The 72,089-nt window shown below is 46.0% G+C and overlaps 1 protein-coding gene, 1 non-coding gene and 1 pseudogene across 2 annotated transcripts in view; 1 reads left to right on the top strand and 2 right to left on the bottom strand.

Annotated features, from left to right (window-relative positions):
• Window positions 1-32,947: 32,947 nt before the first annotated feature.
• TRNAC-GCA (transfer RNA cysteine (anticodon GCA)) lies at window positions 32,948-33,019 on the bottom strand. Its single transcript has one exon. It is a non-coding gene; the product is annotated as a tRNA-Cys (tRNA).
• A 7,916-nt stretch (window positions 33,020-40,935) lies between these two features.
• LOC102544328 (small ribosomal subunit protein eS7-like) lies at window positions 40,936-41,536 on the bottom strand (annotated as a pseudogene).
• Window positions 41,537-70,933: 29,397 nt separating this feature from the next.
• The window catches only part of LOC107035244 (uncharacterized), a 12,342-nt gene continuing 11,186 nt past the window's right edge, over window positions 70,934-72,089 (top strand). The window contains exons 1-2 of the mRNA XM_072942099.1: window positions 70,934-71,016; window positions 71,461-71,920. Coding sequence (XP_072798200.1) covers window positions 70,934-71,016; window positions 71,461-71,920 — 543 coding nt within the window. The remainder of the gene's footprint in view (window positions 71,017-71,460; window positions 71,921-72,089) is intronic.

The following is a 72,089-nucleotide window of genomic DNA, read 5'->3' as shown; positions in this document are numbered from 1 at the left end:
CTGTGAGGTTGCAGGGCAGCATGAGTTAGCAGTAGTGGTAAATTATCATTTACTGAGTCTCCATTCACGATCAGGCACCATAAAAGCGATGAACAACAATAGTTAACATTTACTGGGTTTTTTACATCCCAGACATTGTTACAAGTGCTTCCTATGAATGAATTTATTCCAGGAAGTTTCTGCTCTAGCCCGTAAAGCCAGATGTAGCCACTGAGGTGTCCTGCTGACTGGGGTCAAGGATCTCTTAAAGATGGGCCATTTTCCTGTAAAGGCTAAACCTAGCCATGTGTTTGCACACCCTGTGGCACCCCATCCCCTGACCTGGTGGTAGCAGACAGAGCCTGACTGGAAGCCGACCTGGAACCAGTTGTTGCAGATTCTCAGAGGTCCATACGGCTGTTGGCTGGCTTCAGCACAACCAGAGGCCCGATGGAGTCGGGTCTAGACTTTGTGTCTCCTGTGTGACTAAATCGTCTCTTAACCCAGGGGAGTGACACAGAGAGACAGCATCTCGACTGAACCAGGGCTGTCCTCGGAGGCCCAAACTAAGAGACGGGAATAGGTCCAGGACTGGGGGCTTCATCTCATTAGGTTTCTCCCAAGGGGCAGTCTACATGTAAGAACTCCAAGGCCAAACCGAAAGGGTGAGTTAGCAAGCCAGGAGGCAAGGGCTGCATTGTAAACCGGGGACTGAAGTGTGGGGCTGGGCACTGAAAAAGCAGACTGTATTAGTCATGTTCCTTCCTCTTCTATTTCCTGGAAGAGTTTGCAAAAAATTAGTACTCCTTATTCTGTAAATGTAGAATTCACCAGAGAAGCCACATGGGCCTGAGATTTTCTTTGTGAGTATTTTTTTTTTAATTACTAATTCAGTCCCTTTATTTATTGCCCAGGTCAGACATGCTGCTTCTTGATTTTGTTCTGGTAATTTGTGTCTTTCTAGAGATGTGTGCTTTTTACCTACGTTATCTAACTTACAGGCATACAACTGCTCATAGTATTTCTTTAACATCTTTTCTTAAAATTTCTTTCAGGTTAGTGTTAAAGGCTGAATGTTGTGTTCCCCCAAAATTCATCTGTTGAAATCCAGCCCTCAGTGTGGTGCTGTTTGGAAGTAAAACTTTGGTAATTAGGTAAGGAGGGTGGTGCCCTCATGAATGGGATTAGCGCCCTTTAGAAAGGCCAGACAGCGAGCATTCTTTTTCTGCCATGGGAGGGTGCAAGAAGCCAGTGGTCTGCTCTCACCAGAACCTGGCCATGCTGGCCCCTGACCTCAGACTTCCCAGCTTCTAGAACTGTGAGAAGGAAATTCCGATTTCTGATAAGCCACCCAGGGTGTGGTCTTTTGTTATTCAGCAGCCTGAGCTGACTAAGATAGCAATAATGTCTCCTCTTTCATTTCAGATATTAGCAATTTGAGTTTTCTCTTTTTTTTTCTGGGTTAATCTAGCTAAAGTTTGGTCAATTTTGTTGATCTTTTAAAAAAAATAACTTTTGGTTTCGTTGACTTTTCTCTACTGTTTCTCACTTTTTTGTGTCATTAATTTCCACTCTAGTCATTATTATTCCCTTTCTTCTGCTTACTTTAGGTTTATTTTGCTCTTTGTTTTTCCAGTGCCTTCAGCTGAGAGATTTCAGATCTTTGTTCTTTTCTAATACAGGCATTTTACAGCTAAAAATTTCCCTCCAAGCACTACTTTAGCTGCATCTCTCAATTTTTGTATGTTATGTCTCCATTTTCATTCACCTCAAACTATTTTTAAATTCCCCCTGTGATTTCTTCTTAACTTACTGGGTATTTAGATGTGTTGCTCAATTTCCACATGTTTGTGAGTTTTCCAAACTTCTTTTTGTTATTGATTTCTAATTTAATTCCTCTGTGATCAAGAACATATTTTGTACAAAATTAATTTTAAAACAAATATTTTACAAAAGTTGACTGCTTTCCTATATGTCAACAATGAACAGTGGAATTTGACATAATGTCATTTACACTAGCACTCCCCATAATGAAATACTTAGGTAAGAATCTAACAAAAATATGTCCAAGATCTATATGAAGAAAACTACAAAATTCTGATGAACAAAATCAAAGGAAAACTATAACTGAGGACATGTTCCACATTCATGAATAGAAAGATAATATTATCAAGATGTCAGTTCTTCCCCATGTTATCTGCAGTTTCAATGCAATCACAATCAAAACCCCACCAAGTTATTTTATGAACATGGACAAACTGATTCTAAAGCTTTCTATATATGCAGAATAGCCAACACAATATTGAAGGAGAAAAGAATAAAGTTGGATGACTGCCGCAACCTGACTTGAAGATTTACTATAAAGCTACAGTAATCTAGACAGGGTAGTACTGGCAAAAGACAAGACAAATAAATTAACAGAACAAGATAAAGAGCCCAGAAACAGAGCCCCATAAATCTCTGGCAACGGAGCAAAGGCAATACAATGGAGTAAAGACAGTCTCTTCAATAAATGGTGCTGAAACAACTAGAAATCCGTGTGCCAAAAAATGAATCTAGACAAGATCTTATGCACTTCACAGAAGTTAACTCAAAATAGATCTTAGACCTGGATGTAAAATGCAAAAATATAAAATTCCTAGAGGATAACATAGGAGGAAAAGTAGATGTTCTTGGGTGTGGTGATACCTTTTTAGATACAATACCAAAGAGACAGTCCCTGAAGGAAATCATTGATAAACTGGACTTCATTAAAGTTAAAAACTTCATTAAAATTAAAAGCTCTGTGAAATACAATAGCAAGAGAATTGGAAGACAAGCCACAGACTAGGAGAAAATATCTGCAAATGACATATCTGATTAAGGACTGTTATCCAAAATGTACAAAGAACACTTAAAACTCAACAGTAAGAACCCAAACAACCCAACTGAAAAATGGGCCAAAGACTGTAACAGACACCTCACCAAAAAGATGGACAGATGGCAAATAAGCACATGAAAAGATGCTCCACATCAAATGTCATTGGAGAAATGCAGATTAAAACGACAGTGAGATACCTCTACATAACTACTGGAATGGCCAAAATCCAAATGAACAGGCAAAGTTCAGAGGACTTTTAGGACAGTGAAAATAGTCCACATGAGGTTAAAATAATGGATACATGTTATTATATATTTGTCCAAACCCACGGAATGGACACCACCAGGAGTGAATCTTGAGGCAAACCATGGACTTTGGGTGATTCTGATGTGTCAGTGTAGGTCCTGCTTGGTAAATTAAACAGACAGACAGATACAGAGACAGACAGACAGATAGATACTGGTTCCTGCTGATATTTGGTCTTTGACTCAAGTTCCTGACACAAAGTTCCTGAATCTCTTGTAATTTCCTGGATGGGAAGAGCATCTTCTATTCTAATCAGGCAAGTCTTGATGGGCTCCTGGATGGGACTGGTCACCAGAACGACCAAGCCATGATTAGAAGCTCGGAACTTTCAGTCCTACCTAACAGTTTCCAGGAAGAGGAAAAGAACTAGAAATTAAGTTAATAATCAGTCATGCTTATATGATAAAGTCTTTGTAAAAATCCCTAGACTGTAGGGTTTGGAGAGCTTCTGGGTTGGAGAATACATTCAAATGGCAGGAGGGTGACTCACTCGAAGGCCACAGAAGTGTTTGTGCTCAGGACTCTTCCAGTCCTTGCCTGTGTATCTCTTCATCTAGCTGCTGCTCTTTCTCCTTTATCATGTCATTTACCATGTGATAAATCAGTATATGTTAGTGTTTCCCTGAGTCCTGGGAGCTGTTCTAGCAAGAGGTCAGGGGAACCCTGTTTTATAGCTGGCTGGTCAGAAGTACAAGTGGCAGCTTAGGTCTTGTGATTTGCCTCTGAAGTGGGAGCAATCTAGTGGGACTGTGCCCTTAATTTGCAGAATCTGATATTAACTCTAGGAAGATAGTGTCAGAACTGAATTGAATTTCAGGACAATCAGCTAGTGTCAGAGGGTTGGTCAGTGTAGGGAAAGCCCACACACCCAGCATCAGAAGTGTTGTGAGTGTGAGCAGAGAAATAAAGAGTTTTTCCCTATCCACAAGTCTAACTGTGTTGAAGCATCCTCATGTCTGTGGAGGCTTACTCCACACTTTCTAAGCCATTTTAAGGGGCTATCATGTCATAACAAGGTCCAACCCCATAATCAAACTAATCAAACCTCGGCATTCAGACAGTGTTAAATCTACGCCCTTTAATGGGTGGATTTGCCTGTTTACTTTGCACTGCCGTAACTTGACTCCCACCTGACAACCACCAGATATCACAAGGGCAGTGCTGGGTTGTGTCAGACACAAGGGAAAGCTAGGGATGAAATGGGGCAGCCCAAAGCAGCCTCCAAACAGGACTTCCCCAGCCGACCCCTCCCCCTGTCCACAATGGTTAAGAGGGAATATGTGGAATTCTAGAATTATGCTGACCCTGGCCAAAACCCAATCATTCTTTAGTTAGTAGTATGACTCTGAATCACAGTAACTCCTTGAACTTCATGAGCCCTGCCTATAAACTGGAAATAAAAACACCTTTATTACAGGCTTGTTGTCAGTACCAAATAAGACACAGGTACAAACGAGCTTCAATAACAGTAAAGTGATGCATTAACGTTAACAGTCATTGCCTTATGCCTCATAGATATACCACCTTGACCTCAGCCAGTGAGGAGAGGCTACACCACCCCCCCATGAAACCTAAACAGTAATCCACAAAGGATGAGAAGAAAAGGGCTTCCAATCAATTCTAATTCTATGGGGAAAAAATAAAATCAAACCCATCCCAAGCTTCCAACTTCTTATGTTTGAAAAGTAAAAAGTGTGCTTCAGGGCACACCCCTCCCATTTCAGAGTGAATCATGTTGCTAGTCACCAGTAGTAAAATCAAGCTCAAAGGGAGGAATGCTTGGTTATTCTTTTCAGCATTGGAAAGATGAAGCACTTAATTATGTATTCTGTAATTAGTTTGTAATTCTCACAAAAGAGTGAGGAATGTTAATGGTGGCCACATGCTGTGCGGAGAAGGAGCAGCGCATTTGATATTCAGGGGTCATTCCATGGAGGGGGGTCACTGAGTACACTGGAACTGTCACCAGCTTTGTTCAACTATAAAGAAGTCCCCACGGCAGCTCTCATTGGCACAGTGAGGGTGGAGAAGGAAAGGACGCTTCTTTACATCCTAAGGTTGGCCAAGGTCATCACCTAGGGAGTTTATTGCTTAATTATATCAGTTTTGTGGTGCTGTTGGTCATCGACTGAGTCAGAGACCAGGGATGGCGTTGAGACGACATTTTTGTGTTGGACATCCCCAGGAGTCATGGGGGTCGATAGCCACGTTTGTATTGTTCATTTCTGCTCGAGTTATGCATTCCTCCCAGAACTGGTTCCCTTGGATAGCAAGCTGTTACCAAAAGCATTTCAAATTCAAAGGACAACAGAGCATGGTGAAGGTGATCAGGACCAAGAAGCATGCTCTCTAGACCAAAGACCAAACAATGGGGGTGTAATCATGGTGCAGCCAATGATTCACTCAGTGGGTGCTGGACAGTCCTCACCCTCAGGAAGAGGAGTTGATTTTCTGTGCAAACCATCAAGTGTGACTTACGTTCCAATATGGCGGGCCCCACCTGCTTGCATAAGCAGGATGTTGGGTAGATTGTTCGCAGATGTCACCCCCGTGATTCCTCTCCCTGCATGCACATCCATTTGCAAGGTGATTTGGCAGTTCCTCCCATCGATTGCCTGTTTCCTAATCTTTCAAGACTGAGCTGGACTTGTACATGGTTTGGCCAAGAGAACACAGCAGAGGTGACTCTGTACCAGTTTCAAGGCTACACCTCAAGACCTTACCTTCTTTTTCTTGGAATCCTGCCAAGTCACCATGTGACCAAGCCCAGGGCAGCCTTCTGGAAGATGGAGGACCCCGGCCCAGTCACCTCACACTGCTGCAGCCACCAGCCAGCAAACCCCAGAAACAGAGCCTCTTAGCTGACCAGCAAGTGACCATAGGCACACACGTGACCCCAGCTATAACCCTGCCACCCCCAGAACTGTAAGCTAAATAAACAGTGGTTGTTTGAAACCATACAATTTCAGGATGGTTATGTGTACAACTAAAGCTCCACGGGGAGACATACCCATAGAAGACCCACTCTGGGGGCAAATGCTCTGGGCGAGATGATGCCGGAGAAACAGAAAGCAGATGGCTGCTGAGGGACAAGTGCAGACACTAGTCAGAGGTCAGGTCTGGAATGAGAGCCCCCTCTTAGCCCTCCACAGAGCCCCACCCCCAGTGACAAGTCTTGTTCCGCCCACCTGGGTAAGCGTGAGCCCCAGCCTCTGCGAGCAGCTTGGCAGGTCTGGAAACAACCCAACTCCACAGTCACCCTCCCCTCCTGGTGCTCAATGTCCCTGTTCCTCTGGCCAGATTTTGCTCCCGGCCTCAGTTCCCACCATCTACCTGCCCCCGTCTGTCCCAATAATCTGATTCAGCTCAGCATGTTTCTCTTGCTCCTCCCTTGCTCCGTCCCATGATTTCTGGCTTCTGTTCACATCACCGGACAGGAACTGCTCACCCAAGGTCACTCCTAGCCTCCTAAGTGCTCCCCCATCCCCATTCAATGATTCTGTCTCCATTTTCCTCTTATTCAATATCACTGCAGTACTTGACCTTGTCCTCTGTGACCTCCTTTTAAGAGAGCTTCCTTAGGAAGGTTTCCAAAAGCATTATGTTAAAGAATCCTTTCACTCAAGAAAGTCTCAAGGCTTGAACATGATTTTAGTGAGAGAATTGTACCCTCAGGATCATTCTCAAATGACAGCAGGATTGTGGGCTCCAAAGAGAAGGCTGTGATGTGAAAAAGGTGGTAAAGACGTGCTGTGTGATTCTCTATGTTCATAGCATGTTCCAAGTCAGGTCTATCTTTTTTTTCAAAGGCATCATTGCCTCTAAAAAGGTAGACAGTGGAATCAAAAGAACTCAGCTCACAGACATAGAAAACAAATTGATGGTTACTAAGGGGAAATGGGGTAGGGAAGGATAAATAAGGAGTTCAGGATGTGCAGACACTACTACTAAACATAGAATAGATAAACAATAAGGTCCTACTGTACAGCACAGGGAACTATATTCAATATCTCATAATAACCTATAATGAAAAAGAATATGAAAAAAATATGTATGTATATGTATGACTGAAGCACTATGCTGTGCACCAGAAATGGATACAACATTATAAATTGATCATAATTCAATTAAAAAAAACTCAAGACTAGGATTCAGGAGTTCAGCACTGAGCCTCAGATCGGCCAGGTACCAGCAGTCCACCTTTGTCAGCTGCTTAACATGTTTGGACCACAGTCCACCGACTGTGAAATGGGAGCAATGATCCAACTGTCAACTCCCGGAGAGCAGAGATCCTTTGTCTACTTCTTGGTACCCACAGAGTCTAGCACAATGACTGTGACACAGTAGGTGGTCAATAAATGTTTCAATGTTTGTGAACTGGATTTTCAAAGAATGAATGAGAGCTCTGCAGTTTACCTATATAAAATCACAAGCCCTAATGGCATCACCACCACATCCCCAAATGCCAAACCCACCCGAGTGCAAGTTCCCCATTGGGATCTTATCCACCCACAGATTTGTTCTTGATGGTCATGTGGACACTTTTCCCCTGGCTGTGGTAGACAGCAATGGAGCAAACCATGAGCTAAAGTCAGCACCACCTGAAGAGCTTGTGTTTTTTAAAAGCCAGGATTCTGGGGTCCTGCTCTCCCAGAATCTGATGTGGAAGGACTGAGTTGGGGCCCAGGAGGTTTTTTTATATCACACTCTCCAAGTGATTCTGATGCTGATGGTCTTTTGTCCTGATTTAAGAAACACTGCCCTCACCCTCCAAAAGCTTACATTTTCTTCCTGAACCTTCCCTCCCACCTGCCCCCAGAAGGGCTCCTGGATGAAGGTGCCTACTCTGATGGTCTTGCATCCTTCACCCTCTCAGCCCAGACCCAAAACTTCAAAGGCTCCTAACTGCTCTGCTGCGCAGAGAGCACTGGGTTTCTGGCCTCTGCAGGGGGCTGGGTTCGGCCCCAAAACAGTGATTCCCAGCTTGTGGAGATGGCTTAGCGAGATGGGCCCAGTCCCCTGGGAAGTTATGAGTCAGAGCATCTTTCTGACTCTAAAAGTGATCAACAAGCAGAACAGAGCCTTTGAAACACTGTCTTCCCCCAGAGCAAAGAGATGAATGTGCATCTGTTTAAGTTAGGACCGTTGTCATAGAAACTCCCTATTTTGAGGGTATGAGGAAGCAGCAGCACTTTCGCCACTGAAATGGACAAGCCCTTCCTAGAGCTTCAGCCTTGATGTGTCTGAAATGCATGTCTTGGCTGATAGACTGGACATCCAGATGTGTTTAAGACTCCTCCAAACTTCTACCCTCTCGTCTGCCAGAGGCCTTAGGGCTCCAGAATATTCCACATCTTTTCCAATCCCAGGCCCTGTTTAAACGCAAGAGAGACTGAGTTGACCACCCTCTTTCTGTGCAGCAAATGAGTTTAAAAATATAAAAACACACAAGCCTTTAGTGGATTGCATCACCTTGGTGAGAATAGTCAAGGACCTCCTTCTCTGACCCCAGGGTGTAAAGGAAAGAGGAAACCTGGCACCAGGCTGCAGATGAACGCAGTGGGATCCTAGGGAGGTTGGGTCCTCGTACCTAAATGGTCTGAAGCAAAAATTTTAATGAAGCCCCCTGCCTAAGCCAGAGTGTCCCCTTCTGCTGCCTTTCCCTCCTTCCACCCGGCCCCTTATAGCCCTAACATTTGGAAAAAGTGTCACAAAGCCCTACTGTTGAAGAAAGCACGTCTGCCTCGGGGTCCGCAGCAAACTTCTTCTTAAAGGGCCAGACCATAAAGATCTTAGGCACAACCACTGAACTCGGCCATCGCAGCGGGAAACCCGTCACAGATCACAGGTTAAGTGAAGGAGCACGGCCGTGTCCCAATAAAAGCTCATTTCCTAGAAGGTGTGGCTGGCTGCACGTGGCCCGTGGGCCACAGTTCACCAAGCCCTGCCTTCCGGGAGGCTGAGTGACACCTGCCCCACCACGGAGTCTACTGCACTCACAGCTCTAGGCACTGGCAACTGTGGAGGCTGAGTGCTCTTGACTGAGGCCTTGTTTGGGGCCTGCTCTCAGCTGAAGACAGACGCCTGGCCCAAGGTCCAGTCTGTCGGCTTAGAGGGGGCCCGCATCCAGGCACTGGTGATGGGGAACGTGGGGGCCACATCCATCTGACCTGATCCAGGATGGCTCTGAAAGGCCCTCCTGGCTTCAGAGCCCCTGGGACATGGACAGAGGCCTCTGGTGTGAATGCATCACAGTTCGGCTTCTCTGTCTTCCCACTTCTCCTCTCCTCCTCTGGTCCTGCGAGCACCACCCAGTAAACTGAATGCACTCAAATCTCCAAGGCAGACTCAGCCTCCCCCAAAACCCAACCGGCGGCAGGCACTGTGCCTCTCCTTTACCCCTGGCCCCTACCAGTGGGCTTACCCACACCTGGCTGGCTCCTGTGCCCACAGCTGACCAAAAGGACTTCGGGGACACAGTTCATCCAGCACGGATGCTCCAACCATTGCCCACTCAGGCCACTGCTCACAAGTGATTCCCAATGTGCCTCATCTGGAATGCAGATTCCAGGTCCCTGCACCTAGATACCGTGTTACAGTAGGTCTGGGGTGGGTCCTGGGAACCCATATACTTAGCAAGCATCCACAAGCACCACAGGCGATTCTAAAATCAGTGGTGCTGAGCCATTCATTGAGGAGACAGCACTACACTTTACTTGCACATAGTGGCTGCTTCATAAATATGGATTAAAGAGGTATTTCTAAGCACTTACCCTAAGGGAGCTATAATACAAAACATATCGTTATGTCTGGATATTGTTACATACAAGATATGCAAACAACAAACCAAGAACAACTAAATCAATATGTACACAATCTGAATTGTACATTGAACTGCAAAAGTATATCTTCCTTGAAGTTACCCAATGTCCATCAACAGATGCTGGATAAAGAAGATGTGATGTGTGTGTATATATATGTGGAGTACACAATGGAATACTACTCAGCCATTGAAAAGAATAAAATAATGCCATTTGTAGCAACATGGATGGACCTAGAGATCATCATTCTAGGTGAAGTAAGTCAGAAAGAGAAAGAAAAATACCATATGATGTCACTCGTATGTGGAATCTAAAAAAAAAAATGACACAAATGGACTTATTATACAAAGCAGAAACATACTCACAGACATAGAAAACAAACTTATGGTTACCAGTGGGGAGAAGGGCTGAGAAGGGATAAATTGGGAGTTTGGGATTTGCAGATACTGACTACTGTATATAAAATAGGTAATCAGCAAGGACCTACTGTATAGCACAGGGAACTATATTCAATTAGTAACATATAATGGAAAAGAACATGAAAAGGAATATCTGTATGTACATGTATCACTGAAACATGATGCTGTACACCAGAAATTGATACATTGTAACTGACTATACTTCAGTTAAAAAAGAAAAACTTATCCAAAGCAAATGTAACCCAGGCTACTGCTTCTGGTTCTTTTAGAAGAAAGATACTCCCATTTTTCTAATTGGGACTGTTGCCTGTGCTTTTTCACTCTGGCGATGGCTTTGTGGACCTCAAGACGACCAGCTGATAAGCATGAACCCTATCCCCCTCATTAGACATCAAAATGAGAGGACACAAAGGCATGTAAGGTTTGGGGAGGAAATCAGACGGAAACTTGTGTAATTTGATTTTACAGACTTCAGAGAAGCCAACAGGATAGAATTTAAGATAGAGATTCATAAGTTAGCAGCTAGAATTCTCTGCTTGTATTCTCCATACTTCCACAGTGTCAAAAGAAACTGCTCTCTACGGAAGTAAGGGACACAGGTGCCTAAGACCTATTTGCTTTGCCAGCCTGAAAATGAAACCATTGATATCGAAACGCAGAAACAGGCAGCCACACGCTGGCAACTGTCAAATGCCCCCACGCCTTGATTTGGGCTCTGTGTCTTTGGAAAAGTTTTGGGGTGACCTGATGGGTGATCTAGCAAAGCTGGCAATTAAGTGGATCCTGTAGAGCAGGGATGACTTCTCAGGGGAGCTCTGGTTCAGCTTGCTTAAACCGACTATCTGCAGGTATCCTGTAAGAAACAGTGATGGCACAAAATGCAGGTGATTCATGAAAGGGAAGAAATCTGGGCCACATGTCGAGATTGTGTCATTAAAGTTTCAAAAGTGCAGAAATGCAGGAAGGCTGCTGTGTGGATAGCGTGGGTCTCATTAGTGTGGAGTTGAATTCATCATCATCCCTGCTGACCTACCACGATGCTGAAAGTGCCATCTCACACACAAGTCGTGCACTGGTGCCTTATGCCTCCTGGTGATTATCTTGCAAATCTAACTTGTCTTTTTGCAGTTTCAAGCTGTGATATTTAGTTTGCTGCAATTTATTTTGCTGCTGAAATTTTCCCTAATATGTCTTTTTTTTTTCAGTGGAGGTACTGGGGATTGAACCCAAGACCTCATGCATGCTAAGCATGCGCTCTACCACTGAGCTGCATCCTCCCCACTCTGAAGTGTCTTTCATAGAAAATTCAAAAGTGAATGTTAACTATCTGCAAAATAGGAGCAAATTTTTTCATAGGTATAGCTTACCTCACAAGAGCATCTCAAAAAAATTTTTTTTTGTTTTTTGGGGGTTTTTTTGCTTTGCTTTGCTTTTTTTTTTTTTTTCCAGGGAATGGTATCCATAAAAAAGAGAAAAAGGTGACAAAAACTCAGGTCTTCAAATCCAGCACTTGGAGCCACAGGTTCATGAGCAAGAAGGGCAGAGGGAAAAGCTTAGAAGATGTAGTTTCTTTACCACGGGTTTTGGTGGCTTAAAGCACAGGGATCTGTTAGCTGTGAGAAGCCACTCCCCCAAGCAGAGGTCAGCCAACTATGACCCGTGGGCAGAATTCACCCCACCACCTATTTTTGGGAATACAGCTTTATTGGAACCCGGCCACATTTGCGCATTTAAGCACTGTCTATGACTCTTCACACTACAAGGATGGAGACGCATAGTTGTGATCTAGACTGTGTGGCCCACGAAGACTGAGACATTCACTATCTAGGTCTAGAAAACAGGAGGAGTGTTTCTGCTGCTGTCCCAAAGGCTAGAAGCAAATGTCCTCCCTGGTCTTCTTAGCTCAGCATCTAGGGTTCATCCCCTCAATGGCAAGAGCAGGCAAGGAAGGAGAGACCCAGGAACGTCTGTACCCGGAGGTTGGGGCACCCCGCTCCAGGCCCCAAGTAGAGTGGTGGGGTCACCCAGCCTCGGCTTTCGCAAGGCAGGAGGCCTCTCTCAATAAGGCTGCAGCTCCAATCAGCCCTCCCAGGAGAAAAGGATGCACTAGAATAGCCTAGGAAGGACACACCCCAGTGAACGAACGGGCGCGGTAACTAGGATGACTTCTTGTCACACTTCATATTTCCCTCCTCAATTCCTCATAGCTAAGCAACTTCCCCACCTCAGACAGAGCAGTACGGTCCATACTTCATATTGTCTTTTGTCGCCATCTCCCAAAGCATGAATATTTGCTATACCTATATTAACAGCTATGTGCAAAAAGGTAAGAGATGGAGCAACTTCAAAAATTTCCCCTTTCCCCTGTCCATGTCCAAAACGATTCATCCTCACACCACGACCCCGTGACCAGCTGGCTGTAACCCATCACATTAGCAGTCCTTCTTATGAGGGTGGACTTCTGTGTGTGTGTGTTGCACTGGGGGCAGAGGGGAATGGGAGGATTAACTACCCTCCCCCTAGAGGCCAGCTCTGGTTATTTCTCTACCTGCCTTGGTATCAGAAATTGTTCTGAAAACTAACGGTCCAGTGAGAGATGTCACTCATTCGATGGCCATCTTAAAGATGTGCTATGCACATAGAAGAGGAAAATCTCTAAGAAACAATGCAATTGAGAAACCTCTTTAACTTTATTTAGCCCAGTGTATTAGGCAGCTATCACCACAATAGTGCCACATAACAAACAATCCCCACCCCAAAGTCTGTGGCTTACAGCAAGCAATTACTCTGACACTCACGAATCTGTGGGTTGACAATAATTTGGCTGATCTAGGCTGGGCTCAGCTGGGCACTTTTGTTTCAGGCTGAAGACTGGCTGTATGGGTTTGGGCTGTACTGTTGGGCTCAGGTCAGCATCTGCAGTTCTCATGCCAGGACCCAGACTGAAAGAGCAGCAGCTGCCCAGGGGACACTCGTGCACAGACATATTAGAAGCTTCTGGTCATGTCAGGTCTGCTAACATCCCACTGGCCAAAGCAAGACACATGGCCACACCCCAGTGCAAGGCACTGACTCTGAGGCCATGGCTTAGCCTGGGTGTGGAATTCTACTACCTCCTGACATTCCGTCAGCTCTCTGGAATTCCTTCCATCTCACTGTGCCCCCACCAATGTTTCAGTGATCATCCCAGCAGTTCCCAACTTTGTTCTGAGCAGAGGACTGTCTTCTGATGCCTATCTACCATAATGATTTCCATGGAATGTGCTTTGTGCTAATCTATACCCAGTTGACTAGATGCATAACCATAGAATGAGACTTGCTTTTCAAACACAGTGCACACAAGTACAAGAAAACACAGGAATCTCTGAGTCCCCATCCTCTCTAAATAGGCATGTGCTTTCTTTATACAGTGTTGGCAGGAAGAATCTGTCAGACTAGCCTCACACCAAATTTGAAAACTTTTCCAAGACCACATGAGGAAATGACACAAAAATCCTTTGCAGATTCCGTGTTCTCCTTTTGGGTTTGCAAAGCCATGCCTTTGCTTCTTGTAGCTGTTGTCAGGAGATTGGTGCTGACTCATGGGAGTAGATTTACTACAGTGATTCTCCAACTTTCCACCTCATCAGCAAGTCCTGGGAATCCAGCCTGGGAGCCGGAGCTGGACTGTGCAAGGGATGTCAACTGCTTTATCATCTGTTTGGCCCTCAACTTCAAGTTCTAAGAGGTAGCATCTGAGGGAAAACAGAATTGAGAGGCAGGTCGACAATCCATATCGTCAAAAGAATTAGCGGATTAGAAAGGCGGGAAGTGGGGGGAGGGGATAGCTCAGGGGTAGAGTGTGTGCTTAGCATGCACAAGGTCCTAGGTTCAATCCCCAGTACCTCCATTAAAAAATAAAAATAAACAAATAAATAAACCTAATTATCTGTTCCTCTGTCAAAAAATAAAACTAAAAATAAAAAAAGGAAGGCAGGAAACAAGGACTCGATCCAAAACCCAGCATCGAGGGCAGCTGGGTCCAGGATGGGGGGTGGGGCACTTCTTAGAAAGTCCTACAGATCCAGGGCCCCGGACCTTGCTGGTGAGCAAGAAGAATCTGGCCCAGCTGGACCAGTTACGAGCCACCGGGGGGATCCTGGGGACACCACAGATCTGGCAATCACTGCATATTTAATATAAAGCGTTTGTTCATCTACAAGATTGTCCAGAGAACACGAGTTTTGTGATATGCTAACAGGCATTGCACGAAACAGAGCTCCCTGGATGACTGAGTTTCAGAAATCCCTTCTGCATAAGGTCAGAGGGATTTCTTGGAAGGACTTTGCAGCACCTTGATAATAAGTGTTTATTGTAAGTCTCCAAGAAGAATATCTAGTTCACAGCATTTTGCAAACTAATGGATTATGAAATGACCTTTTTTTAAAAAGTTATCATATTTCATGTATTTTTGAAACCCAGTGCCTGATTGAGTGCCGGACACCTAGAAAGCATGCATACCTGTTGGTTAAACAAATGAATGAACGTTTGCCACAAAGATTCACATAAATGGCATTAATGACTTGGGATGTGAAGGATGCCAAACACAGCAAGGTAATTATATTCAGTATCCAGAGGGAACTTTAATTCAAAAAGACTCATGCACCCCAGTGTTCACAGCAGCACCGTTTACAATAGCTAAGACACGGAAACAACCTAAATGTCCATCGACAGATGAGTGGATAAAGAAATTGTGGTATATTTATACAATGGGATACTACTCAGCCATAAAAAAATAACAAAATAATGCCATTTGCAGCAGCATGGATGAGCCTGGAGAAACCGACCTTTTAGAGCATTTTGGCAAAACACACGTTAGGAAGCATGGCTATAGTGACACAAACCAATGACATTTGCTTTCTTCTTACACACTGCACAGCACCAGAATGAAGTTATCAAAGAAAAACTTAACTGTAACAAATTCTGTTGTCACCAACTTAACTGTTTTACTCACCTCATCTCTCATCATTTCCTTCTCTTTTTTTCAAAATCTAGAAGGGATACTATTTTAATACGATTAAATAGCTTCCTCATCTTCCTCTCCTCCTACTGACCCTCCTAGAGCAGAAACAGCTACTTCCCTTGAGGTGGTTAGTGATCATGACAGCGAGAGGGCCAGAAATAGAACCAGTGAATATTGAGCCCTGGAATTCCAACATAGAATTTCGCAGCAACTTAATGGTCTATAAAAGCAAGGTTTTTCAAGAGAAAAAGCATCTCTTAAATCTCTTGAACCAGCATTAACCAGCTAAGGGCTGGGTCTCAGAGCTATATCATACAGTTTCTTCTACACCCAGGCTTCTCCAACCTTAGTGGGCACATAGTCACCTGGCAGTCTTGTTAAAACTGCAGAATCTGTATAACTCATATGTGGAAACTGAAAAAAAGAAAAGAAAAGAAAAATGAGGACACTAATGAACTCATCTACAAAAGAAACAGACTTACAGACATAGTAAACAATCTTACGGCTACCAGGGAAAGCAGGTGGGAAGGGATAAATCTGGGAGTCTGAGATTTGCAAATGTTAACCACAATATATAAAAATGGATAAAAACCAAATTTCTTCTGTATAGCACAGGAAAATATATTCAATATCTCATAATAGCCCTTAATAAAAAAGAATGTGAAAACGAATATATGTATGTACATGCAAGACTGGGACATTGTGCTGTGCACCAGAGATTGACACATTATAACTGACTATACTTCAGTTTTAAAAAATGCAGAATCTCCTCAAAAGACTAGGAATAGACTTACCATATGACCCAGTCATCCCGCTCTTAGGCATATAACCAGAAGGAGCCCTACTTCAAAAAGACACCTGCACCCCAATGTTCATAGCAGCACTATTTACAATAGCCAAGACATGGAAACAGCCTAAATGTCCATCAACAGATGACTGGATAAAGAAGATGTGGTATATTTATACAATGGAATACTATTCAGCCATAAAAACCAACAACATAACGCCATTTGCAGCAACATGGATGTTCCTGGAGAATGTCATTCTAAGTGAAGTAAGCCAGAAAGAGAAAGAAAAATACAATATGAAATTGCTTATATGTGGAATCTAAAAAAAAAATCATAAATACAAAACAGAAACAGACTCATAGACATAGAATACAAACTTGTGGTTGCCAAGGGGGTGGGGGGTGGGAAGGGGCAGATTGGGATTTCAAAATGTAGAATAGATAAACAAGATTATACTGTATAGCACAGGGAAATATATACAAAATCTTGTGGTAGCTCACAGAGAAAAAAATGTGACAATGAATATATGTATGTTCATGTATAACTGAAAAATCGTGGCTCTACACTGGCATTTGACGCAGCATTGTAAAATGACTATAACTCAATAAAAAATGTTAAATAAATAAATAAATAAATAAAATTTTAAAATGCGGAATCTGACCTGTTAGGTCAGAGTGGGGCCCAAGATCCTACATTTTAATAAGCTCCCAGGTGATGCTGGGACCACAGCCTGAGCAAGGACATACTGAAAGGAGGCCACTCCGTGGATGTGTGACAGCTCCAGTGAGGCTTGCTGCCCTAGGGTAGAAAGAAGATAAGACAGAAGTGGGGAGCCCAGAGTTCTCCCTTCCAACCTGAGGGAAGATGGAGGGAACAAAGGAGGCAGAGGAAGGTAAGATGCACCTCAGCCTCCGCTATTTGGGCCTGAGCCCCGGAGAACAGAGGTGCACCAGGAAGGGGTTCCAGGGATTTCCAAAAAGGAAGAATCCTGTCCAGCTGTGGTTCCCAGTGCTGGAATGAAAATCCTGAGTGTGGCCCCCTGGCCTCAAACAAAATTTCACGATGAGAAATGATGAGACAGAGGGAAGTCCTCAGTTAACTGTCCAATGCTGCCTTGTGGCCCCAAAGCCTCTGAGAGTCAGTCTGCGGGGGCTTCACAGAAGCACTTCCAATAGGGAGGGCCAGTCAGACTTCTGGGATACCCACAGCACAGCACGAGTCAGGGCCAAGTTAACCGGGAAGCTGGCGCACCAAGAGAGGCCAGACCGTTGGGGCTCCACCACAGACATCGACCCAACTCCCCTCTGAAGGAGCTGGTGGCCCTTGGCCTTGGAGGTCATCACACCAGGGCGCAGCCCAGCCCAGCCCCTCCCCCACGGAGATCAGAGCAGACCCCGAGGACAATGCAGCCCAGAATCCCATCCCCACCCCACCAGCCATGGCCACAGAACCACACCCCTTAAGTACTCACCACGACTTTGAAGAGGCACAATAGGTGAGGAAAGGAAGACAGTGTTTATACAAAGAAAATAAACTCCTAGAGGTGGCGTCAATTACTGGATTGGACTAAAATAATTCCGTTGTTGGGGGAGGGTACAGCTCAGTGGCAGAGCACCTGCTTAGCATGCACGAGGTCCTGGATTCAGTCCCCAGTACCTCCATTAAAAATAAATTAACCTAGTTACTCTCCACCCCCCCCCAAAAAAACCCTCAAAATAAATAATTCCATTGGACTAAACAGTGGGACCCAGCAGTTAATTAGGAAACAAAGCACACACTCTGCAGGAGGGGTGTAGTCCCAGCTCTAGACATCAGCAACCGTGGTCTATTTTAACGTAGTCTGGCTGGACACACTACAGCCGGGCTCCACTGTGATTTCAGGCTTGTTAGTTACGTCCAAAGACTCTCGGGCATTTAGAGGAATTAAATGCCTCCAAGTGGTTAATTTCCTCTCATCGAAAGTACCCTTCTTAGGTGGAACTTTAAAGAAATGACCCCACCTTTTGCTCCTTTCTCTTCCTCAAATAATTTTGTGTGTGGTCTGACACCTGAAAGAATATTTCAAAGGGAAATGCCTTTTTGAAACAATGCCTGTCCTGACACTGGGCATTGAATGATTAAACCATACTGTCTCTGTGCTCCCTCTAAACTTAGGCTGCCAGGAAGAGGTGTAGAGAACAGTCCAAGAGCTGTCCCAGCATCCTTGACACCGAAGCCGCTGACATGGTCTCCCTTGGATCCCAAGTGGGGAGTGATCTGACCCACCAAAGAGATTTAAACACCCCTCCCAAACCAACCACAGATGAAGAACACTGATCACTGCAAGACACACACACACACACACACACACACACACAGTGTCCAGATTCTGAAGCTATAGCAAGGCCTCTTAACTAAAAGCCTCACAGCAGGCAGAGAAGAGGATTTCAAAAAAAAAAAAAAAAAGAGGAGGATTAAAAAAATTTTTTTAAATTTTTTTCAGGGGGAGGTAATTAGGTTTATTTATTTACTTAGTGGAGGGAATGGGGATTGAATCCAGGACCTGGTGCATGCTAAGTACGAACTCTACCACCGAGCTTGACCCTTCCCCAGAGGAGAATTTCTCAGGGTCTCTGGGATGTTTCCTTGGGTGACACACCCTTTCCTGCTTCACCCCCAGCCTCATCTCCACTCCCATATGAAGCTGTGCCCAATGGAGCTACTGCTACTGCTGCAGAAGTGTTTCATCTTCCAACCTGCTCAGATAAGTAAACAAATAAACACAAAGTTGAGAAACCATGTGTATCAGAGAAACAGGAGCTCTTGTGTCAATAAATCAGATGCAGGCTAGCGCTTTCCAGAACGTGCAAGGAGGGACAGGAAGACCTCTATAAAAATTACTTGAAAAGGAGATGGTATTTTATTTTATTTTAAATTTCAGGGTTATTTATTTATTTTTAAGTTGAAGTAGAGTCAGTTTGCAATGTTGTGTCAACTTCTGGTGTACAGCATAACGTTCCAGTCATACATACACATACGTATATTCCTTTCCATATTCTTTTTCATTTTCAGTATAGGTTACTGCAAGATATTGAATGATATCGTTCCCTGTGCTGTACAGTATGAGATGGTATTTTAAATTAGTGTATAAGCAAAGACAAAAAGACCTATCAGTGATTAGTAACAACAAGCAAGGAGCTAACAACCCAGGAGCGAGGGGACATACAAAGAAAGTCGACCCAGCTACATTCTAACTACTCTCTGGACTATGATTGTGAGTGGTGCCTGCCAGCCCCTTAGAGGGGAGAAGATGGGTCACTCATGTCATTTATTGTGTGAGTGCATAGCTAACCGTACAGAGTATGGGATTCTCAGTAAAAGCTTTGTCATCGTCACAAAATTCTGGGTATAATCTTGAATATCCAGACACATACTGGGCAGATCATAGCTACTCACAGAGTCAAAATGATGGTGCCCTCCCCCCTACAGGAAGAATTCAGACGGCATGTCCTCTGACAAACTCTCTCACCATAAGCTACCTGTTCGAGAGGCCTGTGACATCAGTGTTCAACTCCTCTAAGGGAATGATATGTTCCCATCGCTTAAAGAAGCTGGAGCCTGTTCCTTTGGAACATGTGGAAGACCATCAGACAAAATGAAGCTCAAACAGGTGTCTTTGTTCCCCAGCCCACCATGAGCTCCAGGCCCCTGATGCAGACAGGGGGTGGAGTGAGGGGGTGCCCCCTCCCAGGTCTGGGAACAGACTGGAGCTTCCTGCCTCCTGCCTTGGCTCACTGAGGGCCCTCGCCTTTCTAAATCACGTGTCCGCAAAGACTCAGATGGACTCTCACTTCCTTGGCCACTCAGACCTTCACCGACCTTCCTGTTCCCGGAAGTTTCTTGAGCAAGGATTGATTACACCGCCTGGCAGTGTTTAATCATTGCACTGTCTTGTATTCCTTAGGGTATAGTTTTTTTTAATGGAGGTGCTAGGGATTGAACTCAGAATGCTAAGCATGAGCTCTACCACTGAGCTATACCTTCTTCCTTAAGTTGTTTGTTTCTGTTTTGTTTTGTTTTGTTTTTTTAGTTCTAGGGCATTTTCCAAAAAAAGAATTTGAAGACTCCACGGGGCCCTTTGGAAGCTCTCTGCTGCTCTCTCCTGGCAATTTGTGGCATTACGTCAGGTCTTTCAAGGAACTCAGTTGCCTTAACTCTCTAAACTCTGGTGAAATCCTGTGCATTGGGCGTGCCTGGTGACAAACGGACACTTAAATCCAGCACATGAGAGATGTTCTTAAGTTTCACTTTATTTCTTTAGTACTTACTTGCCTATCTCTTATGCAGCCACTCAAAATCAGCTAGCCCTGCCTTCATTAGATACTATTGGATCTCAAATTCTCCGCTAAAAAGTCATCCATCTGTATCCAGCTTTTCCTGAAAAACGCTACTCTATGTGGGGCACTGAAATTTTAGGCAACTCATTAGGTTGCTCTTTTTCTGACTCCTTATCCACATAATAAGGTTAGATCTGATGGTATACAATGGTAATTCTCAACTATCAATTTACGTAAGAATGCCTGCTGAGCATGTTAAAAGTTAAAATTTCCAGATAAGCCCCAAGAAACTCTAATTTTCCAGGTGGGTCCTAAAGATCTGTGTTTTTAACTGGCACTAGCTAATTCAGATGTAAATGATCCATGAGAAACAATAGTCCACACTTCATCTTCTATTTCTATTTATCCCATTCCTTGACTCTGCCAAAACTGTACACTCCGAGGCTTCAAAACAGAGTACCAGCCCAGCAAGGACTTGGGGTAAAGACAGCTTCCGTGAATAAGCCTCCCTTATAAGCACAAGAATCACGATTCTCTCTCCTTGCTGTGTGATGATGGCAGTGCCCCAAACGTGCCCAACACTAGCATCTGATGTCAGGCAGGGTGCTATAATTTAATAATGCTCATCCATAATTTATTACCCTGGACCTGCAGCACACAGAATTGATACATAACTGAGTGAGCAAATATTTCAGTCCCCAGGAGGAGCCAAATAATTCAGAGTCCGGGGCTTGGAGCTTAGAAGAAAAGAGGCCGCTTTATTACTGTGCCGGGTAAAGGGGCCTCACAGCAGGCTGGTGCCTTCAGAACTGTGAGCCCACCTTGGGGATGGGGTGGGGTGGGTATACAGCCATAGCTCAAACAATAAAGCATCGATAACGATCAGCAGAATCATTTTCTCATCAGAAGACTCAGAGGGGGTCATGATGCCTCCAGGAGACCAATTCTATAGAGGCCAGTGGTTGTCACCCTTCCCATCTCTTTATCTCATAATCACTCCAGGTGTGGTCTTCTTGGTAATTAGCCTACTTTGTAAGGTTACAGTTCTGTGACCTTCTCCCTGGAGAACAAGTCAGAAACCAAGTATGATTATAGCTTTTGATTACTGGAATAAAGCAGAAACAGTAAGATCGATAGCTTTAGTTTTAACAACGGGCCTGGAACTGTAAGTAGAAACCGGTCAGTCAGGTCAGTTGAACGTTTTAAGGGCAAGGATGAGAATAAGCAATCTGTTAGCCTAAATGTGGCCGTTTTATTAATCCTCCTTCAAGGAGACTGGTAACTGCCCTTTAGAGTGCTCTGTGGGGGTCCTTCCTTAGGCCTGGAGATGGAACTCAGGATGGTTTTGTTTTTGTTTTTGTAATAAAGTTGTGCATTTTAAATGGATTTATTTATATTTTTTTTGGTGGGGGAGATCTTTGGGCTTATTGATTTATTTAATGGAGACACTGAGGATTGAACCCGCGACCTCATGCATGCTGAGCATGCTCTCTACCGCTGAGCTGTACCCTGCCCTCCACCCCCAAAAGTGTTTTTTAATGGTTATTTGCTTACTCAGACGAACACTTACCAGACTAATGGGGCTTCCTCATATTGTTAAGACAAACCCCAAAGAGGAGCACACCACCAGCTTCTGCAGCAGCCAGTGTTAGTTTCCGTGCATTTCAGGCGCCGTGCCTGGGGTGGGGTAGTGTCTCACGGACTTCACTGTGCATGGAAATCTCATGGGCTCTTGTTAAAATGCAGATTCTGATTCGCCTGATCTAGGGTGGAGCCTGAGATTCTGCATTTTTTAACAAGTTCCTGGGTGCTTCTGATGCATGCTAGTCCTCAGACCGCAGAGCAGCGAGGCCTTCTTTGGGTTCTGTCCTGGACACAGGCTGCCTGCCTGGCAATCCTGGTGTCACTGCTTACTAACCATGTGACTAGGGGCCAGGTGAACTTGGAGCCTAATTATTTCATGTGTAGAACAGGACGGAGGGTTAGTGTGAGAACTAAAATAGGCACATATAAAACCCGTAAAACTGGGCACGTGGAAATCTTCCAACAAATGTACATCATCATGGCCCAAGACCACGCAACTTCCCGCAACACCTGCGTTAGACTGTGATCTCAGCTTCCAGACGTTCCAGTCCCATCCTTCCTGGACCCTCCTCCAACTCCACCGTCTCCACCACCCCCACATTATCTCCAGCTGATACACTAGGAAAAGGAGGGGATGCTGCATTGGAAGCAGAGAGGTGTGAAGATGCCATCCATGCTGGCTTTGAAAATGGCAGCAGGGACCGTGAGCCAAGGAACGCAGGTCTAGAAGCTGGAAATGCCACGGAGGCAGATTCTTCCCTAGACCCATCAGAGAGGGCCCGGCCCCGCCAGCAACTTGCCTGTAGCCCAGCGACACTGAATCTGGACTTCTGGCCTCCAGAACCATGAGAGAATGATACAGATTTGTACCTGGCTGACTCATTGCTGTATTTTTCCTATTTCATTAGGGCCGCACCAAAATTGCTCCTTTTTTCCTTCCTCACCCTCCTCCTAGAATGCAAATTCCCTAGGGCATGGTCCCCTCTCACTGTATCTTTAGCAGCTGGAACAGGGCCTGGCACACAGTGGATGCTGGAAAGATACTGGCTGAATGAGCGAGTTGCAGCCACCTCCTCCTCACTGCCTCCCTGCAGGAGCCTGCATACAGTCCCCTGAGCTCAGCAGTGCTCCTGTCCACCCACAGCTCCACACTGGAGATGCACCTGGATTCTGAGAGGTGAATACAGGCAAAATCAATCCCAGTTTGCCACTGACAAAACAACACAAGGGAAAGGCGAGCCCTCGCTCTTAAAGGCAGCAAGTCACTATTGGAAAAAGAGAAGTGAACATGTGTTGATTGCAGAGGAGGAAAAGAAATCTGAGAGGTTAAGTAACCCGCCCAGGGTCACAGAATAAGGATCATTCTTCAGGTTTATATAACCGAACTTTATATACAGTGTGATTTGAAGTTTTACTGAACAGTGGTTCTCACAGTGCTCCCAGGGTGACCGGCAGCTTATCACTGGGAACGTGCAGAAATGCACGTTCCCAGGCCCTGCCCCAGACCTACCGCAGCAGAAGCTCTGGGGGTGGGCCCAGGACCTGTGTTTTAACAAGTGTTCCAGGGGATGCTGTGCATATGTGAGTCTGAGAACTGCTGTCCTCTACCATGCTGCCCTCAGCATCTTCCAACCCTCCTTTATCCTGGGAATATTTAAAAAGGAGAAACCAACTTGCAGTGCCAACTGGTGCCTGGCTGAGGCCCTGCGGGCCCCAAACTCCCAGCCCTTAGGCATCTTTGGGAGATAAACTCCTGAGGGGCGTTTGCCTCAGCAGAATCAACAGCCCTGGGAAATGGCTAGCCTCACGGTGCCTCAGGCCGACTTGTCACAGCCCACGTCTGCTCCTAATTGGGATCACAAATTCCACCACCCTGCTTGTGTCAGCCCACGTCTCCATCTTACTGAAGTCGTAAATCCACTCTCTTCCCATGAACCAAAGCCCCCACCTCGTTTACAGCCAATCAGAAATCTGTTCCCCTGTCCCTGTGTGTTCACAGCCCCTTCCCCAGTAAAAGACCCTGCACGTTCACCCGCGCTGCTCACGCAGGCCCCTCTCGTCTGTGTGGCCCACTGTGGCCTGTAGCGGTGAACCTAATAAACTTTCCTTTATTCTTAAATTTCCCTTGGTAAAATCTTTTACTACCCGTGACACCAGCCCTCCATGTGCACCCCAACACTACTCCCAAAAATATTTAAACATTAAATCAGACGACCCAAGAGTTACCCTTAAAAGTGGAGACTTGCCTGGAGCATAAAGCCAGGAGTAAAGAGAGAAAAGATTAGTATTTCTCATAGGAAGGGAGTTTGAGAGAAAACTCCCCCAAATGTTAATCCCAGTCCCACCCCCCTCCCACCCACCACAGTCCATGGGCCCCTTAGCACGTGTGGGACAGATCCCTGGCATCCTGCGCAAGCTGTGGAGTTATGGGAAAGTCTTGATTTTAGGGATGCTCTGAAGGGGACAATGGACGGATGTCATCTTATGAAGGGATCTTTTTCTATTTCACACGAAGGAAGGCAGAGGCGAAAAGTGGGATCTTGGCAATTTTAAGGCAATTAGGTATACTGAAGGCCAGGAGAGGAAACAAAAGATTTTCAAATAAAACATAGTATCTGAGGGTGACACGAAGTTTGGGATGTTTCAAAAAACACTCAGGCAAAATGAAAGGAGTGGAGAAAAGATTTCACCTTCTTTCAGAAGATTGACAAAGCGTTAACAACTTCAAACAGGGGAAGTGGGAGTTCAGGACAAGTCTTCCCACTGTTGTGTGTATTTGAAACTTTTCCATAATGAAGATTTTTTTTTAAATTTTGGGGGACTCGGTACTTAGGTTTGTTTTTTTGTTTGTTTGTTTATAATGGAGGTGCTGGGAACTGAACCCAGGACCTCGTGCATGCTAAGCACACACTCTACCACAGAGCTGTAACTCCACCCCCTCAAAAAAAATTTTTTTCAAGAGAAATATAATCCTAATGCTCAGATGAGAGGTAAGACATGTGAACACTTGAACCTGCTGAAGGCGTCTGTTCCAGGGACTTGTAGTTAAACCACACCATGGTTTGATCTGAGCTGAAGTCACTGTTACCTGTAGGTTCCAGAATGCTGACCCTAGAAGAGAAAAATCCCCATATTCGTACGTTTAAGGATAGCCACACACGTAGTGAAGCAGACATACTTACATTAAGGAGTCAGATAAGCTGGGGCACTGGACAGATAAGGTGGAGAAGAGGGGGGAGGGTCCAGGAGATGCCCACCTCCAGCACAGAGGGGCTTCACACCCTCTAAATGGGTGCCAGCAAGAGACTGGTTAGAACCCAAAAGCGGCAACTGTGCGGTAGCGAGAAGGACCTAACCGGACAGGACCCAGTGCTCACTGTAACATAATTAACACCTCGGTTTAGGCCCCTCCATGGCTGTTTCTGTGTGCATCACGGGTAAGGACACGTGCAAAGGGGCCAAACATGCCTAAGCACTCCAGGGACAAGAGTCGTCAGTCAACCAAGAGACCACCTCTAAGCGAGGCTGTAAGAGAAGGGGGCAGAGACCACCGCTCTCCGCCCCTGGATCAGCCCGCCTCCCGTTCTTGGAGGGGTGCTTTTCTTAAGTAAGTCCTTTAAAATCTTTTGCTGCACAGCGCACCGTCTCCGCCCTGCAGTCTTATCTTCTGGGTAAGACAAAGACTGGAGACTTTTTCCTTTCCCTTTGGGGTAACACTTAGGCTGAAAAACAAAAGCTTATTTGTCTAAAAGTCTAATTCAGCCAGGTGTCCTGCATTTCTATTTGCTAAGTCTGGCAACCCTACCAATATCCTGTTATCTAACTAAACTTGACACCATGATCAAAGATCGCTCCAAGTATATTTTCTACCTCAGCTCGTGTCGCCTTCCTCCCCATCCCACTCAGCCTCTGTCTCTCCCCCTCCGTCCTGATACACTTCACCTCCGTTTTCCTTCCTCGTGTCTGTACCGTATGGTTAATCTCCTCCACAGTAAATCTGTTTCACTCACACAAATCAGTGGAAAATGAGACTGGTGTGTGGGAAACCTAGATTCAAAACAAGGTCAAGTTAACGTCTCACCAGTGTTGGTGCTACTGCCTTTCTTCCCAGCACTAGACGCACAAAAGTCAAGAATGAGGAAGAAGGAGGAAGAAAAGGGACAGGACAGGGGACAGGCAGCCGGTCCAGCCCTGCGTCCTCCCAGTTTCACCGGAGAGAAGGGTATTTTTATTCCTTAAGATGTGAATCCAGGTAATTGATCTTTTTTTTTAAAGAAAAGACAAATTTTATCTTGCAGAAGTGATTTTTTTTTAAGAGGGGGCAGGAGAAGCAAGAGGAGGAAATATTAATGCCCAGAGCTCTTTTGCTAACATTTTGTAAAACAGAATTTCACAAGGGTTCCAGTCAGTCCTCAGCCCCCATAGGTGATGGGTGCATCGCAGACTTACAAGGAGAGGTAAGTCCAGAGGGTGGAGGGAGTACCTGGAATGCTGGCGTGAGGGTTCAGTGTGAAAGAAACGGGGCTTTTGGCAGGAAGAGAGGCACCCAGGCCTTCAGGGACCTCTGTTGTTGCTGGCACAGCAGGGTGTCAGGACGCCACTACTAGGCATCTTGTTTGCAGGTGACAGAAATGTGACAAACGGAATCTACCAGGTCTGGCGAATGAAAAATATTGCCTGCCTTATCAGTTAACAACAGATGTTGCAGGCCTCGAGTCATCACCTTGCAACCACTCTGCCGGTGCACCCAGAGGGGACTCAGGGTGGGAAAGAACAGGACCCTGGCCCTAGACAGCTGGATGCAAATCAAAGGAATGATTTCAGTGAGCCCAGACTTCTACACCTTCCCATACATAAGAAAGTGCTAAATTACTTAACTTGAGATGTCTAGTTTTCTTTAATTAATAGTAATTTTTTGATGTTCCAACTACCTGGTCTTTGTTGCAAAAACTCCTCTATATCCTGACCCCTCCCCTGCCTCTTCGGAGCGGCCCCTCAGAGCGATCTGAGAGGCTGCCATCCCAGGTTCAAAGAGGGTGCAAGTCCTCAGAAATGTCCGCCAAAAAAAAACATAATTCTCAACTTTTAGGCTGTGCTTCCCCCCCACCTCAGCCAAATGTCTCAAGACAGAAAAGTCCAGGAATTGTCTAGTTTCTAGCGTGACTTTCTTCAGGGACTGAAACCATGTCACACCACCTCCATTCTCAGAACCAACTGCCCCTTGGGGGTTTTAGTTGGCACACACACACACACACAAAAAAACAACCCAGTTTTGCGTACTTGCAGGGTCAAGGCCTGCAGGAAGGAAACAGAAAAGGAGCCTTTCCCCCAAAGAACCAGAAAAAGCCCCTTTGGGAAGTGCTGGCTGTCCGCAGCGTTGTGACTCCACTCCTGAACCAATTAATACACAGAAACCAGTTGCACCTCTATACACTCACAGTAAAGTGGCAGAAAGGGAAATTAAGGAAATGATACCAGGCAATCCACTGCTTGGCTTAGGGACCCGGACCCAGGACAGGCCACCTCAGACACGCAGCCTGAAATAGGAAAAAGGGCCCTCCTGGCCCTTCCTCAGGCGCTCAGACTGCCTCCTGTGTGTGAGAAGGATGCTCTCCGGGCTTCGTTCAGATGCGTCTGTACCCGTGAATGTCAGCTCCCGCTCCTCGGACTACACACTCAGAAGTGAGGCAGCACGAGAAGGAGAAAGGAAAAGTCTGGTGGCACTGAGGAGCGACACGTCCAAAGCATCCCACGAGTGTCCTTCAAACCCAGGCTGCTGTCCTGCAAGGGGCCCTGGGCAGGAACTGGAAGGAAGACAAAACGGAACGAGATAAAATGCAGGGGTTGTGTGGAGGGCCAGTTACACTGCTGACTCCAGAGGCCTGGCTGACCTGTGGGACTGGTTGCCAAGTCCCCTGAGAAGGAACCTCCAGGGACCTGGGGCTGCAGCAGGGTTCCTGGTCACGGCTGCCCCGAGCTTCTTTGGCAAGTTAGTTGCATAGGGTGTAAAAATGAATGGGCGGAATATTCATTGCGGAGGGAAGGATTTGGGGTCAGATTGCCTGATTATCATCCCAACTCCACCTTCCTGAGGGGAGGAGGGATTTTTGTCCTTATTTAGTCTGGATCAGCATTGTCATGGAGTACTTCCGATCTGCAAGGCTAATTTAATTGAAATGAGGGCATAATGAGTAAAAGGTTACATTCGGACACTGGAGATTCCTGCCTTTTCTCACTTTTCTTTGTCGGTCTTCAGACCACTCATCACCCCAAAAGGTGTGACCACTTATCAGCCCAAAGTTTCCTGTTTTCTTTCTCTGCCCAGGGACCGCTGGTGCTTACATGATGTGTGGTGTATTTGGCCTGTGCCCCTCCTTTCTGCCCAATTCCTGCCATTTGCTCTGTGTGCCTCTTTCTCTGCTCATATCTAGCTGTCTGCCTGCTCTAACCCTTGCTGCTTGCTCTTAGGACAGTCAGCAAACCTGACTGACCGACCAGTCACTGCTCCCAGCCCCAGGATCATGGTCAAAGCTAAAGTTATTGATTTTACTGTTTTTAACTTTACTTTGGCAATTAAAATTTATAATCATGTTTGGCCTCTGAGTTGTTCTCCAGGAAGAAGTTCCTGGAAGTGTAACCCTGCAAAATAGGCTAATTTGTCAAAAAGGGAAACACGCCACAGGTGTTAACGCGATAAAAAGACCGGAAAAGTTACAACCACCAGTGTCTATAGAACTGCTGCCTGAGGACGTCCTGACGCAAGAAACCTTGTGACAAGAGGAATGATTCTGTTGATTGTTGTTTTGCTTAAGCTGTGATGTACAATCACCCCACCCCATCCCCAAGGTGGTGCACAGTTTTGAAGGCCCCACCCTGCTGTGAGTCCCCTTTGCCCAGCAAAGTAATAAACCTGCCTCTTTTCTTCTAAGCTCCAAGACCCGGTCTCTGGGTTATTTGGCTTCTCAGGGACAGGGCCTATCTTTCTGCAACAAAGGAAGCAGGGAACCAGGGAACTGAAACTCATTGCCTAGAGAATCCTTTAAATGTAACCTATGCCTCAGGTGATGCTTTTGCTTGAGTGATAGAAAAAGTTACCCTAAGGGAGCAGAATGTCCCGCCAGCTTAACTTGTTGGACCACACTCAGAGTCCTGCCTGCTTGTCTTCTTTCTGCAAAGGGTTCTCTCCTCCAAAGAGAAGAATGATCAGAGGGAGGAAGGAGCTTGCAAAGGGACAGCCAATGAGAGGAAGATGAGAAGCCTCAGGAGACTGTGAGGGAGGGTGTAGCTCAGCGGTAGAGTACATGCCTAGCATGATGAGGTGCTGGGTTCAATCCCCAGTAACTCCATTAAATATAAGTAAATCTAAGTATCTTCTCATCCTCCCAACCAAACAAAGAAGCCTTCAGCAACTAAAGCAGGTTTCCCTATGAATTTTTTCCAGCTGGCAGACAAGACTCTCCTTTTGTGGAATCCCACTGGGGAGTCGTCCATCCGTCTGCTAATATTCCATCACCTGCTCAGTCCCCTTCTGCTATTTCACTCCGTAATGACACTTTATTGGGGGGGAGCGTTAATTAGGTTTATTTATTTATGTGTTTTAGTGGAGGCACTGGGGGTTGAAGCTAGGCACACGCTCTACCACTGAGCTATACCCTCCCCGGCCATGGAAGCACTTTGGTGAGTGGATGTAATGACAATGCATTGTTCTTAATCCACCCTCTCTTTTCTGGTAAATGCAGCCAATTTTTCTTTAGATAACCTCCCCCTCCCAATCTTAGTGTGGCCTGAATGGGGCAGAATCAACTCCCCCAGCTCTAGAAATGGGCAAAGAATGAAGGCCCAGTGGTTTCAGAGAATTCCATGGCCATCGCTATGGGACTGGTTCAGAACCAGACCAGTGAGACTTAATCAGAGGACTTGTGCTGGAACTTTCCAGAAGACACACTTTTTTTGTCCCACGGGGAAGGAGGTCAGCTTGGTCCACGGGCCACCACTTGGAGAGCACCTTTCTAATGTCATCACAGAGAAAAGCAGATCCAAGAAAAGGAGAGAAACAGATGCCTGGTAACATGACTTGGGTACCTGGATCCAGCCGTGTCTGAAGCCAAAGAGGAAACCAAGATTTCTCACTTAAAGTCCTGCCACACTGTAAGGACATTCAGACACTCCTGTGGAGAAGTCTGGATGGCAAAGAGCCCAGGCTCTGGCCAACAGCCAGTACTGACTGCCGACCGCGGGAAACAGCCAAGCCTTCCTCCATCAACAGCTCACGGCAGCCTCACTAGAAACTGGAGCCCGGAGCTCCCAGCAAAGCTGCTCCCAAGTCCTTGTCCCTGGGAAGCTGTGTCAGGTAACAGAGGCTCGTCATTGCTCTCTGCCAGTGAGTGCTGGGGTAGATGTGCGTGCAGCAGGAGGGAACTAATGCACTGAGAGGAATAAGACTCCAGCCTCCAAGACTCAGGAGAGGCAGGACTCCAGCCCCAGAAGAAAGGGCCACGGAGCTGGGGACCAAGGCAGGAACTTGAAGATGGAAACCGGGGGCCAGCAGAGCAAGAGGAACCCCGTGCTGGCCTGAGTCCTGGAGTCGAGCCATGAATTCTGAGGGTCTCATCTCTCCCTGCCATGGAGTCCCCTTGACCCTTGATGCTAAGCCTGGGGCAGGACAGAGCCTGGAAGGTGGGCTGGTTAGTGGGCCAGTCCCCCTGCAGGGGCCAAAACCCAGGAGAGATGCTGGCTTCCTGGTCTGGCCCCAGCAGCCTGAGGTCCCAGGGGCTAAACGGCCCTGGTGTGTTGTCTGGTGCCACCAGACACAGAGACCGAGGGATGAGTAGAAATCACACCCCACGGCAGACCGAAGGTCTTAGGACAACTCGGAAGGTGGGGAGTCCAAATCAGAGCTGCAAAGGAGGATATAACTGACACAGAACAAACAGAGACATCTCAGGATGAAGGCGGGAATGGGGGGACCTGAAAAGGGCAGGACCCCCAGGGCTGGCCAGGTACTAAGGACCAAGCCTTTACATGCATCTGCCGCTGTATTTTGAACAAAGCTTGCTGCCTCCCACCTCCAGATCCTGAGCCTAAAATCAAAGAGGGCACCTGGTGCTCAGCATCTCTGGGAGTCCCCAGTCCTCCGGCTGCTCCCAGAGCACCCTGAGAAGCCCTGCGCCAGGCAGAAAGACGGAGCTCACGTAGGACTAGGGGACTGGGCCCGTCACAGCAGAAAGAATCTGCGGAGGAGACGGCCTTGAGCCCAGAGCCGTCCATGCCCCCTGAGTCTAGTCCGACATCTGCGTGTCCCGCCCTGACGCGCCTATTTCTCAAGGCCCCCTCCCCCGGCTCTGTACTCGTCTTTTCACTACTGAACATGGAGTAGCTGTAAAATCTTTGTTATCATTTACCGAGCCTCTAATGTACTCTACTGACAGCACATTTGACAATTCTGATGTCAAACCGGGTGAGGGGAATACTCTTATTATCCCCAAGGTCCAAATGGAAAGAACCCAGAGCTTACAGCAGGTGGTCAACTGGCCCCAAATGGAAATGGGAATAAACCTTTAGAAGTTGTCCTAACTGTACGACAGTGACAGGGGTGGATCCCTTTGGAAGCAGGAGATTCCCCACAGAAAAATCCCTCAGGTGACAGAATCCCACTTAACGCGCTTAAGCTATCATTTCTTTCCAAAGAGAAATGAGACAGAGGTGGTACCTTGTTTAATGACATCATGGATGCAGCTCATTTCCTTCTAAAGTAGAATCTAATTGAGGTTCCTTTGATTTTTTTCCTAAAGAACCCCTGCTATACGGCAACCTTCTAGAAACATCCACTAGAAGTCAGGGGGAGTGTCTACGCTGATTATTTCTTTCCTGTCATGCGCACAGGTGACCCACCCGTGCCCTGTGCATCTGCATCTCTGCCCCAGAGATGACGCCTGTCTAACTCCATTTAGCGCTGCATTAATTACAGCTGGATAGGAAAACTGGAACCCACTGAAAAGTTCAACATATACTTATCCATACGATAAATACCGTGCAGCACTCAAAAGTCATATATTTTAGAAAAGTTTTAGAATATTTAACATCAGGTACAGAATACATTATTAAATGAAAAAATCAGTTCATACTAACTTTTAAAATGTCCTGGATATCACTCATATGTGGAATTAAAAAAAAAAAGACACAAGTAAACTTATCTACAAGGCAGAGACAGACTCACAGACATAGAAAAAACCTCACGGTTACCAGGGTGGGAAGGGGTAAACTGGGAGTTCAGAATTGGCGGACACTAACTACTGTATATAAAATAGATAAACAACAAGGTCCTACTGTACAGCACAGGGAACTAGATTCAATACCTTGTAGTAACCTATAAGAAAAAAGACTATGAAAAGACATATATGTATATACATGTATGACTGAAGTATTATACTGTACGTCAGAAATCGACACAACATTGTAAACTGACCATACTTCAATAAAAAATAAATAAACAAAAACAGTTTGCAGAAGGAAGGCTGAAAGGTCTGGTTAATAAGACTTATATATAGGACAAGAGAAATAAAGGTGCACGTGAGAAAGTGCACATTTGTGTGTGTATTTTGTCTGTTGGCGTGTGACTGTGTGTGGGTTTGTGTGTGTGTGGTTGGGGGACAGCGGGTGTGGAGTGTGCATGGAGGTGTCTCTGGGTGTGTGTGTCTGGCGCAGGCAGGGTGAGTTTATGTGAGCACACATTCCCCTAGGAGGGAATTAATAAGCCAAGGCGTTTGCAGGAAACTGAGAGTGTGTCCTTAAAATTTGAGCCTGAGACACCTTGTTTACCTCATCCTAGATCCAGCCTTTCAGAGAAGCTGCCGGGAGGAGAGAAAAAAAAAGAGGGGGCACCTGGATTTGAACCAGGGACCTCTTGATCTGCAGTCAAATGCTCTACCCCTGAGCTATACCCCCAGCAGGCTGAACTCCTTTTTATATTCTATCTCTGTTTCAACATTATGGCTGTAAAACCTGCAGTGACTCAGGAACTATAATTAGAGACTGTCGCCTGGGAGGAGTCCAAGCATCAAAGCCTCAGAAAAGGTTTATTATGAAGAAAAGACTGGGCACCTGAGAACAACGTTCTCTGAACCGAGAAGCTCTCCTCAGGCTCCCCAAACCCCAGGTCTCTTCTGTCCCCCATGCTTCATACGAAGTGAACCTTGGTTGCAGGTGAAAATCCGCATGTTTCCCACAAATGGCATCAGCAGGAAAACGCAGGTGACTCGACTCCGGTCACGCTCCCAGCAACGGGGGTTCTCATTCCTTGTCTGGTTTCACAGAACCAAGCTCACAACTGGAACTCAACAGACATGTGTGGCATCAAATTGATTCTGGGAAAAAATACATGTAAATAATGATTTGTGTGAGCTAGCTTTTCCCAGACATTAATTGTAAGACGATTCTACTCACGTAAAACAGGATGGTCGGTGAATGGCACTCTGGTGTGACACAGCTTGCCTGACACTCGGGATGCTACCAAACCCAAAAGGCCGACTGATGAAGAGAAACAAGGCTCCAGACAAGAGTCTCTTCTTAATCGGTTAAGTATAGTATTTATCCTACCACCCGAAATGCCTTTTCAACTTCCAGACACAACCATAGTTGGAGTAACCGGAATTGAATGGCTTCATAAACACCTCCTCTCCCCCAGTAAACCCTTCAGGTGCTTCTGATGGACTCTTACATGCTCAGACCTGCTGAGAAGTCTCTCTCCTGCCAGTTCCCCAGACCATACACATACGGAGGCCTGGTCAAAGGATCCTAGCAAGGGCCGGTCATTTTGTGCCAGGGTGGTGGTTGGTTGGGAGCCTGGGAGGGGCAGTAACTCCACTCCATTTGTTGCTCCCGCCGATGTCAGGCTGGAATTGAGAGCAGAAAAAAGGATCACAAGGCACACTTTGCTCATTGTTCTTTTCTCACCCTGGATGTCAGTGAAAGTGGAGGTTTTCGCAGTAACAGACGCACTGTGTGCTTTGTAAGGGAGAACCCTGGCCTTGGAAAGGATTCAGAGGTCACTGATCCCAACCACTTCCTTTGCAGACTACGAAACATATGGAGGGAGGATGAACAGCCTTGCTTAAAGGCACAAACGTAATAGTAGCAGGGGCAGGACCCAGGGTCCACTCCACAGCCAGCTCCTTGGGGGCAGGGGCCCTCTGGAAGCCCTCAGTGCCTGGAACGATGAAGGTGCTTAACAAATGTTTGTGAGATAAACACCAAACTGTAGTTATATGAAGGTAAACCGCATGTCCTGGTTTACTGCAGATTTCCCTGGTTTTAGCACTGAATGCCCTGCGTGCCAGGAAATCCCTCAGAAAACTGGGATGGGGTTGGTTGGTCACTGGAGTTAGGCCCAGTTTTTTTTTCTCATCCACAGTATTTCCACGTCTCAATTTTTTACCATTTTCTCTTTTTTTCTCTTTTTTTTAATTGAAGTATAGTCAGTTTACAATGTTGTGTCAATTTCTGGTGCAGTGCACAATGCTTCAGTCATACATGAATATACATATATTTGTTTTCATATTCTTTTTCACTGTAAGCTACTACAAGATAGTGAATATAGTTCCCTGTGCTCTACAGTATAAACTTTCATATATGCCAGGTCAGTATCTGCAAACCTCGAACTCCCAATTTATCCCTTCCCATCCCCTTCCCCTCTGGTAACCGTAAGTTTGTTTTCTATGTCTGTGAGTCTGTTCCTGTTTTATAAATAAGTTCATTTGTTTTTATTGTTTGTTTGTTTTGTTTTAAGATACTACATATGAGTGATATGTGGTATTTTTCTTTCTCTTTCTGGCTTACTTCACTTAGAATGACATTCTCCAGGGATACTCATGTCCTGCAAATGGCATTATTTTTATCATTTTTTATGGCTGAGTAGTATTCTATTGTATAAATATACCACAACTTCTTTATCCAGTCATCTGTTGGTGGACATTTAGGCTGTTTCCATGACTTGGCTATTGTAAATAGTGCTGCTGTGAACACTGGGGTGCTGGTGTCTTTTTGAATTAGGGTTCCCTCTGGATATATGCCCAGGAGCAGGATTCCTGGGTCATATGGTAAGTCTCTTCCTAGTCTTTTGAGGAATCTCCATCCTGTTTTCCACAGTGGCTGCACCAAACTGCATTCCCACCAGCAGTGTAGGAGGGTTCCCCTTTCTCCACAGCCTCTCCAGCATTTGCCATTTGTGGACTTCTGAATGATGGCCATTGTGTGAGGTGATACTTCATTGCAGTTTTGATTTGCATTTCTCTGATAATTCTCAATTGATATTGAGAATTTTTTCATGTGCCTATTGGTCATTTGTATGTCTTCACTGGAGAATTTCTTGTTTAGGTCTTCTGCCCATTTTTGGATTGGGTTGTTTGCTTTTTGGTTATTAAGTCATATGAGCTGTTTATATATTTTGGAAATCAAGCCCTTGGCAAATATTTTCTCCCATTCCATAGGCTGTCTTTTTATTTTGCTCATGGTTTCCTTTGCTGTGCAAAAGCTTGGAAATTTAATTTGGTCCCATTTGTTTATTTTTGCTTTTATTTCTGTTGCTTCAATTCTTTTACCATTTTCATATACTGCCTCAACTAGTATTTAGTTAATGTTTGTCTTGAAATCAATGCACCACTTTTTTATTTAGCCTCATCCTAAGCAAAAATACCCTTGAAATCATGCCAATTGTATTTCTTTGTGCTGCACATCAAAATAAATACATAGCTTATGAAATATGTTAAAATTATATTTAACACATTATATTTACAACTTGCCATGTGCCACTGTAAATGCTTTACAAATATTGATTCACTTAATCCTTAAAACAACCCAGTGAGAAAGGAACTATTATCACCTTTACGCTACAGTGAGGAAACTGAGGCACGGTGAAGTTAACTCACTTGTCTAAGGTCACACAGATGGTAAATTTGTCCATGGTGTCCCAAAGTCATCTTGGAAACCTCAGTGATAACAGTGTGATGATTAATTTTATGTGTCCACCCTGGGCCACAGGGTGCCCAGATTTTGGTGTCGTTGACCTGGATGTGTCTGTGAGGGTGTTTCTGGATGGGATTAACATCTGAATAGGCGAAGGAGTAGAGCAGCCTGAGCCTCTGTTTTAAGTGGGTCTCTTCCAATCCACAGAAGGGCTGACTAGAAAGGTCAAGTACATTAAAAAGGCCATGAATAACAAGTCCTAGAGAGGGTGTGGGGAAAAGGGAGCTCCTGCACTGCTAGTGGGAATGTAAATTGGTGCAGCCATTATGGAAAACAGTCTGGAGATTTCTGAAAATACTAAAAACAGACTTACCATATGACACAGCAATCCCACTCCCGGGCATGTATCCAGAGGGAACCCTAATTCAAAAAGGTACCTGCACCCCAATGTTCATAGCAGCACCATTTACAATAGCCAAGACATGGAAACAAACCAAATGTCCATCAACAGGTGACTGGATAAAGATGTAGTACATTCATACAATGGAATACTACTCAGCCATAAAAAAGAATGAAATAATGCCATTTGCAGAAACATGGATGGACCTGGAGGGTATTATGCTTAGTGAAGTAAGTCAAACAGAGAAAGACAAACACTGTATGTTATCACTTACATGTGGAATCTAAAAAATAAAACAAACAAAGGAATATAGCAACACAGTAACAGACACACAGATATATGGAACAAACGAATGGTGACCAGAAGGGAGAGGGAAGGGTGAGGGGCAAAATTAGGGAAGGAGATTAAGAGACACAAACTACTGTGTATGAAGTACATAAGCTACAAGGGTATATTCTAACACAGAGCCCAGATTTTATAACTTTAAATGGAGCATATGGTCTGTAAAAAGTTTGAGTCACTCTGTTGTACACCTGAAACTGATACAATTTATAATATGTAAACTACACCTCAGCAGCAGCAACAACAAAAGCCCAAGGACAGGAACCTCGGTCTGCCCGACCACTTGGAGCTGGGACGTCAGCCTTTTCCTGCCTTCAGGATCCAGTTGAAACACCAGCCCTTCTGGGTCTCCAGCCTGATGGCCGCCGATCTCGGGCCTCGTCAGCCACATAATCGCGTGAGTCACTTCCTCGTCACAAGTCTCTGTCTGTATGTCTGTACCTCCGACTGGTTCTGTTTCCCTGGAGACCCCTAATACACACCGCACACTCTGGGAAGACTTGGTGGGCCTGTACTGGCCTTCAGGATCCTGCCCCTACTTGTCGAGATTTCGTATGCCTCACGAGGCCCAGAACAGCACCTGTCACAAGGCAGGGGCTCAGTGACGATGGCTGAGCTGACCTGCTGTGTGTACTTAACTCCCTGCTCCCTCCTCCACCATGACATCTCACACGGGCATCTGCTCTTGTTGTCAAAACATAAACAAAAGTACAAGTTAGTCTGTGTTTAACTAGAAGGCACACAAGCCACATAATCTGGCCTGAGTTCCAAAGCCTGACACACCAAGGTTCATATTGGAGCAACAACAAAGGAGGAGGGGATGACAGCTCAAAACAGCTTGCAGAGACCTCAGGAAAACTGGGGTAATGACTCAAAATGTGCTCAGCCACGAGCAGCTGGGTCTTCCTGGTTCCAGACCTGGTAGGACAGCTTCATAAATGGGAGTGAATCAGAACTTAAGTTTTGCAGTAATTAGAAAGATTTTTTTCCTCTTGTATTAAGATATTGCTTCCTAGTTGAATTTTTTCACTTTTTAATCCTCAGTTTCCACAAGTGGAAAATGGAGCTATTATCATTGGAAGATCTCTTATATCCTTTCCATTCCAGCAAACTGTGACTCACAAATTCAAAATTTAGCTTCTAGTGGGGGACCAGGTCTCACCACGCTATTCAAGACAGTGATGTAAGTTGCATTAAGGCAACAAAAGGAAATTAAAAAGCATGCAGCTTAAAGAAGAAAGAAGACAATTTTCTCTGGTTGTAGAAGATATGATTATCTACACAGAAAAATCCCAATGAATCTATGTAAAAAACTTCTAGAACTAATGTAGTAGGGGGTTTGCAGAATGGAAGATACTGCATAAACACACAAAAATCAATCATATTTCTACATACTGTTGATGAATACATGGATACCAAAATTTTAAAATGTAGTACCATTTACAATAACAAAAAAGAAATACTTAAGTGTAAGTTTAACCAAATATATGCAGAATTTGTATGCTAGAAACTACAAAATTCTGATGAAAGCAAAAAAGGACCTGAATAAATAAAAGCAGAAAAAAGTGATTAAACCATGTGGGATGTTTCAAATACAGTGCAACATAAAAAAGAAACAAAATGTGTCCTCTCCATGGCCATAAGATTCACCATCAACCTTACTCCCTTGACTTTTTCCCATTTTATTCTGCACAAGATACATTTTTTTCTTATAAACACCTATGCTCACTGAAAACATGCTCAATATCACCAATCATAAGAGAAATCCAAACCACAATGAGCTATCACGCCACACCCATTAGGACAGCCACTACCAAATGAACAGAAGATTGCAAGTGTTCGTGAAGACACAGAGAGACTGGAACCCTTGTGTTGGTGGGAATGTAAAGTGAGGCAGCCATGATGGAAAACAGCACAGCGAGTCCTCAAAAAATTACAAATGAAATTACCCTGTGATCCAGGCATCCCACTTCTGGGTATTTACCCAAAAGAATTCAAAACAGGATCTTGAAGAGATATTTGCATGTTCACTGCAGCCACCTGGATGTCCACAGACAGATGAGTGGATAAAGGAACTGTGGTCTGTACCTACAATGGAATAGTATTCAGCCTTTTCAAAGAAGGAAATCATGCCCTTTTGCTACATGATGGGCCTGGAGGACATTATTCCAAGTGAAATAAGCCAAACTCAGAAGGACAAATACTGCATGATCCCACTTTTATGCCAAACTCAGAACGAGAAAGTAGATAGAATAGTGGTTACCAGGGGCTGGGCAGAGGGGGACACGAGAGGGGCGTTGGTAAAAAGGCACAACGTTCTAGTCAAACCAGATGAATGAATTCTGGAGATTTTCCATACAACACTGGCCTATATATAGCTGACAATATTGAACTGGATACTTAAAAATCTGCCAATTGGGTAAACCTTGTGTTCAGTGCTCATACTACAAAAGAAAAATATGTTAAAAAATAAGTAAATACATATTTAAAAATAAAAAGGGTAAGAGGAAACCTTTGGAAGTGAGGTGGTAGATGGCCTGAATGTAGTGATAGTTTCATGGGTGTATTTCCTAATTCATCAAGTGATTGTATACATTGTTTATATATGTGCAGTTTTTTTTTCAATGGGAATTGTATCTCCATAAAGCAGTTTTTTTAAAAAACGAAAGAAAAAAAGTGGTTGTCAAGGACTAGGGGAGGAAGGAATCTGTGTTTAGTGAGTACAGAGGTTCATTCTCGAGGTCTGTTGCACCACACTGTGAATATACTTAACGCTAATGAACTGTGCACTTAAAAATGATTATGATAAATTTTTATGTTATATATTAAAAAAAAAAAAGCCTGTGCTCTCACATTAGAAAGAACTTGAGTAACAAAGCACGCCACTTCAAAAAACCAACCACACGCACACTGTAGAAACAGCAGACGTGGCTAAGTGCATGTCTCACTTGCTGGGAGACTCCTCAACCTCCCACTCAGTGAACAGATTTTGCCTGAATGGCAGACCAAGACAAGCTTCGCCTCGAATCCAGCAGCAAACCCAGTGCCTCTCACTGCTCCCCGCAGGGTACACCACCACGTGACTTCCTCCATTCCCCAGATGCTCAGTGGGTCATTGATTTCAGCCCCTTTTCAGCATCCACTTAACAACAAAGCAAATCAAGCTAATGTTATCCTCTACTTTCTGTTCTTGAAGAAGCAGCCTCTGGATTTAGCCCAGTGCACAAAGCTGCCAATCCACCGGTCCTGTGCCCAGGGCTTCTCTCCTGTGGCATGGGGTCAAGTTTTGTTAAGTCTTGAGACAGATAAGAAAGTCTGGGACTGGTGCATGTCAGTTTCACTGAAGCGGGGAGGACGGACAAAGAACATCCCAGCGCGTGGACGCTGAAACTGATCCAACCAAATCCTGCTTTGCCCCGGTGTTCACCTCGGTGGATGCTGAAGATGAGGGTAGTGGTATTCAGACTTAATCTCTCATTTTCTCAGGAGCCTCCCTGCCAGGCAGCAACCAAGAGGATTTCTGGCTGCCCTGGGGCCTCTCTTCACAACCTCACCCTTACCCTCTCTCTTTCTTCTGCTTCCTCTGTTCCCTGGTGCTCACCACCGTCCAGCCAGGAACCCGCTGGGTCATGTCTGTTTAGAACTCCTTTATATCTGAAATAACACCAGTGTATATCAAATCATTTTTTCTTACTGCAAATATATATTTTTTTAATTTCTCTTTAAGCTTTTCTTAGCAGCTTCAGACCTAAGACTCTCTCCTCTACATAACAGGGAGACGCAGTCGAGCCAGCTCTGTTCCATCACTGTGGCCTTTGAGCAAAGCCCTGCATCTTCAGCACATCCGACCTTCGTCGGCAGATGGAAAGAATCTCTCAAGACCCCTCCAACTTCAAACATCCTGTTCAAAACAAACTTCTAAATAACCCTCTAAATACACTCAGAGAAGCTTCATCTTCAGAGGAGCCGAAGCAAATATCTCCAGAAGCAAATACTTAGACTTCTGCACATTTTCAAAGATGTGCCCCACAGACATAGCTGTGTGACAGCTTATTCCAGAATGAAGCTCGGAACAAATTCAATATTCAATCACTGTTACTAAATTAATTCTAATTTTTAGCATATTGTTTACATGGTTTTTTTTTTCATTGTGAATACTATTTTATTTAGTCATTTTTGTTTCCAACTGAAACTCTGGAAATTCAAAACTAACATCCTTGCCCATGAGCTTCTTGTAGACACCAGAAAGTGTCTCACCCTTGTGCTCCACGTCTTTCTGCCACACTTTATCCAAATGGACCATTATGAGCCGGCTGCCGTCCAGCCCCACGCAGAGCCTCTTGCCCGCGGTCTCACTCGGGAAGGCCGGGTCCTCCACGATGGCCTCGTTCACGGCCATCAGAGCGCGGCTGCTGGGACGCTTTTGCTTATTTTTGGTGTGGCTTTTTCGAGCTGGCTTAGGCAGAATTCTCCTCTGAGCAACAAACACAACGTGCTTCCCGCTGAGCTTTTCCTCCAACTCGCACACTAGCCGGACTTGGATTTTCTGGAAAGATTTCAGTTGAGGGACTGGAACAAAGACTTATAATAGCTTCCCGGCCACCACCAACTTCAGTTTCCTTGGCCGCGGTGATGCTCAGCTCCCGCAGCTGTGCCGTGAGGTCCGAGTTCATCTCCAGCTCCAGGAGGGCCTGGGATATGCCGGACTCGAACCTGTCTGGCTTCTCGCCATGGGGCTTCACCATCTTCCCGCTGAGCATGGCCTCGACCTTGGCAGTGCAGGCAGCACTGGCTACCTCGGCAGACACTTGTCTACATGGTTTTTGACCCTTTGTTTTTATTTTGATAATCTTGGCTGTTTTTTTTTTTAATGGAGGCACTCTGGATTGAACCCAGGACCTCATGCAAGCTAAGCATACACTCTACCACTGAGCTGTGCCTCTCCTCCCAATCTTGTTTTTAATGCAGACCGCCTCAGCCCTGGTTGAGTGTGTGCCATATAAACTGTAAGGAGATAATTAAACTGTCCTGGTAGCTCTGCAGGCAAACTACCTCAGGTAAAAACTCCTTTACTGTGTCACCTGGAAACAGCAAATCAAAGCATCATATTAATGTTGCTGGGAAGCGCACAGTTCTCAGAGGGCCCTGATTGACTTTTGGGAAGTGAATTAAGCTTAGAAAAACACCAGCGTAAAGTTTTTGCTGAGTTGACCAACTTCACACAGACTGAAATAGCTTCACTCTTTGTACATAAGAAAACTCCCTCATCTACCTGGGTCCTCCACCCCGCCTCACTTTTGTGAGGGATGTCGGACGCAAATTTCCGTCCAGTCCCCTCAACAAGGACCAAGGTTGTGTGTGTCACTTTATTACCAGTCTCTGTGCCCAGAAACAGGAATCTGGGTTCCTGCTCCAAAACCAAACCCAGGGGCCAAACTCTGCTCCCCATGGACGGGTGGTCCACATGTCTCCTGCCTCCTTTACCAAACCTCCTGGCATTACCTTGGAGTCTGATTCTTGCAGACAAAGAAGAGTAACTCAGAGGGTACAACTGAGAGCCCAGAGAGCAGACCCAAGAACCACGGAATTAATATTCCCAGATGGCAGCACTGAGCCCTAGTAAGCAATCAGTCACGTGTGCCTTGCTGGGTTTCAGAACTGCTATTGCCCAGCGGCTGCTAAGTGCCTCCTGCTTTCCCTCTTCTTGAATGGGAATGTCTGCTGCAGCTGCCCATGCCTGTCCCACCAGACAGCATCAGTCTCTTCAGTTCTCAGGCCTTCAGACTCAGACGGATGCTACTCAAGGAGCTGGGTTTGAGGAGCCAGACCCAGGGAGCCTCACTGGCACCTAGACCTTGAGGCTGAACCTGATTTCACAATGGGGTGAGACTTCTGTAGGGACTTGGGAGGAGGAAACCTATTTTCCATCTGGGAGGAATGTAAATAATTGTGGCCAGAGGATATTCTGATGTAAAACATGACCCCTCACTTCTGTGTCACTTCTCGGATTGTAAAGTGGTGTCTGTGTCCCCTCCACTTGACTCTGACCAGGGCCTGGGGCTTGTACATCCCTGCAGAAGCAGTGCTGTGTGACTTCCAAGGTTAGGCCAGAAAGGGACACGCCGCTTCCCCCTGCTTCTCTGGGGCTTCTTGCTCTGGGACCCCAGCCCCATGCTGTGAGGAAGCCCAGGCAGCCATGTGGGAGGGTCATGTGTAGGCATTCAGGCCAACAGGCCAAGCTGAAGTCCAACAGCAAGACATGTGAGTGAGCAGGACTTTAGGTCATTCCAGCCCAGGCTGTCAAGTCCTCCCCAGCTTTCAAGTCTTCCCAGCTGAGCCCCAGACAACGTGGACCAGAGAGAAGCCCTGCCCATCCTGCTTTTTCCGAATTCCTAACATGAGCATAACACAATAACTTTCGTTTACACCAGTAGCTTTGGCTGGTTTATCACGCTGCAACACGTAACTGGACGTGCCTGTCCATACTCACCGTCTGTACTTCAGCTGTTGGGACATTCCATCGCTTCGCGCCTCACCTGGGACTGGAGATGGCAACGCCCTGGGGTCCTGGTCCTTTCCCAGCTTGCAGACCACCCCCCACCACCATCCCAACACACGAAGCTAAGATCCAGGCCCCATCCTTCCCCTAACTTGCTCTGATTGTACAAGGCAAACTGCACTGCTACCTGGATGAAACCCAAGATAGCACAGACACAAGGGTGAGTGACGATCGTGGCAGGTACGTAAGGGGAAGAAAGGCGCAGTCTAACAGCTACCCCTCGGCAGCGTGGTCTGGCGAGCTGAACATGAGACTGCTGAATTTTGGGTTTTGTTTTCGCTTGTCCTGGCGCCTCTGTCTGGAGAGTTACGTCCCATCTCCAGTTTCCTGCTGGTCTAGCACAAGGGCCAGTGAGCAGGGGATGGAGAGCTTCTGGCAAGTCTCCAGCCTCACTTGGCAGAACTCCAAGCCAGATGCCATTGCTCCGGACCCCTCTCTAGACAAGCCAGGACTCCAGTAGCAACAACTTTCTCATGTGTGCCAATTTCCTCGCCAGCGCCTACCACCCCTTCTACACACGCGGCCTCCGTCTCCTTTGGGTCTGAGATCTCAAGGCTCCGTGGACGTGAGATACTGTCCTCCCAAAATGGAGTCTGGCACTCAGCCCCTGGTCCTCATTCCACCAGCCAATGCCATCAGTGCTCCTCTCACTGCAAAGCCACAGGTCACACGTGTACTGCAACAGCCCCTCACATGGATGCCAGTGATGCCAACAAGAGGACTGAGGGTCGGAGGAGGGCTCGGCTTAGATGAAGTAACCGCTAGACTCACTAGCTTGCTAGGCTCACTGCTAAGGGAGGCGGCAGCAACCCCTTCTCACTGGCCTGAGATCGTGTATAGCATCCCAGAATCAGGGACAAGGCAACAATGGAGGGCAATGTGGCAACCCAGGCAGCGGGTGGTGAGACTCAGAAGAAAAAGTAGAAATGGACAGATGGTGGATTCTGCACCCGAGAGCAGATTCTGCAGGTTGACATGGTTGGCATACAGATTCTAAACGGAACTTGGTAAAGAGCAAGTTGTTTGACCATAGTCCGACCTTGGCCTCTGCAAGGTCTTGACTCTTTGCTTTGCTTTCACTCATATTTCTTTACTTTCCAAGAACTTCAGAAGGAGGTTAGGTAGTGGGGGGAGGAAGGGAGCGACAGATTGAGAATTTAAGTCCTAGATCTAAACTGTGAAACCCTAAAATACCGCCAGTTATAAAAAGATGTCCCACTTCCCAGTACCCAGCTCTGTAAATAGTGTTCAGAAGTCAGGAGACTTGCAGAGATTTGGTTTGGCTGCTGAAATTTCTACATTTCTTAGTGCCACCCTCTTTGGTTTTCAGTCTCTCAAATTCTAAATTAATGGGGACATCTGCTTTGGGCAAATATAGTCAGAGCTGTCTTGCCACCACCAGTCTGCAGTCATAAAATCAAAGGAAAAAAAAGAAGTAAAAAGAACAACTCGGAACCACGTTTCCCAACAGCCCCATCCTGCCCCCTCCCACCATGTCTCAACCTCAAGACATAAGTCATCGGCCAAACACACTTCATAGGAGACATCAGCCCCAATCCTGTTTGTGCTGGAGCCACTCAGAAATCACCGAGGTTTGGTCAGAAGAGTAAATAAAAGCAGTGAAAACTTTGTGGACACAAACTACGCTCAAGGATTCTGTCTGTCTCCAGCCAGGTAGGCTGCATGAGACTCTAATGATGAGAGCCTAACTCCTGGGCAGCGGGCACCCGGCTCCCAGCCTGACAGTCTTCAGGTCCCCCCAACTTGGCTCTAGGCCAGCACTGTCCACTGGAAATGGAATGCAGACTGCAAATGTCACCGCCATATAAAAGTTTACATTTTCCAGTAGCCTCATTTAAGGAAAAAAATAAAAAGATCTAAGTGAAATTAATTTTCACAATATAGTTGAATCCAATATGTGAAAAATATTATCATTTCAGTATGTAATCAGTATATGGCACCACATAGCTAGTGGGTAGGGAAGCCTGCCCTTTTTATGACTAAATACATTCCTTTCTAAAAGAAAGTGTTTCTCCTGCATAAAGCAGCTGAAATGGGACCCGCTGGAAGTCAGTTTGCCATGTAAAATACAAGACAACATTAAAATACAAGACAGTAACAAATCCGAATTCCAGATAAATAATTTTTTTAATCTAAGGAGGTCCCAAGTATTACACAATTTTTTCATCATTTATCTGAAATTCAAATTTACCTGGGCTTTTTATACTTTTACGTGGGAAATCTAGCAACCTTGAAAAGGCACAATTAGAAATGAGTCCTTCTTTAGCCAAAAGAGAGCCTAGAAGGGCCCAGGGAACGCAGCTCCCTCCCATCAGGACCCCAGTTAAGGTAATGAGAGGGGACAAGTCATCATAGGCCAGGAGAGGTAGGAAGGTGTGTTCTGCCTGGTCCAGCGCCGACAGGACTGTCCTGGCAACCCTACAGGAAAGAGGAAGGAAGTGGCGGCAGAGGGAGAAAACACAGCTGGTGCTTGAGGCCCCAGGAGGGCAGAGGCTGGCCTCCCGGGAGAGCGCTGTGCTGGGCTGAGCGCCCACTATTAAGGGCAAGCCCCAAGGGCACCTGCAGGAAGGTGCACAGGCTGCGCAGTGAGTGGTGCTGACACTTTGAAGCCGCCGGCTCTCCACCCTGCTTTCATCTTCCCTTTCTGTTAATTTTACAGAATATTTGTACATCCCAGAAAAAAAATCTACATTTGGCAAGACCTTGATCTGCAGCTTCCCAATTTTCTGTGGGTTTTCTTTACTAACAAAGTCGTCTTTCATTTTTATTTTCTGTACTGAGGGCTCCTGCCATGGGTGAAGAGAGAGAAGTATGGCGTTTGTTCAATTTATCGGATGTTCCCTTGTGTTGCTCCAAGTGAGAGGGATGAAACGTGCCCCCCCCCAGCAAATTCCTAAAAACTCCAAAACCATAACCTGGCTCAGGGACCCGGGGTTTACAGAAAGTGAAGTGAGATGTGTTTTCAGGTGGGCTATGTGTTGAGCACTTGTAAGGCTCGGAGGTAAAATCCAGAGGGTCTGACACAGTAGATCGGGGCAGGACTGGAGAATCTGCGTGTTTAACCATTTCCCAGGTGCTGCTGATGCCGCTGGTCCAGGGACCACACTTGGAGAACCGCTGCCTCAGACGACGAGAGAGCTTCCACAGGGACTTAAGGAGCACCTGTTGAGACTTTGGTTCTGTTCTCAGATTCCTCAGACTGGAAACCCAGAGAAGATACGCTGCATTGGCAGCGGTCCCGCAGAGCCAGGGCCTCCCTTGCTGCTATTGATGGTGCTCTTGAGTGACGTGGGTTTTCACATCGTGAGTCCGATGGTTTATTTGGGGCTTTGGAGGTTGGAGGAGGAAGAGCCTCAGAGGTGATGCTTTAAGAGCAGATATCCCAAGCAAGATGCTTGTCACTCTTTGCTCACTTCTGCCCCCTCCACCCTCCATCAACCATTGTGCTTCCTTCTAATCAGCCCTGAGTTTCCCTAGTCTGTCCCTCTGCCTCAGCCTCCACCCAATCTCTGCCTGGATTGCAGGAGGGGTATCTTCCCTAGCCAGCCCTCTAGACGATGGACACCCAAAAAGTTCACTTTCAGGAACAGGAAGACTTCCTGCTCTTTCCTGAGCACGGTGGTGAGGGGCCCCGCTTGGCAGTGCCACCATCCCATCCCTGGACTCAGTAGTTCCGCCCCCGTCTGGAAGGAGAGAGCATTGCACCTATCAGCCCAGGACAAATGCAGAAGATGGAACTCTGCTTAAGGGCAATCACAACTGAGAGTTTCAGCACTTCTAAAGCGTTTCCATTTTCTGACCTCTCGGGAGGCTACTACCTCTGGCTCCATCAGCCTATCCACGCCTTCCCAGGAATTCCATCCCATTAGAGAGGAAAGACATCCTGTCCACCTAGGTCCCCCTCGCCCATCCGCCCAAGAGGGAAAAACACTTTTCTTTGAAGGATTTAATAACTAAATTAAATGGAGTTGTAAGGGATGTCCAAGATCAAACATAAAGAAGCCACAGAGAGTCAAAACACCTAGCCTTGGTCCCTGTTCTGCTCCAAGACACCCAGATACCTCTCTGCCCTCTTTTAATCCCCAAGGATACAGAACATCGAAAAGCACCTTCCCTTGTCCAGAGACACCATGTTTCCATGAAAATTCCTCAACCCAGAGCCTTTCATTTTGGTCAGAAAGGAAGTTTAGGGCAGATCAGGAACGGCGAACTATGGTGACATTGCGCTGCCTTCTCATCTGAGGTGGGAACATTCCTCATGGGCACTTGAAAAGGGTCTTTGAGAGCCATAGAGAAGCAGAACGCTGGCTGCAGCGAAGACCTCAATTTCCACTCAGTCTCTGCTGGGCGCTTTGAGATTTATTTAATTTGTAATACACACTTATTAGCAATAATTGGTTTGGTTCTATAACACAAAGGTAGGGCTTGCCTTCATGTCTTCAAATACCAACTTCCTCCCACCTTCGAGGTAGAGATAGTTTGTTAAACCTTCCTCTGTGCTGGCTCTATACTTCAAGCACCCTTCAGTTCTGACACATACCATCCTGCAATATACTGTTTGTTTACCTGTATGTTTCTTCATCATCTGGAGATGATCACCTCTTCCTGGCAGGAATCGGACCCATCTCTAGTTCCTTACCCAGTCCTGGCACGTAGTGGGCAATCAGTCATATTTGTACTGAACTGAACCATTCTCAGACTTTCATCGGTATAGACATATCTCTGTGGGGTAGATTTAATGCTGCCCCAGGCAGTGCTGATTTATTATGCGACAGTTCATTTCAGAAATACTATCATACACGATATTGAAGGAGTCACAGAATGGCTTCCCTGATGCTAAGACAGCTTACAGAGTTTCCTGTGATGGAGTCACTTGTTTTCTCAGAGTTCTTTCTACCTGATTAACTGGTTTTCCTCCATGCTACTGCTATTGTTTAACTTGCTTGAATGGTTACGTGCTTAGCAACCCAACCCTGATTTACACCCTTCCCTAAATAACTTGTATCCAAAACCCAGAAGCTGTTTTCCAGAAAAGTCACAGAACGATAACCTCGAAGGTATGGCCAGGGCCTCTAAAAGCCCTTGTGACACCAGTGGGGTCAGACCTGACAACGCCAAGGCCTCGGGACCAGAAATTCCCAACACAAGATAAACTTTTGTAAAAGCCTCTACTGTTCCTTATCACTGATGTGCTCGGTCCGTCTGCCTATAAAATCACCAAGGCTCAGCCCCAGGATGGAGTCACAGTCTCCAAGGCGTGAGCCTGCTGCAGTAAAGCGGCTCTCTTCTTTGCTCCCAAGACTCTGTCTCCAAGTTTAAATTCGCTTTTTGGGGTGCAGAGGCTGATTTTCTGGCAGCAATATGTATGAGTAGCATGCAGTTAATTTATGTTTTCCTATGGTCAGGTACCTGGTAGAGTCCACAGCAACCCTGTCTAACAGGATTTTCTGTACTGATGAAAATAGTCTATGTCTGCGCTGCGCAGTACAGTAGCCCCTTGTTTTCTGAAGCTGATAAACTCTCGAAATGTGGCCAGTGAGACTAGGAAGTGAATTTTTAATATAATTTTATTTTTATTGATTTAAATGTAAATAGCCACGTGTAGCTAGTGGCTACCTTAGCAGAAACACAGGTCTATGATATGCTATTTTAACGCTCTCACTCAGAAGGCAAATTCAGCTTCCTTCACTTTAGAGAGAAGCCTGGCAATCTGGTGTCTGCTGGGCAGAGGAGTTCCAAGTGGGCGGTGGGTGGGGTCATCAGCTGAGGCACAGAGAAGTGTTTTTATCACTAACACTGTTTAGAATTACTGCATGGTGATAATAAAAAGCAGACTAACTTTGAGTTTTATTATTATTTTTAAACTCTTTATAGACAGTGCACCCAGCCCTTGCCAGCACCCAGAGGGGACCACTCCCACCACTACCCCTGTTAGGGCACCATCTTTAGTCTTTGAGTTTCTTCTTGACCTCACAGTGAGACAGGAGGGAAGGGGCAGGGCACAACCATTAAAAGAATGATACAGCTATTGAGGATAGGACATAAACTGGTTAGAACCAACCAGGCCAAAGATGGCAGAAGATTCAAATCCTAGTAGACTGTGAGCCTCATTATAGGCTCATTGTAATACTTTAGCTGCTAAGTGACACACCCACGGGCACCATGACAGTTCCAAGGCTACAAAAGGCCGAAGAGTGGGCCGTGGTCCAATTCCAGGAAATCCCCGCCCCTTCCTCAAACAGAAGGAAAAATATTCCTACTTGTTAGGACATTAATTACTGAGCCCATAAAAATGAAGCACTCCCACCCCCCTGGGCTGGATGACCCATGCCCTGGGGCCGCCTCTTGCCTTCTGAGATGGCCCACACTCTGTCTATGGAATGTGTGTCTCTCTGAATAAACCTACTTTCTCCACTACTGCTCGCTCTTGAATTCTTTCTTCTGTGAAGCCAAGCACCCTCACTCGGGGGGGTGCGTCTTGACATAGCCATCCTCTTGTGCCCCATTTTTCCTAATGGGATTTGGGAAGGGAGGACAGGTAAACAGGCACGCTCTGCCACCCATCTTGAGCAGGAAATTTCATTAATACTCTTACTATTGACAGGCAAGAAAAAATTCCTGACACCGAGAATACAGCAAATGAGATGGGGTGCTACCCATGTGAAGTTCCCCTAAGCTGTGAGATCCTACCTGACGTCAGCAGACTCAACTCATCTGCTGATTCACCACTGCTGCACGGCTCAAAGTGAGCATCCGGGGGTGGGAAGGGATAAATCAGGGAGTTTGAGACTTGCAAAAGTTAACCACTACATATAAAAATAGATAAAAACAGATTTCTTCTGTACAGCACAGGGAACTAGATTCAATATCTTGTAATAGCCTTTAATGAAAAAGAAAATGAAAACAAATATATGTATGCATATGCATGACTGGGACATTGTGCTGTGCACCAGAAACTGACACATTGTAACTGACTCTACTCCAATAAAAAAAGAATGAAGTAATGCCATTTGCAGCGTCAGTGAACCTAGAGATTATCATAGTCAGTGATGTAAGTCAGAAAGAGTAATGCAAATATGATATAGCACTTAGATGTGGTATCTAGAATATGATAGAGATGAACTTACTTACAAACATAAACAGAGTCACAGACATAGAAAACAAACATTTTTACCAAAGGGGAAAGGGGATCGGGGAAGGACAATTTAGGAGTTTGGAATTAGCAGATACAAATTTCTATACACAAAACAGATAAAAAACAACATCCTACTGTATAGCAGAGGGAACTACATTCCATATTTTATAATGGGGGGAAGATATAGCTCAGTGGGTGAGTGCATGCCTAGCATGCATGAGGTCCTGGGTTCAGTTCCCCGTACCTCCACAAAATAAATAAATAAACCTAATTACCCCCGACACCGACACACACACACACACACACACACACACACACAAAAGGAAAAAAGAAGCAAACAAACAAAAACATCCTCAATAACTGTAATAAAGCATAACAGAACAGAAAAGAAAAGAAAAGAAAAGAAAAGAAAAGAAAAGAAAAGAAAACATGATGTCCCTGAAAGTGCTCCCTGATTTCAGGGCAGAGAAATTTAATACTGGACTAGAAGGTACACACCCTGTGAACTCAGAGAGGGCCTTCCCATGTGGGGGCGCTCAGGATGCCTCGGCACAGACCTCCAGCCCAGGAGCAGGGGCAGAAGAGACTTGGAGGGGTTTCCTTGGGGGGCATGGTTTTCTTTTTTCAAAAAAAAAAGTCTATACTAACAATTTGACAAGGACTACTGATGTGTCTTCAAATATTGGATTCTAATGAGAGCTTTTGCATGCCTTAGTAAGTCAGTGAAGACCACATTTAAAAAGAGAATTTCTACAGCTCCTGCTATTTCAATAGTAAGTAGCTGGAAGACAGGGATGGTTTTATTAATTCAAAATGTGAAAAAGTGTGCGGCCTTCCAGTCCCAGGAGTAAGTCATTCAGACACGAAAGCCCAGAACAGGTTCAGGTGTCTCTGAGTCATTCAAAGGTGGGTCACAATGAGGGCCTTGTCTGCACAGAGTTCAGGGATGTGACAGGGGATGCATGTTCTAAAACAAGGATTAGGATGAAGACCCTCAGCATCCATGGACTGTGGTCCTTGTGTCCTTTATGTTCTCCTTTTCAAGTTGCACAGATCCTTAAGTATAGAGTTTTCAGCCTCATGAATATGCAAATGAGGTGAGGTCTCCTAGATTAAATATGGATAACCTGAGCCTTGGGAGTATCATGCAACAATCACACCCCCTCCTTCACAGAAGCCCTGAGAGCACAGCCCTCACCATGGATTGCAGCTGAAGAATCCTCTCCCTGGTGGCAGTGGTTACAAGTAAGGGGCTCGCTAGTCTCTGGGATGAGGAGGGATCCAGGACCCGTCAACTAGTGCTCATCCAGTTCTGTCTCTTGTGCACAGGCGTCCACCTGCAGGTCCAGCTGCTGCAGTCTGGGGCTGAGCTGAGGAAGCCTGGGGCTTCAGCAAAGGTCTCCTACAAGGCTTCCTGATACACTTTCGCCAGCTACAATGTGCACTGGGTGGAGCAGGCCCCTGGAAAAGAGCTTGAGTCAATGGGATGAACTGACTTCAAAGACGGTGCCACAAGCTGTGCAGAGAAGTTCCAGGGCAGGGTCACCTTGACCAAGGACACGTCCACCAGCACAACCGACATGAAGCTGAGCCCTCTGATATCCAAGGACATGGCTATGTACTCCCGTGTGAGAGACACAGTGAGACAAACCACATCTTGAGTGTGTCAGGAACCCTGAGGGACAAGGAGACTGTGCAGGGGGAGGGGACACAGGGATGACGGGGTTAAAGGCTTCCTTTGAAAATGGGGTTGGAAACATGTGTTCGCTGTGATATGAGGGATGTTCCATACAAGAAATGCCCTGTAAGCAAAATTTAGGGAGTGAGGAGAAGCTAAAGGAATTAATGTAGATACAAGCATCCCCATGAAGTTTTTGTATGGACTTAAGTCTGTAAGTGATTTGAGAAGCTACATTAGAGCACAACTACCTCATCAGATGGAAAGTCCAGGTTTATCTCAGTAGAATAGTGCTAAGACATCTTCAGGTGGTTTAGTCACTTTGCATTCCCACCATAAGTGACACAGGGAACTCACTGTGACTGAAAATAAAGCATAATCTTCCCCCTTTGCAAATAAATTACAAGTATAAAAGAAAATCATGTTGCAAAGATGCCTCCATACCAGGAAGAGAAATATATCTGCCAAGAAGTCTGTTTTTTTTTTTTTTTCATAATGACAGATATCCACCACTTTGGGATAAATGCATGAACAAAGTGAGAATTTCAAAAAAGAAAGAATATTTCAGGAAGTACCAAACAGAAACTACAGAGCTATAGAATACAATAACTACACTGAAAAATTCAGTAGAGAGGTTTAATAGCATATTAGATAAAGCATAAGGAAGAATCAGTGAATTTAAAGGCAGGGCAGTGAACTACATTCAATCAGTGGTGCAAAAATAAATGAAATAGTAAACATTGCTAGAGGGACATACGAGACATTATCAAGTGGAACAATGTGTAGATTATACAGGTTCTAGAAGAAGAAAAGAGGGAGAAGAGGGCAGAAAGAGTTTTGTTTTTGTTTGTTTGTTTGTTTGTTTGTTTTAATGGTTGAAAACATTTCTAACATGAAGGAAAAAAGAAATACCTAGATCCAGGAAGCCCAGGTAGTTTGAAATAAGATGAATCTAAAGAGACCCACACCAAAGCAAATTAAAATTAAATTATCAAAAGTTAAAGCAAGGGGAAAACTGTAAAAACAAGAAAAGTGACTTGTTATGCACAAAGGAAACCCTATAAGACAATCAGCAGAGTATTTAGCAGAAACTTTGAGGGTTTGAAGAAAAGAAAAAGAAAGCACTCCCAACCAAGAATGCTCTACCCAGCAAAGTAGTCCTTCAGATCTGAAGGCAAGGGAAGAGTTTTGGAGACAAGCAAAGGCTGAAAGAGGTCGTCAACACTAGAGCAACCTTACAAAAATTCTTAGAGAAAAATGTTCATGCCAAAACATCGCTAATTAGTATCAGGAAAACGTGTGAAAGTATACATCTCAATGGCAAAGGAAAATGTATGGCTAAGTTCGGAATACGCTAATGTTGTACTAGTGATGGGTAAATCACTTATAAATCTAGCATGGGGGCTGTAGACAGAAGTGGTAAGATTAACTATAAGTGCATAAATTAACAAGGATGAAAAGGTGACTACTGTGATATCAGAAACATAAAATGTGAGAGAGACAGTGAGAATGAAGAGCTCTAGTATGCGTTCAAATCTAAGAAGTTATCATCTTAAAATAGACTGTTTTAAGTGTAAGGTATTTCACACCAGCCAGACAGCAACCAGAAAGCAAAAAACTTATAATCAACACGCAGAAGATAAAGATAAAAGAATCAAACATACCACTACAGAAAAATCTTCAAATCCCCAAAGGAGAGGAAAAGAAGTTAGCGACAAATGCAGTGCGGAAGAGCCGGAAAACAATGAACAAGAGAGCAACACGAGTTTGCAGTTATCCATGGTTACCTTAAACTTGCATGGGCTAAATTCTCATCAAAAGATACTAAGTGGTATCAATATCTTACAATAACCCGTATCTCATAATGGAAGAGATTCTTAAGATATATATATATTAGAATATAATATAATATACATTATATTATATATAATATATGTAATCTGAGTAACTTTGCTGTACACTTCAAACTAACACAACATTGTAAATCAACTATACTTCAATTAAAAAAAGAAGCTCTGAAAAGAAAAGATACTGAGTAGCCAAATAAATAGAAGACCTGGCTATATCCTGCCAATACAAGTTTCACTTCAGTTCTCAGGTGCACACAAATTAAAAGTCAAGTGATGGAAAAAGATATTTCATGCAAATGGGAAACAAAAGAAAGCAAGGAAAGCTATGTTGATATCAGACAAAAGAATGCTTTGAGCCTAAGACTGTAACGAAAGACAAAGAAGTTCAGCCCATAACGAAAAAGGGTCACCCCAAGAATAGGATATAACATTTGTAAATACTTATGTACCCAACATAGGGGCACATGAATATGAAGCAAATATTAACAGACCTGTAATGAGAAATAGTCATAAATGCAGTAACATCAGGGAACTTTAAAATCTCACCTTCAAGAATAGACTATCCAGACGAAAAAAACCAATGAAGAAACAATGCTCTTGAACCACACGTGAGACCATATGGACTTACCAGATCCTTACAGAGCATTCCACCTGAGAACAGGAGGATGCACGTTCTTCTCAAGCACATGTGGAACATTCTCCAAGGTGAATTAATTGTATGTTAGGTTACAAAACAAGTCTCAATAAATATAAGAAGATTGAAATCACATTAAGCATTTTCTTTCTAATCACAGATACAAAACTAGAAAACAATTATAAAAATAAAACTAGAAAATTTACAAATATTTGAGATTAAAACACATGCTACTAAATAGTCAGTGGGTCAAAGAAGACAGAAAAGAGAGATCAAAAAATACCTAGAGACAAATAAAAATGGAAATTCAGAATTCCAAAATATGGGACTCAGCAAAAGCAGTTCCTAGAGGAAACTTCGTAACAATAAATACCTACTTTAAGAAACAGAAAAGATCTCCAATAAACAAAGAAGTTTTACAAAGAATTAATATTTCCCTGGAACATCCAGGAGGAAGGCAGCCCTGCCAATACCTTGATTTTAGCTCAGTGAGACCCATTTTGGACTTCTGACTTTCAGAATAGATTTCCATGGCTTCAACTTTGTGGTAATTCGCCATAGCAGCCACAGCAAGCCAGTACACCGGCACACGCTTTCACCTGCCTTGCGGCCTCCTGCAAACACAGAATTAAATAAGAAAGAAATCTAAAAAAAAAAAAGTGATTTTACACATCAAGGCCTAGAAAGAGAAAAGAAAACTGAACCCAAAGGTAATAGGAGATAGGAAGTAACAAAGAGTTGAGAGGACAGAAATGAAATAGAAACTAAAATACAACAGAAAAGATCAGAATGGAAATACACAAACCTTCAGGTAGACTCACCAAGAGAGGACTCTAAATAAATAAAATTAGATACAAAAGAAGAGACGCTATAGCTTGCACTACAGATACACAGAAGATCACGAGAGCCCACTATGAACAATTTTCACCAACAGAGTGGATAACCCAGGAAAAAACTGGTAAGTTCTTTGACTCTTAGATCAACCAAGGTTGAATCAATAAAAAAAACCCAGAAAATCCAAAAGACAACAAAATGAGTGAGAAGATTGAATCGGTGATCAAAAACATTAAAACAAAAGAAAATTTTAGGACCAGATGGCCTTACTAATGGATTCTACCCAGCAGTTTAAAAAGAGTCAATACCAGTCTTTAATGAACTCTTCCAATACTAGAAGAGGGAATTTTTTTTTTTGTTCTTTGGTTTTTGTTTTACCAATTTTATGAGGCCAGCATTATCCTGATTCCAAAACCACAAAGGACACTACTAAGAGAAAAAAAAGTACAAGCCAATACACCGGTGAATATGGATGCATGAATTCTCAGCAAACTAAACTCACCAAACTGTTACACAGACCAAACACCTTCAAGCAGGATTTCTTCCAGTGATGGTGATTCCATATGATCATCTCAATAGATGTAGAAAGAAAAAAAAATCCACTTATGGTAAACACTCTTAAAAAATGGGTAAAAAGGAAATATCTCTCAACATAACCAAGGCACATTTGATCAACTCAAAGGTAACTTTATACTCCACAGCTAAAACCTAAAAGCATTTTCTTCTAAAATCAGAAACAGGACAAAAAAGCCCACTCTCACCACTTACACTCCACACGGCACTGGAAATTTTAGCCAGAGTAATTAGGCAAGGAAAACAAAATATATACAAATTAGAAAGAAAGAAAGAACACTGTCTTTATTTTCAGAAGACATGATATTATTTATAGAAAACCCCGAAGGCCCGATCAATAAGTTGTGAAAATGAATAAACCATTTCAGGAAAGTTGTGGAATACAAAATTAATACACAAAGTCAACTTAGTTTCTATATGATAACAACAAACCTTCAGAACTAAAAATTAAGAAAACCATACTTTTACAATTTCATTAAAAAGTATAAAATACCTAAGAATAAATTTAACCAACTATGTGAAAGATCTGAACACTGCAATACTATTAAGCATCCATGAAAGAAACTGAAGACACAAACAAATGAGATCTTTTGCGCTCATGGAATGGCTACCCCCTGGATGCCAGAGTCCCTGATAGGCACATCTATCTACTTTTCTGGTGGAATTCCAGTGAATGCAACATTCAACCTCCTGCTCTCTCCAGAGTGTCATAGTTTACACTAGGTGGGAGCTGAACCCACATCACAATCACCCCACAGCCCATGGTGACTCCAGAAGGAGACAGACGATGCTGGCTGGGAGCAGCCCTCTGTTACCCTGAACCCATTTCAGGTTACCTAGAGGGAGAGGAAAATCCCGGTGTGCAAGAGCACTCACTTAGAGAATGTCCTGAATCTGTCCCTAAGGAAGCCCATGGCAACTATTATTAACACTGGGACCAGCAAACTCAGGTCCAGACCCAGCTGCTGTCCCACATCTCCTCGGCTGTCCGAAGTCTCAGGCTTGGTTTGCTCACTCAGAGTTTACAAAATATTAGAGGACATAAACAAATGATTTTTGAAGATTTTTTCAGTGAGCTGATCAGCGACCTATCAGAGAACTGAGGTGAGGACGTCCATGCCTCTTGGCCACCCCCGATATGTGCAAGTCCTCCAGTGTCTCTTGCAGGGTCCTAGAATGTGAAATTCAGTTTGCCATCTTATTACTGACTTTATCACAGAGTTTACTCCTGTATTGCCTATGGCCATACAGGGCTTGGGAGGCTGGTTTATCATTTATTTTGTACCTTCTGTCACTTCCTGCACTCTGGAAGTCTTGATAACTTTATACTTCTGGCTATGCCACACAGGAATGCAGCTATGGAGGTATATATGTGACCGAAGATCACTGTCAAATACACCACTGATTCTTGGCTTTGTTTTACTGACCACATCATTCTTCGCGGGACTCCTTTATCTCTGCTCCCGCCAGCACCTTTATTTACACAATACGGAGGGTCCCAGCCTACATGGCAATGACAATTCCTACTATTGTTGCAAATGCCTTTAAAACTGCATTTCTCAGGGTTACAATCATATGTTATTGCAACTGTCGACTGAAATAAATGCACTGCCTAAAAGTAGAGAGTTGTTTTATTTGGTGAGAAGACTCGAGCCGGAATGACAGCCTCTCAGATGGCTCTGAGGGACTGCTCCTAAGAGGTAGGGGAGGAGCTAGGATATACAGGAGTTTTACAACAAAGACCAGGTAGTCGGAACATTAAAAGATTACTTATTATCGGAAGAAAACAAGGCTTCTCACGTAAAACAATTCAGTGCTTTTCTATGTATGGGAGGAAGTAGACATTTGGGCTCGTTGGCTTCATTCCTTTGACAAGCACCTAGCTATCTAGGGCCAGTGTCTGTCCTTTCTTGTTCTGAGCTCCCTCAGAGGGCACCACCGTGAGTGGCTGCAGAGGTCAGGCTGCAGGCTTGCCCTCGCTGGGGGTGGCGGCAGCCCCTGATGACTTCATGGCTTCAGCATTGTTTACTGATGTGGTTTGCGGTATTTTTCCTTCACGGTGGCAAACACATCATTGCCCCCAGATGCAGTCGCCCCCCCCACCTGTTGATCCCAGTCTGACCAGGACCCTAGATCTACCCCCCTACCTGCCCCTGGTTTCAGGAAGTGTAGGGACAGGGGAAGTTGTGGGACAAACCGGGGTTTGGGGGGCACAATGACCAAACCCAGAGTCGGGCTCCCACAAGGGATGGAGAGGTACGGGGTTCAAAAGGCGGCATTGGTCAAGTCCAAGGAGGGCCACCGCGTGGATCCAGGTCCACAGAAGCAAGCACAGAAAGCTCTTAATAAAACAGTCCAGGGGAACTCAGGCAGACTGAACACCCAGGCATCGATTTCACCCTGGGTTTTAAAAGGAGCACACTTATCTGGTCCCGAGACACAGGCAGTTGTGGCTGCAGTGACAGGACGTCTCCGATTTGAGTGAGAACCCTCCACAGGAGGACACACGTGGGGTTCATTTTCCTAATAAAAGCTTTGAAACGAGTAAGAGTGATTAAAAGAAGGACCTTAATGAAGAAAGTGAAAGGAAATACACTTACTGATCAAACTCGGGGTGGTTTGCCCAGTCACTCGGCTTATTTATCGTTTGCTGGTGACATGTAGGTCAAGAAGCTGAACAGGGTGCTGGGGTCCCAGATCCTGGGGGCTGGCAGTTGGGGGCCAGAGGGCGGCTGCGAACCCCCTTCGGAGGGTTACCCATCCCTCAGACTGGAAGTCCATGGGCCTCTGCAGGAGTGCCCAGCCCTCCTCCAGCTCCCCCTGGGGGCATCCTCAGCCCCAAGACATCGCCTCATCAGCCTTCTAGGAAGTCTGAACCAGGGGCAGGGCAGAGTACTGTGGTTAAGGCCCTGTGCTCAGGGCCAGACCATCAAGCTCTTACCTTCTTTTCACTGTGTGCCTTTGGGCAAATCTTGACCCCTCTGGGCCTCAAAGTCCTCATCTGTAAAATGGGTGTCATGATGCACCCAGGACCCTCCTCACAGCAGGGCACTTGCGGTGTAAGTGGGACTGTGGCCTGGCACACAGCACCTGGCCTGTGGTCACTTGAGCCCAATTCCATGGCTCTGACACGTGAACTTGGGGTCTGGCCACCAGGACTCAGCCTGGGGCAGCTCAGTGAAGTGCACTGAGTGCCTGCTGTATGCACATGGAGGCTAAGGGAGACCCCAGCCTGGGGTTCCCCAGACCTGTGTCCTGTGGGAAGAGAACAACAGCACGGACCCGGTGGGGACAATGTTACCAGCCCCCTGCCCCCGCCACACTGATGCAGGAGAAATACACGTGCAGCATGAGTAAGGCAGCGTCCCAGGTCTCAGTTGAGCCCCTGGGACGTGCCCCGCCAAGTGTGGGTCCTTGGCTTCCTGCAGTAAAGAATTCAAGAGTGGGCCACAGTTGAGTAAAGGTAGATTTATTTAGAGAGACACATAGTGCAGAGAGCGTTGGCTGTTTCAGAAGGCAAGATGTTGGTGTCGCAATATCACGTACACATACACACCGTATGCGGAGAGAGCTGACGGCTACTCTAAAGCTTTACAAAGTTACATACTCTTATATAGCAAAGAAGAATGATAAGGGACATGGTTAACAGGCAGTGTCTGGCTCAAGATCAGAAGACCCTATCTGTTTTGGAAAATCATGTTTGTGTTGGCACCAGCGAGCCTTACAGCTTATCAGGGCGGAATGTATGAGAAACAGCTGCTTCACAACATTCTGCTCGGACTCAGGCGGCTGTGCCTGTCTTATTAGGTTCCCCACTTTGGGGATCTTACCCGTCATTGGCTAACCAGCCTTCTCACCTCTGAGCCTGCAGCTTTTTAGAACTTGTTTACCATTCCGGCCCAAGGCTCCTTCCTTTGTTCTCACAGTCACGGGGCTACACAAGGGAAAGGCCACGAGGTGTGGGAGTTGGGTGCTGAGGTTAGAGTAAAAGTAGGTACACACTCCACAGGCAGAGTGCAGGCCGTCTCCGAAGAGGAGGGAACAGAAAGGGTAGCCACAAAGTGAGGTGCTGCCACTTTTTATGGTCTTGCAGTGGGAGGACCAGTCTAACTAGCCTGAGGAAGGGGCTGGCATTCCCAGGAAGTGGGCCACTGCCCACTGGTGGACCCCCTATGGTCAGCCTTGGAGCTGTCGTGACACCTGTGGGCATGTTACTCACCATAATGTATTACAGAGGGCGTATAATGAAGCTCAGGGTCTACTAGAAGTCAAATCTCCCATCGTCTTGAGCCTCAAGGCCTACTGGGGGTTGAATCTTCCACTGTCCCGGTGTTAACTGCTGTCATTCCTCAATGGCTGTGCCCTGCCCCCTTCCCTCCTGTCTCATTTCCCCCTCAGAGATTTTACTCACATAATCTTATGGGGTTGCAGAGGGGCGATGGGCCATCTTCCAAAACTACTTCCAGACTGAGTAGGGGCGTTGACCCTACCTATCGGAGTAAAAATCTCTGAATGCCTAATCTAGGGGCCCAGGGCCAGGGCAGCCTTTCCTTTTTGCCTCTGAGGGCAGTCATGGGTGGAATCCTGCCATAGCCATCATCTGATGCGGGGCTTCTGTAACCCACTGTTTCCAGTGACTTCTGATGAATCTTCTTAAAGATGGAGCACCTTGTAACAGCAGCTTAACAGTCTATAATGACAAAGACTTATAAGGCATGGTTAAACATCTGTAATTGACAAAAAGAGACGTGTTTACAGTTACCAGCAATATGACTGACAAATTTAACTCAACATACCAAATACTCCTAGTTAATTTACTATCTACGATGCCTCAGGTTTCCTCGAAAACGTCTCAGAGTTAGCAGGAGCTACAAAGAACTTTAAGAATTTGTTAAATACTTAAAATCCTAATTATGCATGAAACTCTTCTTATTATTTCTTCTTAACAAAACTGTTTTACTGAAAATATACATCTTTTCCACGGCATACTAAGTACTTCTTATTTTAGGAGCTTTGATTGGATACATTTAAGCAACGTGAGCTGTTGTAATCACCGCTACAGGATGCTATTTGTCCTTTTTGCACAAGTACCTCAGGTCTTGTGTTGTCGCGCAGGACTAGCTCTCTCCTGGTTCCTCTTGGGGCCTGTAAGTTACAGGCTTTATTCTGGGCAGATGGCCCCGACTAGCAATTCCTCGTAGCTTAACAACAGCTAATACGTTCCCTTCCATTGTGGCTGCAGCTGGTCTTCAGGGACCCCTCCTTCCAAGGTTTTAGTAAGACAAAGTCCCCTGACTAGACGGGGACTTCAACCTTTTCCTCTGCAGGACAGGGCAATGCTTTGCTTCCACGTTCGTGGAGGGCTCTTTGAACTTGGCTCAAGCTAACAACTTGGGAGTCTAATCTATGGCTCTCCTCATCAAACAGGAAAGCTGAAGTTCAAATGGCCCTTCCATACATCATTTCAAATGGGCTAAGTTTTAAAATTCCCTCAGGGGCCGTCCTTATTCTTAGAAGGGCTATAGGCAGGAGGGGGATCCAGGTTTCTGAGGTTTCCTGCCACAGCTTGTTACGGAAATGACAGGCCAGCCAAGAAACAAGCACCACTCGGAGGGTTGGAGTACTCAGATTTATTATGCCGGCGGGCTCAGAGGGGCTTCTGCTCCGAAGCTCTGAGCACCTCCAAGACGTGCACATGAGGTTTTATAGGGTTAATTACAAGTATGGGGCTATTAGCCAATAAGTTTCAAACAACAAAAAGCAAGGAATCCGTACACTGGAGCTTATCAATTTGGAACAGATCACGTTAGTGACACTTGTTGAGCTTGGATTTATGAGTTAGCTTGTTAGCCCAGTAAACTGACACTAAACTTTAGATGTACAAGTTAGCCCGGCAGAACTTATATCAGTAAACCAACACTTATCACACTTAGATTTGTGACTGAGCTCGTTAGCCCAATAGACTGACACTAAACTTCAGATTTATGAGTTAGCCCAGCTGGGCTTTTGCTTCACAAGCTTAGCAAATGTTCTCTTTAGAACATGATTGGCTTTTTTTACCGTGCCTGAGGACTGGGGCCTCCAGGAAGAGTGGAGGCCACAGTTAATACTCAGAGCAGAGGAAACCTGTTGAGTCACCTTGGCAGTGGAGGAGGGTCCATTGACTCTGTAAGCTTTTTGGTAGCCCAAACCTCAGATTTTTTCTTTGAGCAGAAATTTTGACACTTGTATTGCTTTTTCTGCTCTGGTGGGGAACGCTTCTAACCATCCTGTCAAGGTGTTTGGATCCCAACAGGTTATTTCCATCCCTTACAAGCGGGCATCTGGGTAAACTCCACTGGCCAGTCTTCCCCTGGATAAGTGCCTCGACGCCTTTTGGGCAGAAGTCTGGGAGGGCACAGCTCCAGACTCAAAAGCTGTGTCTGGTTTACTAGAGCGTAACCAGCTCTCCTTGTCCCATTCTGTGTGAAGCCGCTTCCATCAGTAACCCGCTCCGTAGCGGGGCTGCACAGGGGCTCCTCCCTGAGATCTGGGCGGTGAGAGTGCACTTGCTCCATGGGCTCCACACAGGAGGCAATAAGGGATTCTTGGGATCGGGATCTGATATTGGGGTGGCCGGATGTAAAACTTGAGAAACTGTAAGAGTGCTGTCTGGGGAACCAAGTAGGAGGGCTTGGTGATCAAGTACTCGCCCACCTGTCGGCCAGTGGTGTCCGTCTGTCTCAAGACTCCCTGTACCTGGTTGGGGGTTAGAACTTCCAGTGGCTGTCCCGGGGCGCTATTGCCACATCTACTAACACAGCAGTGGCAGCTACTGTACTAAGACATCCTGGCCACCCAGTTGCCACCTGACCAAGGGACCTGCTGGCTGCACTGAGTCCATGAAGCTCTCAGACCTGCTCATTCACAATGATTTCTCCCGAGTTTCCGGGCCTTACTTAACACTTGGGTCGCCCTTCCCCCATCACTGTCTCCCACATCACCCATCACAGCAGAGTCGGAGCCTCAGGGTAGTCAGATCTCTGGAACTGGGTGGGAGCACAGCCTTCCTCACTGGAGGGAACCTTCACTCAGAACGGGCCTCCCCATAGGATGGGGCTCCCTCACTTGCCCCAGACCTACCATTGTGCGAAGGGTCCTGGCCTGGCTCTGTACTGAACCTCTGGGTTTCCTGTGGAGCCAGCAGGGGCCAGAGCAGCCCAGCTCCAGGCTGGGAAGAGCCCTTCCCTTCTCCCCCGGTGCCTTGGGAAGTAACACCGCTGTAACTCAAGAGCCAACTTGGGAGAACCATTTCTTAGAACCTGGCCTGCCTCCCCTCCCCGGCCCAACTGATGGTCCGCCCCAGTCGTCAGGGACCTGTTTACATAGAGATGGAACACCCCCAGAGTTCTGAACCTTCAGTTGTGGCCCGGAGGACCCTGGCCTCAGAGGCAGAGCTGTGGGCCCTGGCAGCCATGGGGGGCCTGCTCCCTGCCCCCAGGCCCACATCCCCACTGATGCTGGAGTGGCTGTGGGGCGCTCTGCTACCGGTTTGGGAAAGCCAGACCCTGGTGTTTCCCTGGGGGACCCTGGTGTCTGTGGTAGGGTTGATGTTTCTACTATGGAGATGGTACACCTCGCGAAGTGGGGAGATAACAGGCGAGGCGTGCTCTTCCCACGACTAAGGCTCTGTACAACAGACCGAGAGCGCTGGACCCATGACCCAGGCCCGTGGAGCCGGCAGGCCGCCCAGCGGGGAGGCCAGCCCTGCCTTCTTACAGACTTTGTGCTTCTCATCCCTGAACGCAACCTGAGTAAGTCATGATTTCAGGGCACTGTTGACTTTATGGAAAAGGCTCAGAAGAATCCGCCTCCTGAAATCTCCCAAGTGACCGGTGAGAAAACAAGCGTCCAAGCACCTAAGAGGACTTGGAAGCAGCTTCAGCAGAGATGGAGGAATGACCTGAAGGAAAACCCTCTGTCTCCACAAACTCAGGAGGTGCTGGCCCAAGATATCACCACATGGAAGCAGCGATTCAAAGAGGAGGAGGGGAAAGAAAGGCTGGTGGGTGTAAACGCGTGGAGAGAGCGGGCCACGGAGGACAAGGTCACCAAGCTAAAGTCCCTGACTGAGCGCCTGCTGAGGGCCACCCCCCTGCCTGGCCCCTGGGATATGGTGGGGGGGACGGCGGCGCCAGAAATGGACACCTGCAGGGGTGACTCAGCTCGCAGCGTCCAGGTCTGACCCCCACAACCACCGCACCACGTTCTCACGTGTGTCTGGGGAGGACACATCCATCCAGCTCTCCCTCATTTGTCCCAGTTGCAAATCGATGCCACGGTGTCTCCTGCTAGGAGAGCGTTGTAACTCGCCGGGAGCAGTGTTTAAACGTTAATGTTTTCTCTTACGTACCCACTTTCCCCATTCAAACCCTTAGGAATATAGTCTATAGTGTTGTTTTGGTGGAAATCAAATGCCCACTATGACCTAAAGCGCCCTCTAAGTTTGTCCGGGTAGAGATGTTGGAGACAATGGGAATTCTCTGCACATTAGGCTACTATTTACAATGTAGAAGTAACTGCTGGATTTGACCTGAAGAAATTTTGGTTCGTTTGAAAACCTAAGCAAGCAAACAAACAGACAAAACCAGAAACAAAAAACAAAACCTATTAAAAAAGGAAAAAAAAGAAACTCATGAAAAAGAAAAACTTAAACAAGACAACTCCATTAATACTATTTTATTACTATTATTACTATTTTATTACTTTAAAACTATTTTATTTATATTATTTCTATTAGCTTAGTCTTAATTTATAGTTTGTCCTAAATTCATAAGAGTAGTTTAGTACTAAATTTATAGATTGGAAAATTTTGAGATTTTTGCAAACACTATTTCCTGTTTTGTCATTTCTTGTTCACCTCCCTTGTTTTGTTTAAGATAGTGTTTGTCATTTAGCATTTCTAAATATCTGCAGTCAAAATTAAAACGTTTTCTCTTGATGTGAAACACACACCAATAAGGCAGATACTCGACAATTTTAGTTGTTTCATAGACCTCAAAAATGTGAGAGTTGCAAATTTCTAAAACTGTTTTAAAATAAAGGTGATTGAAGAGAAACAATTGTGTGCATAGAATTTTATAGAGATACACATTTCCTAAATCCAACATATGGAAAGGGAGAGGTCCCTGAGGCTCAGCCCAGATTCCAAGTAGACACCCACCTGCAGGTGGTGCAGATGGAGAACTTGGGATGAAGGGTGTGTCCTGCGTGGGGGCAGGAGGGAGGGGAGACCGAGGCTGGGACTCCAGGGGCTGCAACAGGGACACTGTCCCACCCCAACCCGGGGCCTGGTGGGAGGAGGGGAGTGGTGTCCTCTGAGTCGGGGAGGGGTCTCTCATGGGTCTGCTTGGGGTACTGGGTGCTGGTCCACCTGATCATCACAGAGATGGAGGAGGAGGACAGAGGGGCTGTGCTGGGCGGCTGTGGGGTCAGGGAAGAGGACTGAGAAGTCTGTGAACCTTCTAGTGACCCTGCTACCCTCAGGCACTGCGTAAACCACAGTGACATCTCTGTAGGAGAGCCCTGGGGAGTCTCCAAGAGCAGGAGGGTGACCCCTGGCAAAACTGTTTCTCTCAGGAGCTGAGTGTGGAGTCAGATGTGTCTATCTGGACTCCACGTGGTTCCCCCACCCAAATCCTGGGGGCCCCACCTCCTAGCTGCTCCCCCGGCAGGGACTCCCTGGGCAGGGGGGAGGGGCTGGGGTGCGGGGTGAGGATTCCCACGTGTGACACACTTGCCCCCTAAGCAGAGCTGCTGGGAGGCTCCCCATAGGGACACAAGATGAACTAGCTTTCCTCCAGCAAGTACACATTCGTGGAAGGAACAGATTCGGGGATGCTGGTGCCCATAAGCATGGCCTGGACACTCCCTCCTGGACCCTGCCAGGCTCTCCATATGTCCCTGCAGCAGATTGGGGTGGGTGGGAGGTCAGGGAGGCCTCCCTAGAGGAGGTGGCCCTGAGGAGGTGTAGGAGTTCCCATCAGTGCTCTTCACCCACTAATTGGCATAGGAGTCCCCTGGAGAACTTGCTACAAAGCAGATCCTGATTCCCAGGTTCTTGGCTGGTCTGACCCTCACTGGTTCTGGTGGTGATGCCCAAGCTGGGATCAGGCGGATTTTGAAGGATCCTTAGATGATCACGGGGTGAGTGGGGAATGTCAAAGTGTCAGGGCCAGGTCTGTCCGAGGCTCAACCTGGGCACAGCCTGGAGGCGTGAACGGCCTAGCAGAGCAGATGGAGGATTGTGAGGCCCGCTGTGCCAGGTCTTGTCCCAGAAACTCCTTCAACCTGGGCCAATCTTGCCCTGAGGACATGGCGAGTTCCCGAGGAGCAGGATGGACTCGGGACCAGTCGTCCTCAGGGAAGCCAGCCCTGAAGCCTCACCTGCCTCCAAAGCCTGTATATCAGCAGGTGGCCTGGGTCCATCTGCTTGCTCAGCCCAGACCCCAAAGTCCCCTCCTGACCCATCCCTGTCAATTCTTAGTAAATAAACATTTCCAGACTAAGAAAAGGAGACATTTGTGGAGTCCAGAAAGGTAAACCCAACTTAAACACCCTCTCTTTTTATAGAATTATGTCTGAAATTAAAATTTTGAATCTAAATATTGTGTGCTTTTTTCCTTTAAAATATATCTAAGGCATGAGGATGTTAAATAAATGAGGTTGGTAAATTTGTTTAGATAATTTTCTCGTTCTCGTTCTTTTTTGTGAGTAAATAGACTTTTAAATATGGTGATGTATGCTAATTATAAAAAATAATTACTCATAATTCCACAACTAGTCCTAATCATTGTCGATAATTTGTTTTAGAGTTTTTGTTTCCTTCCTTCTTTCCTTCCTTTTCTCATTCCCTCTCAATTAAATAATGCAAAATATGGTGTTAGTGCACATACTCTTTTGATCTGCTCTGGGACTTCCCTGTATTTGATGGGCATCTTACCATGTGAACATATTCTCTCTCAAAATTTTTAATAACTGCACAGTATTTCACTGTGTCACTTGCATAATTTATTACCAAATTCTCATTATTTTAAATAACTCTAAGATGAATATCTTTAAACATACATTCCTGTTGAAACGTTCTCTTATTTTCTTAGAAGAAATTTCTGCAAGTGAACCTGACAATACATTTTGGTGCTTTAAAAAAAAAATCGCACTTTATTGAGATATAAGTGATATACAAAAAGCTATAGATGCGTAATGTATACAACTTTTGGTTAATACTGCCAGGGTACCTTCCCCAAAGACTGCCTTACCCGAGGGTGTGTGCGGGGTGGGAGGGGAAAGAGGGCGGGGCAGACTCCTAAGACTTGCGGGACAAAGAGGCAGGGCTCTGAGCTTGCTCCGGGGCTGCGCTGCGGGTAACAGCTCCTCAGAGCTGGATCTGGGACACTCAACACTTGTTTCATTCTCTTTTCCTCTCTCAATTTCCCTTAATCCCTCCCTTCCCCTCCCTAGCCTGGGTCGGGGCACAGAGGGTAGGAATGGGGTCCCAGATTCCTTCCAGACCCCCAACCCTATCTCACTTCCTTGGTTGGCAAACTGAGAGATCTTTCTCCAAATCCCGGATCGCGGGGAACCACTGCCACCTGCCGTCCACAGGGCTGTGAAGGGTGAGATCCTAGCCAAACCCCAGCCTGTCCCAGGGCCTGCCCCAGGGCTTTCCCAGGGCGGGGGCCACAGGCTGGGCAGTGGGTGCAGGGCTGAGCTCCACAGTGTTCACCAGCTAATTTGGAGGATCAGGCCTTTGGGAAAGTGTAGGAGGTCCCTTTGAGAACAGCAGAGAAAGGGCATAAGCAAACCCCTCCCCTACACCCCTGGGCTAGCCTGTTTCTTCCCCAGCATGCGAACAATCGGGACCCTGATGGATGGACAAAGTGTAGGGAAATTTCAGCGGGAATTGCAGTGCAAGACAAAGGGAGTTTGGTGGTCTGCCTGCTGGGACTTCCCGTCGTCCCAGAAGGAAAGTCCTTCTTGGCAGAAGCCTGGGTGGCTCTGGCAAGCACAGAGGGGACCAGAGGACTCACTAGGTGGCTGAAGAACGTGGGCCAGTCTAAAGCCTGTCAGATGACAAACATGTGCAGAATAAAAATAATAAAAGAGAAATATTTAATAAATTAAACCCAACAAAGCCTCAGGCCTTCATGAGTCCTCCACAGGTGTTCCTTCACCTGCCCCCTGCCAACATGCAGGCCACTTGGCAGTCTCCTAGCCATACAGCCCCGCTCACGCTCTCAGGAAACCTGCTCCTGGAGGAGGAAGTCTCACTCCCTGGGCTGCTAAGAGTTTCCAACCTTGAGTGGTGCCCTTAGGTTTCAGCTGGGTGAACACAGAGGTGCCTTTTCCCCAGTTAGAGTCCTTTGGGAAAAAGGAGAGGTCAATTGCTAAATGTCCTCACCCCTCCTGGAATTTGTTTTGGGTGGGCATATAGCTAATCCCTGTGTAACCGAGCAGGACCCTGTGAGGCTTTCCAGAGTCAGACCCTTCTCCCATATTCTCTGCTGTAGCTCCTCCCTGAGCACCCAGGTTACAGTATTTCATGTATATTTCCTGAGGTTTTCAGATGCTTAAAACTACCACCAAAGGGAAGAAATGAACTACTGGATGACTGAGGACACATGGCCCCCAGACCTTCTGGCGCCTAGGGGTTGATTGTGTTGACCGCCCTGTTCCCTCATCAGCCAGAGGACTGTGCACGAGCTGATCATGTACCCTGGGAGCACCCCCTCCCTCAGCTGGCTTTTAAAAATGCTTTGCTGAATCCCTTCAGGGAATTCGGGGTTTTCTTGGTCATGAGCCCCCCACCCCATCCTCCTTGCTCAATCCTGCAATAAACCTTTCTCTGCTCCCGACTTTGATGTTTCAGTTTGTTTGGTCTCACTGTGCGGTGGGCACATGAAGTTGCCTTTGGTAACACTTGTACTGCCCCATCTCACCTACATAGAATAGTTGGGGAGGATGCTGTCCCTATCTAATAATTTGGTTTGGCCTAAAATAATTTAAAAGTTGTAATTTCAAGGCATTGGCCAACGTTTCATACTATTAAAGAATGGCCACCAGAGGAAGATGGTCCTGAGGTTTGACAGGGCAGCAGAATGGATCCACATGCCTTCTTGCAATAAAAAGCCTCTTGGACACAGGAAAGTGAAGAAAGAGACTGTCACTTCTCAAAAAATAACTAAGTAAAATCTCCACTGAAGGCAGGAACTCGCAGATCAGACAGTGTTTAGGAAAATATTCCATTTCCTTAAATTGGGTTTAGATGTTTTGGCCTTTGAAAATATTGGTTGTCTTTTAGACAAGTTTGTGTACTGGCCACAGTTGTCCACGGCCATCCACCACATTTTAAGAAGAATGAGAAAAACTATCTTAACCTCACACCAGTTTGTGGACATAATGCTGCCTGCCACTCAGTAAACAACCTTTGTTGCCCACCTTCAAGACCTCCGCCCCAGCGTTGCGCCCTGAGGGGGAATTCATGGAGAAAAACAGGACACTGGCCTTAGGTAGTTAAGATGCAGATCAAAGGATAATGTCAAGGGGCATGTTCACCAGACAGAAAGGCCACAAAAACCATTAACTTACAAGTGGTGGGGGGGGTTGTGTGTATGATTAGCATAATCTTTTGATATTTGACGACAGTTTTTTGGGTTTTTTTCTCTCAACAAAAGCACCTGTATATCCTGGCTTTTCCCTTACCCCTTTGAAATAGTTCCTCAGAGCAATCTGAGAGGCTGCCATCCCAGGTTGCAGTCCTCAGGAAGGCTGCCAATAAAACATATTTCTCCACTTTTAGGGTGTGCATTTTTATTCAGTCAACAAGGGGTAGAGAGAGATCAAAGGTCACCAGGCTTAACATAGCAAAGCCAGCAGTGGGGGTTTCCGCCAGACCTACATGGGTTATGGTCTAAATAACTCAGGCTTTGGGGAACACCTGCTGTGGGTTATTTTGTCTGGTAAAGTCCCAGAGATGGGAGAGGGATGGCTCCTAAGTGCAATAAGAAGGAACGATTCTGACTCCCTGTTGGATCTGTTCTTTTTTTTTTTTTTTTTTTTACTTTAACCTTTGTATTTCATTGCTTTTGCCACAAGTTAAGAATGCTGCCTCTAGCCTGAAATATACAGGCTAGCCCATTCTCAAGGCTCTGATTATTAAGGTGTAACACTTTTCCATTCATAGAGATACAAAGTTGCAGAACAGAGAATAACATTTGTCTTATTGGAGGTTTACAGGAACATCATGACCTGAGCTAAGTGGACAGCTTCAAGAACAAAGATTCCAACACCAGGAGGTTTGCAAAATCAACCGCAGCACCCCATCCCCCTTTTAGTATAAAAGAAACTTCAATTCTAACTCTGGTACAATGGTTCTTTGGGATATTGGTCCACTGTCTTCTTGGTGAGTTGGCTTTCTGAATAAAGGCACTGTTCTTTGCCCCAACAACTTGATTCTGGATTTATTGGCATGTCACACAGCCAGGAGTACAAGCTTGCAGTAAGTAACATAAGACAGGCGGGCATAGGTGGTTAGGGGACTGAGTTTCTTACATGGGTAAGGGCATCAGAATTCAGGAGCAGTTAGGATATATCCTTCACTAAGGATGGCAGAAAGATGGACTCCAGGACAAAGGAATGAAGCAGGAAAGCGGACCGGGCCCTCAACACATCGTGTGATATCAGTTCTGTTTCCTTTAGCTCTGAGGATACTTATGCTGAGTCACTCCTTTATAATGATTTTTCTCCTACAGTGGAATTTCCCATGGTCCTCCTGTAGGTAGGGGCTGGTTCCATGCGCATCCTCGTACAGGTCGGGGAGACAACAGGACAGGAGGATGGAGCCTTTCCTGTGCTTCCTGTTCTCCTCCATCAGATCTCCTTTTGTCATATTCATGTACACCTGCTTGGTTCCAGGAAGGTATCCATAACATCCTGTACTATGCTTACCTTTCTCACCCACAAACTTGGAATCCCAAGGGCAGAAACTATCTTTTCTCATCACCTGGGACCCTAAGGCATTTAACATTTAAACGGAATCAATATTTAAACGCAAAACAACGACAACAAAAAACCCGCAAAAACCTGGAATAAAATATTTTCCTTGAGGAGGAGAAATCATGTTTCCAACCGACTTAAAAAATAACAAGAACAAAAAGAACCAGTAAAGACTGTTACCATGTTGCGATTGTATAAATACAGATTTATTGGCTTCTGTCCTTTTATTATGTATGTTATGCTCCTGGGCAGTTAAACTAACATTGGAGGAACTTTCCGGTCAATGAAATACTGGGTGATGAGGTGATTAAATACGCTTTCACATTATCCGCTATTACAAAAGGTAACCGTTTTTTCCAAACAAAAGGACTGAAGAAAACCTGAAAAACGAGGGGAAAAGTGGTGGCTCCTCCTCCAGCCCTCCCCCCGCCCAGGACTGGCAAGGACCGCTCCTTCCCCGGAGACGTTGTCCTCGCAGCGCCCTGGCGGCAGGAGCATCCCCCGCGGAGGGGACGCCGAGCCCGCCTCAGCCTCCCGGCGGGCCGGGCTGGAGCCGGGCTGGGGCTGGGCGCCCGCCGCCGCCCGGCCGAGCGCCCCGGGGGAAGCTCGTCCCCGCTCGCTCGCGGCAGGGCGCGCGGCCGGCGGGGGTGAGACCTTGTCCCGGAGGCTCAAGTCGCAGCTGGGCGGGGACGCGGACACGGAGGGGTGGGCGTTCCCTACCCTTTCCCGGACTACGAGGCCGCCGCCGGGCCGGCGGAGGAGCCGCCGTGTGCTCGCCTCGCGCGCTCCCCGACGAGCTGGGCCTCCCTTTCCGCAGCGACGGGAAGGTGAGTCGGCGGCCGGCAGCCGGCGGGAGGGCCGGGCCGGGCCGGGCGGGGCGGGGGGGCTCCGGCGGCGATAGCGCCCACCCGCCGCCCCTCGCCGCGCGCACGTCACCCGCTCGGGTGGCGCACGGTACCCGCCGCGCCCGGGTTGCGGCCTGGGTCCCGCGGCGGG

This window comes from Vicugna pacos, chromosome 1 (assembly GCF_048564905.1).
Source record: "Vicugna pacos chromosome 1, VicPac4, whole genome shotgun sequence".
Lineage (NCBI taxonomy): Eukaryota > Metazoa > Chordata > Mammalia > Artiodactyla > Camelidae > Vicugna > Vicugna pacos.
Note: the sequence above shows the minus strand (reverse complement) of the source record. Positions and strands in the feature narration are given on the sequence as shown.